Raw genomic sequence first — 72,089 nt, forward strand, 5'->3', positions numbered from 1 at the left:
AGTTATGTATGAGTTTTGCAGTAATGAAAGAAAAGAATTTGAGGATCTAGTGTGAGTGTACGTAACAAGTGTGGATCGTGAGTTAGGCTTTTGGCGATAGGTGTTTTATATAGAGAGGTATGTTGTATTGCGGTAATGTGGAAGAGTTGGAGTGTTGGTTATGCTAAGGATTTTGCGGTATTGGTTAGATGGAGTGCAAGATGATTGAGGTATGAGAACTGTTTAAGTAAGAGAGCCTTGGAAATAGGAATGGTTATACATATGAGGTTATAGGCGGTTATCTTTGACATGTGGTGGTGATGAGAATAATGAGAAGATATATCTAAGGATCAAGTCTTAGTGAGTTACGAGGACGTAACATTTATCTTAAGAGGAGTAGGATGCGGCAAAGAATGTTTGATGGTTGTACATGTTGTAGTATAATTGGAAGTAGAGTGTCAGTGTAGCATAAAGGATGAATTTGCATTGTGGTTGATATTGTTAAAAGGCCATGGCCGTGCTTGTAATAGTTCGATGTTTAGGGATGGGAGAATACTTTGATAGAGTTGACAGTTGGATGATGATGTTTATGAGTTCGATGGTGTTGACAGTTGGATGATAATGTTTATGAGCGTGAGTAAACTTCGAGGACGAAGTTCCTTTTAAGGGTGGTAGAATGTAACATTCCGTTTGATGTTTATGAATGTCTTGATATTGGAATCGCTAGTGGATAATGTGTTAGTGAGACGGAGCTATCGACATTGGTGGAAGGTATTCGATAGTGTCTGAAGCTAATGTAGAGAGGCTATGATGTAGTTGATACGATATCGTGAAACATGTTGTGGAGGTAGGCATAGTTGGTGGAGTTGGTGTTACGAGTTCCTGTTTGATAGGTGGGGTTTTGTTTTGAGACTTTAGTGGCGTTGTTGTGTCTTGATCGAGTTAGTAAGTTTTTTTTTTTTTTTTTTATGTATGGGAACTTCGGGGACGAAGTTCTTTTTTAAGGAGGGAAGACTGTAATACTACGGTTTTCTATGTCTATGGGTACTCTACCGAGTGGGGCTTACTCTGTCGAGTAAGTATGTTTTTATACGAAACAGTAGCCTATCTGATGGGTACTCGATCGAGTATGTGGGGCACTCGATCGAGTAAGGGGCACTCGATCGAGTAAGTGAGTTTTTACGGGTTATTTTGTCGGGTTTTGATAGTAACGCGAGAAGGATATAAAATCATCTTCCGTCAGTTTCTCTTCATTTTACCCTTTTCTAAGTTTCTTAAAGAGTGAAAACATGTTACGTTACTCTCCTCTTTCGCATTGCTATCAAATCCTAAGGGCTAGAGTCGTCGGATCGTTGAGTACTTTACGCCGTTGAGACCGTCGCTTTGTGGGTAAGATCTTAGTATAGTTTTTATATCGTTTTATTGATCTTAGTTGAAACCCTAATTGAGTAATTTGGGTTTTTGGGGAGTATGGTTGATGTTAGATTGTGATTGTATGATTGTATGTTTGATAAGAAGTAATTTCAGTGAAGGACAATGTTGATTAGCTGATTGTGACGATCATGGTGATTGCTGTTCCAGGTAAGGTTTCCCTACTCAGTATTAATTACATGATGTGTTTGGTGGTTTCATTGTGATTATTGTTAAAGTATATTGTTGGTGGTTGTGACGGTTGTTAGTTATATTGTTGGTTGTATTGTTGATTAATATAGTTGATTGTTGTGTATCTGTCTGTGGTATTCGGGGTGCGTCCCTGGCTGAGTGGAGTCACTTGCGGGAGTGGCTTCACGCCCTTGATTCGCCTTCTGTGGAACCAACCCCAGAAGGGGTGTGCACATTAATGAACATGGGTTATCGCTCGATGGAGATGAGCGGGGCTTAGGTGGTAACGGCCGCGGTCCCTCACTGGCGGTGTAGAGTACCTGTTGCGATGGGTACTCTGGCAGGACCACACACTTTAGTGTGTAGTCAGTTGTGTGGAGATTGATTATGGAGACTGGGGTTTGTTCTGTGTTGAGCTGTTTTGGCATTTGATTTGGTGTGACTTGTTTTTATGTAAATAGTACTGACCCCTTTTAAATGTTTTAAAACTGTGGTGATCCATTCGGGGGTGGTGAGCAGTTATTGAGCAGGTATGAGACGATGTGTATGGGATAGCTGGGATGAGTCACCACGTTGCATTTAGAAGTTTTCCGCTGTGTCTGACGCTTGATAGTATTTTGACAGTAGACAGTTTTGAGAAATTGTATTTCTTTTTAAGAGTTTTGGTTTTGGCATGTAATCACGTTAAACACTATTTACTTTTAAGTATGTTTCGTTATTGTCTTATGTTTATCATTGCCTCGGGAAACCGAGATGGTAGCACTTCCATGCCTTATGTGGTCCTGGTAAGGCACTTGGAGTATGGGGGGTGTGATACCCGCCCTTTTGAGCGACCCGTTGACCGACCTTGGGGGTGGTAATGGTCCTTAGATGTGCGTGCCAAAGTGATCCTATGTTGTGAGTTAGGGGTGATACTCGATAGAGTAGAGGCTACTCGATCGAGTAGCTTGGATACTCGATCGAGTAGGGGACACTCGATCGAGTAGGTGGGCCACTCAATCGAGTAATGTGTTTTCAGTGAGGGTTTATAATCGTGTTTTGTTAAATCCGCAAATCATTTCCGCCTCATTTCTTCAGATCCTTAGGTCGCCTCTTTCCCTTCCCTTCACCATATAACCTCCATGGAAGCCTTTGAAGGTTCTTGTGCCTTAGGAGAGCATAGCTTGAGTCGGATAGCAGTCCTTTGCCAAGTTTTCTCTTCTAGGTATGTCGTCATCATCATCTGTGCCTTGTGTTTTCAGTTAGGGTTGGTATGGTGGTAATAGATGATTGTATTGTGTATATAGGTGTTGCTTGGTTGCTGGGTTTTGCATGTATAAGCGTGGAATCGTTGCAGTCGCTTAAAGGTAGGTTCGCCTACTCAGTTTCTGTGGATGGTCTAGTGTGTCGGTTGTTGTGTCGTGGTTGTTGTGTTGTAGTTGTGTTTGTGTGGCAGCATATATGCGGTAATCGGTTGGTGTATACAGTTTGTTGGTTGTTGTTGTATTGCAGCTGTCTGTGATTGTTTGTCTCTGGTTCTCGAGGTGCGTCCTCGACTGAGTGGAGTCACTTGTGGGAGTGGCTTCACGCCCTAGTTTCGCCCTCCGTGGAACCCGCCACGGGAGGGGATGTGCACATTAATGGGACAAGGTTATCGCTCGGTATGATGAGCGGGGATTTGGTGGGTACGGTTGCGATCCCCCACTGGTAGGGCTGGTCCAGTGGACAGTCGGTGACGGAGATTGGTTGGAGTGGGTGTGATTGTGTGTGATTGGTTGTGCTTGTAATATGTTGGTGATTGTTGTTGGTTTCGTTATGTCTTATCTCAGTTACTAACCTTGTGTGGTTGTCTTGTCTGTTTATGTGTCTGCCGTGATCCCCTACGGTGAGCAGTCAGTCTTAGCAGGTGTTGATGTCGTTGATAGCTGGAGTCCTGGCAGGGATGAGTCCTCGCGAGTTCTGATAGAGATAGTATGTAGCTGATGAGTTGTATCTTTATTTTGTTAAGTTGGTTGTAACTGAAGGAAAAGTAGATATTTATATACTCAACATACTCATATATGTTATAATTTAATTTATCATAAAATTAACTAATGATCTTATGCATGCAAACATTAATACAAAATAAGGAAGAAACAATATTCTTACATTGTATTTTCGGTATATATGGGCACAAAAGAGATCTCCTTCTCTTTTGTTCTTGAGCTTTCCTTAATGGATGAACAAAGACCCAAGTGTAGGATCTCTCCCAAGGATTTATACCCAAAGCTTTCTCTTAATTAAAATCAATATTATGTATACTAGATAATATTAATTTTGTAAGAAAATTGACCCAAAAATATGGTCTCTATTGCTCCCAATTACACGGTTTGAGATCGAGGAGAGGAGAGGAAGAGTTTTTGCTTACTAAAACCACCTGTTTTTAGCTTAGTTTTTATGAATGAATGATTACTAGTATTTATAGGCAAAAGAAGAATAAAAGGCAACCCTTAATCTTCTCTTAAAACCGTGTAAGAAGATGAAAGGGCAAGGCCTTTTGGACTTCAAATTTTCGGTCACTTATGATAATATGGTTCCATATTATTTTTGTCAATTTGTCAATATGTTACATGTCATATGTCACATAAAATTGCTATGTATTTTTAACACATTTAAAAATCAACGTATTAATAAAAATACGTCATATACAAAAATCGACTTAGTAATTCATAATTACTTGTACCAAAATATTTTACCAATTATAAATCACAACAACTTGTATTTATAATTATTCATTCAATTTCAATTGTTTCCTTAAACAATAATTTCATCTGAGTAAAGATACAATTCGAATACTCAGACCGTATCTCATTTAATCAAATTCCAATGCGATACGTAAATTTAACTTCCAAAATCGTCCGTCAATTTTCTAGTAATTTAATTAACCCGTAACGTTATACGATTAATTAAATGATCAATTAAGAGTGTTGCCCTATAGGTATGACCTAGGGGATCAACTGATCACCACCGTCGCACGACAGTAATGTCAAACTCTAGTCAGTCAATCATTACCGATATGTGTGGACCAGTTGACAGTAAAAATACTTCCCAATTGTATTCTTTAAAATGAGATTTAATAATGATATTTAAATCATATGATCGCACTGTTGTTGAGGACACATTTCCCAACAGTAACGCTTGTGATATAACTGTAATTGTTCTTTTATCGACTTTTGATGATTACTTACCTCGGGCAACCGAGATGGTAATGCCCTTATGTGCCAAGGAAGGCCTAGTTAAGGCTCCTCGGAATATGGGGGTGTTACAGGGGGTGTTACAAAAAATATTAGGAGAGACGATCTCTCGGTAAGTTATTAAAAGACCACTTTCTCTGCATCCTTTATTTATATTTCGTAACTATTTTATTATTGATGGTATAGAGTTGGCAAGTGTGACCTGACCTGAGTGACCCGCCCCGAACCTGAGTGAACCCGATCCGACAGATCCCGGAAATGTTGCAAACCAAAATCAATCCGACCCAATAATGACATGTACCCCAATAAATACAAATTTAGGTCAACCCAAAATCGAACCTTACCCAACCTCATATGACGCGTAACCTAAATTGACCCGACAAATGCTTTGACCCAACCCAACCTGCCTCGACAGCTAACTCGAAAGCTAAACCAAAATTTGACCTAGTCCATAAGATAATCACACATTTACTCGAAATATGACTCCGATATAAACGGAAAGTCAAGGTGATAAACGTCAAATAAACCAACATTTTGAACGACTTTAATAAAGGATTTCAAATTAAGTAACTTTATAAATTCTTTGAATAATGACCATAAATTCAACTCAAACTCGTAAAATAATAATCGAAAAAAGCTGACAGGATAATAAATTGATGAGCCAAAAAACCCGATCCAACCTTGTCTAGACTCGACAAATTGTTATAATTACCCGGCCCAAAATGAGCCTGATAAATTGATAATGACCTGACCCACAATTTCCCAACCCAACTAAAACTCGACCCAAATATGACCCGACCCGACAAATCTATCTAAACGAGCCTACTCGACAATGACCCAAACTTGAGCTAAGTCTTAACCCGGTTAACTCACCCAAACCCGACCACACGTAGTGATGACCCTATTTTACTTGAACTCGACATGACCCGATCCTACCAAACTTGACCCGAACCGGGCCTAAAGTGTAACACCCCGTAATTTCGAACCGTTAATATATTTCGAAAGTAATTTATTAATCAAGTTGAATTTAATATTAATGTATTTGAAGTAAAAATAATTTAAAGAAATATAATTTTATTATATTTTGAAGTAAAGTATTTATTTAAATAGTTTTGAAATGTTTAAAAATAGTTTAAACCGTGTAAAAACTTGTTATTTCGAAATAAGGGCATATCGGGGGGAAAATGACAATTCTTTTGAACATTGGGTAAACGAATTTGGAAATGGGTCGTATGAGTATTCAATTTTCTTGTAATCTCGTGTTTAAGAACTTTGGTCTTGTCGGATTTTGCATTTGACCTACGGTTTTAATTATTATCGAAACGAGTCAAACCCGACTCGTAAAAATCCCGACTAAAAATCCCGCTCCTTCCTTTCCTCCTTTCCTTTCCTTTCCTGCGGCACCTCCCTCCCCTTTCATTTCTTTTTTTTTCTGATTTTTCTTTCCATCATCATCTCCATCGTCATTCTATCATAATCATCAACCAAAACACCATTTTCATCATAATTTCTTCGTTACTAGTCCGTTTTTCGCAAAATTTATATTTCCGGAATCCTCTCTTCGAGATCTACCTCCTGGTATATTTTAATTTCAGTTTTCTTGAAGTTGTTTTAAGACGAATTTTGGCCAAATTTCGGTATTTATACTTATTTATTGTGTTTTTATTGTTTAATTAGGTGAAGAATTGGAGGACGAGTTTGGGGACTCGTATATTGTCGAGGATAGCGGCTAGTGCTTGTTAGGGTTTGGGTTTAAGGTGCTAATTGCTCTTTTTCTAGCTTAAGGTAACATATTTCGAGTTACTCGACGAAAGATCGTCACATACTTTGTTGTTTTTGTATGTTTGGTGATTTTTGTTTGAGTAGTAATTTTCACATGTTAAAATTTGTTGCATGCATGCTTAATTTATGCCTTTTGTTAGTTTAAGTTAACAAAGTTGAATTGAGAACGATTAATTAGTGTTCAGACGATGTTATAATGAACAAAAATGGAAAAAAGAGAGGTGTAGGGGGGGGGGGGGCGGCAGGCCCGGCAGCAGCCCGGCAGGCCCACGGCTGGCCCATGGCTGGCCCGGGTCGGCCCGTAGCTTGTTTCGCGGTTTTCCATGCATTGTTCGTCATTTTAGGTTCATTAATGAGATAATTAGAATAAGTAATGTATGGGTAAACTTTTGAATTAAATCAAATTAGTAATAAAAATTATGTTAAAGGTAAAAATTATATTTATTTTGGTAGTTGCACATGTTAGTATAGGTTAGAAAATGAAATTGTAAAGATTAGGCTCAGAATGAATTATATAACGATAATTGTAATATTTTGTTGATTGTGCGAAAATCGAGCCTTAGTCCCTTTGGTCGATGCGATGTCGATTAATTGAGTGATTTGGTCGCCGCAATTTAACCGCACTGTCGCAGGGCTGGGGTTGCGGGTAAAAATTCGGTTGAATGAATTAGATAATCGGCCTTTTTCTTGTTTTAGGCCATTTATTATATTTTTATTTCACATGTGTAATTAGTTGATTTAAGTAGCTTTTTATATTGTAGAAACGGCCCTAGATTCCCTGAAACCTTTAACATGGTTAATATTGTTAGAATTGGAAATTAGTATTGAATACTTATTGAGGATATTGTTGAATTGTTTGCTGAATAGACATTTATATAGCCTTTCACATGATAGAATGTTAGCATTTAGGTTGGTAAGTTGGACTTCTTGTCCTCTTATGGTTAAGTGGGTGTCTTACTTGTCTCGTGTGGTGTGGGCTAAAGTATTCAAGTTGGGACTAGCTGGGACTAGGTCCTAGGTGAGTATTTCGGCCTTCATCATAGATAGGTCTTTATAGTCCTTGACGAGTATATGTTCACTGCTTGATAGCCTTTGTGTTCCTGACTAGTGGATTTATATCCAAGTTGGGGCATGACCTCGTTACTTATTTTGATAGTAAGTGGTCAGCTTAAGTACTAGCCAACCCTTTGGTGGACTCCTTAGGGTACTCACTTTGTTTTAGAAAAATTTGTTGGGAAATGTGTCCTCAACAACAGTGCGATCATATGATTTAAATATCATTATTAAATCTCATTTTAAAGAATACATTTGGGAAGTATTTTTTACTGTCAACTGGTCTACACATATCGGTAATGATTGACTGACTAGAGTTTGACATTACTGTCGTGCGACGGTGGTGATCAGTTGATCCCCTAGGTCATACCTATAGGGCAACACTCTTAATTGATTATTTAATTAATCGTATAATGTTGCGAGTTAATTAAATTACTTGAAAATTGACGGACGATTTTGGAAGTAAAATTTACGTGTCTCATTTAGATGAGATACGGTCTGAGTAATCGAATTGTATCTTTACTCAGATGCAATTATTGTTTAAGGAAACAATTGAAATTGAATGAATTATTATAAATACAAGTTGTTGTGATTTATAATTGGTAAAATATTTTGGTACAAGTAATTATGAATTACTAGGTCGATTTTTGTATATGACGTATTTTTATTAATACGTTGATTTTTAATATGTTAAAAATACATAACAATTTTATGTGACATATGACATGTAACATATTGACAAATTGACAAAGATAATATGGAACCATATTATCTAAAGTATGCTGAAAAATTTGAAGAGAATAAACCTTCTTTATCTCATGTCCCACACGGTTTGGTGAAGAGAAAAAGGGATGGCTTTTGTTCTTACTTTACCTTATATTAACATGCCATAATTAATTCAAATGATGATGTTTTATATGCATAATTCATTTTCAATGATGATGTTTTGATGCTTAAATATAAGTGTTGTTAGTAAGCAATATATACACACTTCCTCCTCCTCTCTAAACCGTGATATTGGAGAGCAATATAGACCAAATTTTTGGGTCAATTTTCTTACAAAATCAATATTATCTAGTCTTCATAATATTGGTTTTAATTAAGAGAAAGCTTTGGGTATAATTCCTTGGGAGAGATCCTACACTTGGGTCTTTGTTCATCCATTAAGGAAAGCTCAAGAACAAAAGAGAAGGAGATCTCTTTTGTGCCCATATATACCGATATTGCAATGTAAGAATAATGTTTCTTCCTTATTTTGTTTTAATATTTGCATGCATAAGATCATTAGTTAATTTTATGACAAATTAATTTATACATATATGAGTATGTTAGTAAGGATATAGAACCACCTTTCCTTCAAAATTGTGGGTCTTGGGTGCGGTGGTGTGTATCCGCATGTCTAGGTCTGCGCAGATTTTAGGCTAGGGTTGTGTTGTGTCTTGGCCATGTTTTATTAATATTAACCGCTGAGCCAAGATACCGGTTCGATTACCTTCCCTACCTCGTGGTATAGACTCGAGTTACAGAGTGACTATTGACGGTGCTAAGAACTTATGCCTGTCTTTGATATATTGCCCTTTCTTGTATGGTGACTTTATGAACTGTAATAGGTGAGATGTAAGCGGTTCTGATTGATAAAGTTTGGATTACTATTTGTTATATGATTCACATGATAGTTTAGTTTGGTCAGTTTAGGGGTCATAGGTTAGATTACATGATAATTACATTGTTTATCATATTGTTTACATGTTATACTACATGTTACATTAATTATGACGATTCGTGGCTGGGAGGACTCGAAGTTACTCCCCACTGAATTGTGGCTTTCGTGTTTGTATAAAATGCGATTGACAGGTTGTTGATGCTTTGTTGGGGTCACAGACGAGCTAGCGAGCATAAGGAACCTTGGACCTAGTTTGGTTATTCATATAGTAAACCTTTTAACTTTGGTTTTGTATATAATTTGAAGGGACATATGTCTCCCTTTTCTATTTTGGCTTGTATCACTTTATTCTCGCGTCTTTAGTTATGTATGTAAATTAGTTCGTTAGCATTGCAGGTTTTGGCACCCGCCTCATGGGAATGTTGGAAATGTTGTGATTGGTTTAAAAAAAAAGTTTTTGAAATTACAGGTTTTTATATAGTTGGACCAATTACAAACATATCCTACCAGTTTTTCCGTAGAATTTACGCCTTTATTTATCGTTAATTTTAAGGGTGTCACAGTTGGTATCAGAGCTTGTTGCTCCCGACGCACGTTTGTGCACCCCATTTAAAAGCACTTGACCTTTAAATAATAAACTTGAGAGATGGGTAGGATGGGTAGATTTAGGATTTTATGTGGTAGTCTGTTTGTGATTGCTAATTGTTAGGTACTAATTAATTTTCGTCTTTCAAATTCCTCTTCTCTCGCCTTGGTAACTACTCTTCAATTCTTTCCCCCGATTCATCCTTAGTTCGTTTCCTTCTTATAATAAAAGTCCATGTGGACACCTTCCTTTTATTCCGCACGATAGTTTCCTTGTTCAAGAGAACCCGGTTTTGAGAGAATGTATCATTGGAGGGCGTGAACGAGTGGAGAAATTGATTGTTTAAGGTTTGAGTTGTATAGGAGAATATAACTTGGGATCCTTAGGTTAGTCTTGTTAGTTGTGCTTGATATGAGAGCTTGTTTGTTATAGATGATTGAGTATGGGTACTACCTTAGCACATAAGATGGAATGAATCCGAGCTTCTTCATTTGAGAGTCTTGATGTTTCTTGTGGAAAATTAAAGGAATGATAGTTAGCCCTAATCCTTGAAGGCCTTGAAAGAAATACAATAGGACGTTGACGTTGCTTAATGGATTGGTATCGTACTTTGGAATTAGTTAGTTTGTTAAACCTTTCGAGTTGACCAAATCTAGTATAGAGTAACCCTTGATGACCTTTCGAAATTTGGGAACATGTGGTTGATTTTATTAATCATATCCGAATTTGGGAATTTTGGTGGAATGTTGTTCGATGTAGTTCGTAAGTTCAAAGATGTGATGCTAATTTATGGTATCGGAGACTAGAAGTATTAAGTGGTGAGATAAAGGGTAGACAAGCTATGGTACTTGGGGATGACATAGTAAGTGAAGTTCAATGACGAGAATTGTAAAGGAGATACTTTGTGACATGGGTGGTAACAAATGAATTGGTGTGGTAAATTGATTTTGGCTCTTAGAACCAATTGAGTTGAGGAATACCTACCTTTGTGGAGTCCTTGTTAGTCTTATAATTTGGTAGACTTTTGGGGCTTGGTTGAGCACCTTAGTGATGTAACCTTATCATAGCGATCATAAGCTTTGATGAGTGTTTGGTAAGCGGTAACCCTTTCATTGTGCCGCTTCTATTCTCCTTTCCTTCTCTTTAACGTTCGTTGAACCTTGTTTTTATGCCAAATTTTACGTATCTTCTTCTTGCCCGAGATATCTTCTTAACTTGAATACCTCTTATTTATGTCAATCGTTATCTTTACGGTCCGACTCCTTATTTCCTAACATGTCATTTGTTCCTTGCTTATCCTTCCTTAACGCCTTTTTATAATACTAATTCTTTTGAGAAATGTTGGCCTTGGTTGGACATCATGACCTTTGAAGGGATTGTTGTGTCTGATCCTTTCCTGGTTTTGAGAGGATTTGATATTGGAAAGACTTAGGTAGTGTGATGAGATATACTTGATGGTTCTTATACCTATAGATCCTTGATAAAGTGAGTACGTTGGATTGGTGGATGTTGTGTGTCAAATGTGAGTTGCATTGGTTACTAAGGGTATGGAACATGGCATTGTTGATTATGTTTGGGTACTAGTGCCTAGTACTTGACTTAAAATGGATGAAACTGAATGGTGGATTTGAGGATATAGGATTGACTAAGTAGACGAGTTTTTGATTGGCTTCTATAATAACTTTGGATATGAGGGTTTGATAATGTATATGTTACCGTGAGAGAAATGTTAAATGTGGGATTATTAGTTGATTTTAGTGAGTGATATTGATTACTACTTGAGCTATGGTATGGGAGTGAGATTAAGCTACATTATTGGGAAGTCTTAGCACTTGTTTTGGTAACTAGAAAGGGTAATGGTATGGTTGACACCAATTGTTAGGTTAAAGAACATAGTTTCAGCTTATGGTTTTAGGAACTCTGAAGTGATAAAGTGTTGTTACAATTAAGACCTTGTTCCTTGGAAATTTAATGGTAAGTATGTTTTAGGATGTCAAATTTGAAAGAATATTCCTTGAAATGTTGATGACCATAATGGATCGGTGATGTGATTTGGTATTAGTTGACACTAGTTGGATACGAATATAACTTTGTTAGAAGCCTTGACCTTAGACTTGTGAAAGTTGTTTCTGGATGTTTGAGGATTTGGGCCGATGAGATCACACTTATAGTGGAGTACCTTGTTTGGGAGCAGTTAGGATGAGGTAACATAAGCGATTGAGGAGACCCTTGGGAGTGATGTGGTTATGAGTTTTGTTGTTAGGAAGTTTTTGGAACCGTTTTGAGTGATGTTGTTGTTTGAGATAAAAGCGTCTGGCGTTTACTTGTTGATTGATTTTCCCTTTTTCTTTGATCATGAGCGTTACCGCTCATACTTCTCTTCCTTATTTTATCATACTCCTTTCATAATTTTGATGTTGGTGACCTATGAAACTCCATCCTTGACACCCTTTTAGGTTCGACTTCAATTCTTACCCCATGAAATTCATACAGCTCTTTTGATTAGTTAAGCTTGAATCCTTTTAGCATATTTGCTCCTATGATGTCTAAGTTACTTTTACCTTCGAGGAATTTCTAAATATTTCAAGCTACCAGTTTCGATTCATTCTTGAAAGCTTATGTCACTTCTGCAAACCTAACCTATTTTTGAAGACTTGAAAATGAAAATTTGATTTAGTTCCCTATTCCTTTCTTAATTATAAACTCATTTATCGTAATTTTAATTTCTAGACCCGAGTTTTTGTTAAGATTTGTCCGATTTCTGTTAATTTTGATCCATTTATGACTTCTTTGTCAAGGTTTAATGTTACATTTTTAGGGATTTGACCCCAATTGGGTTTAAAAGTGAAACTTTTACTTCTATTTTGGCTTTTTGCAAAAGAAAATTTAAATAGATTACCTTTCTCTTACTTTGATTTTAACATTAATGAGTGTTAAATCTCGTTGTTGGAGACGTCCCAATAATGGGTTTTCTCATTTATTGGTGTAGAAATATTTATATATCTTGATATGAAAGTGGATGTTCTTGTCTGATCAACGAGAATATCACCGTTTCATTGAAAAGATACCTATATTATCTTATAACTATATTATTAAAATGTTGTTTACTATAATTTCTCCTTCTAAGTTTCGAGGACGAAACTTTTTAAAAGGAGGGTGATTGTAACACCCGTAATTTCAAACCGTTAATATATTTCAAAGTAATTTATTAATTAAGTTGAATTTAATATTAATGTATTTGAAGTAAAAATAATTTAAAGAAATATAATTTTATTATATTTTGAAGTAAAGTATTTATTTAAATAGTTTTGAAATGTTTAAAAATAGTTTAAACCGTGTAAAAACTTGTTATTTCGAAATAAGGGCATATCGGGGGGAAAATGACAATTCTTTTGAACATTGGGTAAACGAATTTGGAAATGGGTCGTATGAGTATTCAATTTTCTTGTAATCTCGTGTTTAAGAACTTTGGTCTTGTCGGATTTTGCATTTGACCTACGGTTTTAATTATTATCGAAACGAGTCAAACCCGACTCGTAAAAATCCCGACTAAAAATCCCGCTCCTTCCTTTCCTCCTTTCCTTTCCTTTCCTGCGGCACCTCCCTCCCCTTTCATTTCTTTTTTTTTCTGATTTTTCTTTCCATCATCATCTCCATCGTCATTCTATCATAATCATCAACCAAAACACCATTTTCATCACAATTTCTTCGTTACTAGTCCGTTTTTCGCAAAATTTATATTTCCGGAATCCTCTCTTCGAGATCTACCTCCTGGTATATTTTAATTTCAGTTTTCTTGAAGTTGTTTTAAGACGAATTTTGGCCAAATTTCGGTATTTATACTTATTTATTGTGTTTTTATTGTTTAATTAGGTGAAGAATTGGAGGACGAGTTTGGGGACTCGTATATTGTCGAGGATAGCGGCTAGTGCTTGTTAGGGTTTGGGTTTAAGGTGCTAATTGCTCTTTTTCTAGCTTAAGGTAACATATTTCGAGTTACTCGACGAAAGATCGTCACATACTTTGTTGTTTTTGTATGTTTGGTGATTTTTGTTTGAGTAGTAATTTTCACATGTTAAAATTTGTTGCATGCATGCTTAATTTATGCCTTTTGTTAGTTTAAGTTAACAAAATTGAATTGGGAACGATTAATTAGTGTTCAGACGATGTTATAATGAACAAAAATGGAAAAAAGAGAGGTGTAGGGGGGCGGCAGCAGGCCCGGCAGGCCCACGGCTGGCCCATGGCTGGCCCGGGTCGGCCCGTAGCTTGTTTCGCGGTTTTCCATGCATTGTTCGTCATTTTAGGTTAATTAATGAGATAATTAGAATAAGTAATGTATGGGTAAACTTTTGAATTAAATCAAATTAGTAATAAAAATTATGTTAAAGGTAAAAATTATATTTATTTTGGTAGTTGCACATGTTAGTATAGGTTAGAAAATGAAATTGTAAAGATTAGGCTCAGAATGAATTATATAACGATAATTGTAATGTTTTGTTGATTGTGCCGAAAACTGAGCCTTAGTCCCTTTGACTGATGCGATGTCAGTTAATTGAGTGATTGGTCAGCCGCAATTTAACCCGTACCTGTCGCAGGGCTGGGGTTGCGGGTAAAAATTCGGTTGAATGAATTAGATAATCGGCCTTTTTCTTGTTTTAGGCCATTTATTATATTTTTATTTCACATGTGTAATTAGTTGATTTAAGTAGCTTTTTATATTGTAGAAACGGCCCTAGATTCCCTGAAACCTTTAACATGGTTAATATTGTTAGAATTGGAAATTAGTATTGAATACTTATTGAGGATATTGTTGGATTGTTTGCTGAATAGACATTTATATAGCCTTTCACATGATAGAATGTTAGCATTTAGGTTGGTAAGTTGGACTTCTTGTCCTCTTATGGTTAAGTGGGTGTCTTACTTGTCTCGTGTGGTGTGGGCTAAAGTATTTAAGTGGGACTAGTGGGACTAGGTCCTAGGTGAGTATTTCGGCCTTCATCATAGATAGGTCTTTATAGTCCTTGACGAGTATATGTTCACTGCTTGATAGCCTTTGTGTTCCTGACTAGTGGATTTATATCCAAGTTGGGGCATGACCTCGTTACTTATTTTGATAGTAAGTGGTCAGCTTAAGTACTAGCCAACCCTTTGGTGGACTCCTTAGGGTACTCACTTTGTTTTAGAAAAATTGTGGGTCTTGGGTGCGGTGGTGTGTATCCGCATGTCTAGGTCTGCGCAGATTTTAGGCTAGGGTTGTGTTGTGTCTTGGCCATGTTTTATTAATATTAACCGCTGAGCCAAGATACCGGTTCGATTACCTTCCCTACCTCGTGGTATAGACTCGAGTTACAGAGTGACTATTGACGGTGCTAAGAACTTATGCCTGTCTTTGATATATTGCCCTTTCTTGTATGGTGACTTTATGAACTGTAATAGGTGAGATGTTTGGTTCTGATTGATAAAGTTTGGATTACTATTTGTTATATGATTTACATGATAGTTTAGTTTGGTCAGTTTAGGGGTCATAGGTTAGATTACATGATAATTACATTGTTTATCATATTGTTTACATGTTATACTACATGTTACATTAATTATGACGATTCGTGGCTGGGAGGACTCGAAGTTACTCCCCACTGAATTGTGGCTTTCGTGTTTGTAAAAAAATGCGATTGACAGGTTGTTGATGCTTTGTTGGGGTCACAGACGAGCTAGCGGGCATAAGGAACCTTGGACCTAGTTTGGTTATTCATATAGTAAACCTTTTAACTTTGGTTTTGTATATAATTTGAAGGGACATATGTCTCCCTTTTCTATTTTGGCTTGTATCACTTTATTCTCGCGTCTTTAGTTATGTATGTAAATTAGTTCGTTAGCATTGCAGGTTTTGGCACCCGCCTCATGGGAATGTTGGAAATGTTGTGATTGGTTTAAAAAAAAGTTTTTGAAATTACAGGTTTTTATATAGTTGGACCAATTACAAACATATCCTACCAGTTTTTCCGTAGAATTTACGCCTTGATTTATCGTTAATTTTAAGGGTGTCACATAAAGGACCTGATTGCCACCTCTAAATCTTTACTAGTTAATGTAAGAGTTTATGACTCTTTCATTTAATACTTGCTTTCATAACAAACGTTCCCATTTTATTACAGATTGTAACAATTTTTTTAAACCACTTTATCTATTTTAACACTTTTGATATTATGTTTTTATTTCAAATCTATTCTTCATTCGGGACATGTTAAATCCCGCGCATAATTTTACTAAATCCCTCACATTTTTGCCAATGCCGAGCACCACTCACCGCCCCCACACTCGCGCTAACCACCCAAAATTTTAGGTTATCACCCACTCCCCACACACAGAGCTGGTTCCCGAACGCCTACCACCCGCAGCGCCCTTCGACCATGCACCCATACTGCATCCTCCGATCACCCATAATGCTCCCTCCGACTACCTTACTCTGACTTGTTCAACGACCTCACAACCACCCCTCCAACAACCCTAATTGTAATCAAAATCAATTCAAACCCTACTTGTAAATACAATCCCCTTTTTAATACAAAAAAACATGAATTAAATCGATTAGAAAACAATATTAATATAATTGTTCATAAAACGCATAAATTATACGGCGAATTACGATCCATAATCGTCGAATTGTTTAGGTTTTAAGAGAGAGAAGGGAAGGAAGTCCTTTTAATTCTTTTTCAAGGCAAATGGTAATAATGGAATATTATGGGTAAAATGCGCGGAATTTAGTAAAACTGTGCGCGTAATTTAGCAAATACTTTCATTTTTACATAATACTTGTGTAACAATAATTCTCATTGAAAATTGACCCTTAAGTCACAAGCTGAAAACAAGCCAAATATCGTCACTTTAAGTCTTTAACGACAAAATGTGACTATTTTAATGACAAACTATTATAGCTTACAAAATTGTTCTGGTCATTTTTTATCTGAAGATGGTTATATTTTTGTCTTAAATACTCCCTCCATTCAACTCCACTTTACATATTTGCTTTATTACGTTTGCCAACGCAATTTTTACGCGGTAAATATCTTTAGCTACGTATTTGCAAAAATTATAAAAGTTAGATATTTTTAATGTACTCTTAAAGACGAATCAAATAAGATCTCACATGAATATATTTTAACTTATATATCGAGAGAAAATTGAAGTTTAATATCCGTTTATAAATAGTGTATAAAAGAGAAACATGCAAAATGGAGTTGAATGGAGAGAGTATGTCATATTTTATCCCAGTTTTCTTTTTTTTTTTTTGAAATCACCCGGAAGGGTAAAACTATATTAGAACTTGATCAAACAATACACGCTCAGAAACGTTTTGCGGGACACCTTCTTCCCATCGCCTACACCCAACAAACCAAGGACTAACATGCGCTAGCTCGTGAGCTACATTATTAAAATTCCTACTAACATGAGAAAAAGAAAAAGCATTAAAAAAATTGCAACCATCAAAAATCTCGTCATAAATCAGATGAATATCGCTTCTCCCTTGCTTTCGAGTCTTCAAGTCATTCATCACACCAACACAGTCGCCCTCCACAGCTATATTCTTTATCCCCCGCCGCTTTGCTTCCCCCACACTTACTAACACCGCAATCGCCTCCGCATCCTTAACCTCCCTCACGACATCTTCCTGCATGGTCAAGGCCCATTGCACCGCTCCATATTCATCCCTACACACCACCCCAATCCCAGTCCCATTCCCCTCCTTCACCCCCGCATCAACATTTATCTTCATCGTTCCTCTTGGCGGTTTTGTCCACCCCTCTTCACGGTGCTGCACTATCCTGTCCGCCACCATACCACCCCTGCCTTCAGCCTCCTCTCTCATTTCCCGCCTGATATCGACCACTCTCCTCACCACTTCCTCGACTCTCACCCGTTTGCCCTCAAAGACCCATTTGTTTCTTGCCTTCCAGATCGCCCAGCACACCGTCATGAAGAGTGCACATTCGCTCTCACTCCACTCCCTCCATTCATCCTCCACCCACTCCCTCACCCTCTCGAACCCATCACCCTTATTTATCTCCAGCCCAACCCCTTCCCAGACCCACCCCACCCATCCACAGTCCCTTATAAGATGAAGACACGACTCCGTTGTACAGCTGCACATAGGGCACAACTCCTCTGCATCTCGTCTAAGCCTAGCTGCAATGTTGCCTCTGGTCGCTATCGCCTCTAGACAAAGCTGCCAAAAGAAGATTTTGATTCGGGGGAGCACAGGCATTTTCCAAATTCTATTCCACAATCTCCTCGCGGCTGCATCATCCGAAGTACCAGGCACCTCCTCTTCAGCCTCTCGGAGAAGACGGTATGCTGACTTCACCGTATATAGCCCGTTCTTCTCATGATCCCAACACCAAATATCCTCCTGTCCATTACCACTCAGACGGATACGCAAAATTCGCTCTTGTTCAAACGGAATAAACATCTCCCTGACTCTGTCCACGTTCCAACTCCCACCCCCATCTACCATCAAATCACTCACGGTCATCTCAGCTTGCCAAGCTCCACGCGGTGAAATAATTTTGCGAGATTGGGTGCTCGGTATCCATGGATCCTGCCATACTCTAGTGCTCATACCATTCCCAACTCGCCTTCTTATCCCCAAATTCAAAACCTCTCTAGAGTCATATTTTATCCCAGTTTTCAACTTATGACAAATGTTACCCGTTTTCAGAAAACTTATTGCTTGTGTAAAGTGACCATTAATTCCCTCCCGTGGAGAGAAAAAGACGAGCTATATCTACCCTACGTCCCTACATAAGGCAAAGAGCCAAGGACTATTGAATACATGTACGGAGAAATTAAATACAGAAAAGATTTCCAGAAAGACAGTCCATGCAATTCACATGTTTATAATATTGTCAAGTAATTCTGGAAGAACCCACTTGTTGTGACATCCATTTTTGTATGTGTGACTTTGGGACATACTCGTATTATTTCATTCGAAGCGTCTTGCTTATGATGGGCTAATCCCGTCACAAGCTGAAGACCTCTCACAAAAAGGGAGAGAGGATAAGGTGGGGCACCCTCCATGTGTTTCCCCACTCACCTCTCATGGGTATTTTGTGAGAGGAAATGGTATCCGTCACAAGCTTGTGACGAATATCGCCGTTTTCAATGAAATTTTGTGTATTTCATTTAAGAAAATGAGATAGTAACACCGGGTGTTACCGAGTTTCAGTAACACCCGGGATAGTTTTGTAAATCCATCTCATTTTTTAAATCCCTCCATGATTATTTGAAATTTAAAGTCTTTAGATATATAAGGGTGTTTTAGGTATTAAATTAAAAAAAATCATTTTGGTAAATTCCAGAATTTGGATTGAAATTGCTTAATACATTATACAATCAAAATCATAATCACGATTCAATTAAAACCCAGAATTTGTGGCAATTGTCCACTGCAAATAGTTAATTGATGACAATAAACTAAATTAACTTGAAAAATTGACATTGAATAAGCTAAACAATTGAGTTAATTTAGGTTCCTCCTTTAATATTGTTCCGGGTGTAGATTCCGGAGCAGTATTGTTTACCACGCAAGCTTGGTGAATGAATGTCCTTCCTTGCCTTGACTCTTCCTCTCGGTCTCTCCTGAAACGATGAACAAACTGAGGGCTTGGCTTTGCACCGAGCGTACTCACTCCGACGCTCAAGTCAGTGAACTTAAAGGGATTAAGTTGTATGTTACTTGACAAAGTATATTGTAGAGAGATAAAGGAGTTTATACCAGATGAATAGTGAGTTTTTAGGTTAGATTCTGGATCCTTTCCTCAATGAAGGTTGAGGAGTATTTATAGACTTTCACCTTTTGTCACGTAGTGGCCAAGTGGCGTAGCAGGTGGAAAGTCTGTTCTACCCTCGGCCGAGGGACCCATGGCAGGCCGGCGGACCCTGTTGCCTCCATGCCGAGGGGTCTTGGATATGAGTACGCGGATCTGTCTCCCGGCTGGCGGTTGCCCAGCCGAGACCCAAGTGACCGGCCGACAGGCTGCGTCGGTTAGGCGGTCTAACATGTTGACTTGCTGTCTCTTGATCCTTGACCTTGCTCAATATGTTGACTCGGTCAGGGGGTGCAGAATATGCCCCATCAAATATGATACCCCTAGACCTAGTCCTGTAATTCTGAGATTGCATCCTAGTCTGGTAATTGGTAAATCTGTGAACAACATTGAGGAAGAAGACAAACAAGCATATAATCATTATTACGACTAAAATTTATGACACTTGATTAGAGATAAACATGAACTATTTTTCATGTTGATCAATCAGTATTCCAGTATTGGATTTTTCCTCAATCATTATCAACTTTTCTTCGTTGATTCACGGTACTCTATTTTTCATGTTATCCATCGGTATTAGTTGTGCAATCTTTGGAAATCATAGACAGATTTAGTTGGAATAGTTCCTAAATGTATCAAGTTTAGTAAATTACATGTATAACCTTTACAATTTGGCGCGAAACTGGAAATTATTATCTTCTTTTCATTTTTTTTCATTTTTTAATTAGGGTGTTAACCGAAACTCGGTAACACCCGGTGTCGTCCTAGCACTTCCCATTCATTTATTGGTGTTGTCATTTTCATATAATCGATCAATACACTGAGGCCATTGATTAGTAGATGTCGACACAAGGATTAAGCAAATTGGGTATTTGGGTTTGTTCTTTTGCGTCTAGATTCGGTTTAAATGACTGGTAAACCGGTTGATGGATAAATGATGGGTATTTTGATAGTGAGTCACTAAGTAGCTTTATGTACTGTTTTTTTTGGAGCTAATTTCAGCTAATTTCAATTTAGTTCTATTCCACTTTTCAGTTGAGAAGAAGGGCCTTAGACTTTAGTTCTGCCGAATCCTTGTTCATACTGTCTTTTCATATTTATTTCCAAAAATATCATTTGGCCAGCGAGTCTTAGGGGTCATTTGGTTCAAACATTAGGTATGAAATGGAATGGATTCTAACTCTAAGGAGGTATGGAGTTAGAACCTCATACATGTTTAAAGTTGTTTGGTTCAATCCGGAAATTCCTTTACTCTATAAAAGTTAAAGCATTAAGAATACTCCTACTGGTCCCTGATTTTTAGACCATCCCTAAGTAGAAGGTCACACTAACTGGGTCACCAAAAATTTTCCTCTTAATCACACCTTATTAATCTTGACCCACTTTCACCCTCCCAAGCAGAAGGTCACGACCTAGGTCACAAACCCAATCATTTTTCCACTTTCCAACATTTACAATCATTTACCACATACATTACCTCACCAAAACCTCTCTCTTACTTTTAGAATGATTTTTCCACTTACTTTTACAATTATTATTTACTATAATTAAGTTATTTTTGTCATTTTAATAAAATAAAAACTACTCAAATATGTTAAGTAAATTAATTTTGAAAAGTGTACATTTAAAAAAAAAATCGAATTAAAATTGACGGTTTTATTTGAAATATTAAATCTAAAATGTCCTTTCATTTGTTGTAAGCCAATAGAAATGCGACACGTGGAAGGTCACCAACCTTCAACCTCTTCTCAACTCAAGGGCACCAATTGGCCTTGACTAACTCAAGGTCACTAATAACTAGGGATGACAATGGGTGAGATATGGATGGGGTGGAGCCATATCCATATCCACCCCCCTTAAACTAAAAGAATAAGAAAACTGAAAATTTTTCCGCCTAAATACTTTTAACTAGAAATTGGGCCTAACTTTATCTAGATATGTATTGGACCTAATATATAGTCTTTATGTGTCAAAGTATCTTATCAAACACCGTAGCTTTTATAGTTGAGCCAAATTTATTTTATTCATTATTATCTCATTAGTCAAATATATGCATTTTAAATGTCGTAAATTTTCTATTTAAAACATATGTAAATTTTACTCATATTATTAAAATCAGTGTGTGCTTTTCACTTTTTTATTCTTTAAATTTTTACTCCGTTTAAATTGTTAGTCTGTATATTGTAACAAAAATAGTTATATGCTTCAAATGCGTAAAAATAAGCATAAGTTTTTGCAATTAAACTAACAATCTTCTTTTTTTAATCATAATCTTATTCCGAGTAAAAATGTAAAATTCGTTCTATTTTAATTCTTAGTATTTTTACACATTAACAATTGTAGATGATTACAAATAAAATTCAAAGTTCATTTATATATTATTATTATTAGCTCTAATTGTTAAGTTCTCTACACATGACATTCTAAAATACCGTGCATTCGCACGAGCTCTATACTAGTATCCATTTAATTTATGGTCATCCATATCCACCCTCATCCATTTAATATTTTTTCATCCATCCATATCCATATCCACCGGGTGAAGCGGGTGGAGCGGGTACCCGTTGAATATTTTCACAACATATAAAATTTAAAGATAATATATTGTAAAAAAATTGTGGCGATAAAATTAAGAGGCATACATAATTCAAGTAACAATATGCGTTAGCAAATAGCAACCTAGTATATATCCAAAAACAAAGTCTGTTTGCAAAGCAAGTGACCATACAAATACGCCACGCCAACTACAAAGAAACCACCAACGCATTATACTATTGATTAAACTAACAAAAGTAAGTTATTTTGATTAGTGAAAATAACAATATCCATATAAACACAAGTTTTACTTTTCCTAAATAACTGTATGATATTAAAATTAAGTAAAATTTCTGATAAAGAAAATTTTTTTTGAAAGGAAATCATTAATGACCTAAATAATTATTAACTTAATAAAAAATTAATTATAAATATTAATTTCGGATATCCACAGGATGGTTAAGCGGGTGAGAGACGATAATCCATATCTCACCCTAAATTCACCCATATCCATATCCTACCCTAAATTCGAAAAAAATTCGTTATCCATATCCCACCCATTTAATTTCGGGTGAATGGATATCCACATGGTAAGGGTGGAATTGCCATCCCTACTTGGGAGAGTTGACTGATAATCTCACTCTAACTAAAAATGTAACTAAAACCTGAAAAGATAGCTGAAAATTGAAAAACTGCAGGTATCTGCCACGTGTCTAACTGCTGACGGAATAACCGTCAGTAACATGAAAACACTGACGGAATAACCGTCAGTATAATAAAAAGCAGACGGAATAACCGTCACTGTTTTCCTAGATATAATGACGGTTTACCGTCGCCGTGATCCGTCGATGATTGGAATATCGTGAAATTAAATTCCGAGACACGTTTTTAGTGACGAAATAAGCTGACTCTGTTTCCTGACGGAATTTCCGTAAGGAAATTAAAATATCGACGGAAAAGCCGTCAGTATGGCTTTAATTTTTCCGTCGGTTTCCCTCATTTTCGTTGTAATGAATCTACCCTAGTCTTGACAGAGTCTTAACAAAGTTTTAAGTTGAGCCTTAAAAATCTAAGACTCAATTTAAGACTTTGGGTGAGTTTTGACTCCACCTTAAAGAAAAATTATTCAATGGGTGGGCAACATGTGTACTTTCTTTTTGTTAAAAAAAAGAGAAGTAGAGTATGAGTTGAGTCTGACGTATAATGTATAAAATCTGAGGTGAGTCTGAGATGAGTCTGAACAATAAAGAAATAATAAAAGTTACTGGAAAGCTGATGTGGCAGACTCTTAAGACTTGGGAGAGTTGACTGATAATCTACCCTAACTAAAAATGTAACTGAAACCTGAAAAGGTAGCTGAAAATTGAAAAACTAACTGAAAATCTTAATAGGTAAATGATAAGGTAGTTGAAAATTAGGAGCTAAAAGATTGCTGATTATATAAAAAAATATTTGGACCTCAAATGCTACGCATTTCATTCCGGAAACAAACAATCAACCTCGCAATTAGTATCATCTCTTTCATCAAAACCTCCATTGACGGATCTTCTACAATAATAATAATAATAATAATAATAATAATAATAATAATGTCGTGGTTGCGTACGGCGGTAAACAAGGCTGTAGAAGTCGGTAACAAGAACAATATCACTCGTACCGTCAAAAATTACGCCGATTCTGTCGTTCTTCAAGCTGGTCAAGCCGTTGCCGAAGGCGCTAAACTTCTCCAAGATCGCATTGTTAGTCTTTCTCTTTGATTATTCATTTTAAAATTTGATTCGATTTTCATAAAATTTGTAGCTGTTTGAGTATACTTCATCAATTTAATCGTAATATTCTTGTTGTTATTGTTAATTTTTACGACTTAGCTGTTTGCGATGAGTATTTAAGGTGCTAATGGTTCTAATTGTGGAGCATTTTTGTTTAGTGTTTTTCAATGAGTTTCTTGGTTTTTACCTTTTTCGGAGGGATGCTGATTTATGCCTATTTGCGGTATATTATTGGTGATTTGTAGTGTTAAATGCGAAAGCGGGGCGTTTTTCTTCCTGTATGAGTAATACGGAGTACTCTTTTTTTGCTTTAGATTGATTAGGAATAATGGTGGGGTAACTCTTTAACTCACCATTTTTTGGTCTTGAGTATTTGTGGAGGAATAGTGTCGGCTTTTGGGTTGATATATTTGCAAATGCATGTAGTTTGTGCATAAGTTAGCTATGCTCCATAACGATGTTTAGGGTAGTTTGGCTAAGTAGCTTTTGTCTAAGGAAGGATTTTATTGTTCAGAAGATGAAAACATGTAATAGTGGCTCTATTTCTGTGAATAAGAGAGCGCTAAGATGTATCTAGAGCGCTTCGTGTTCGCTTTTCCTGTCATCTTGTCTATGGCTACGTGGATAAGATTGGATTAGGCTTGCTAAACTCCCATATACACTCCTATTCTAGCTCATTTAACAGGGGGAATGGAATGGGCCACTCCCACCCAGGCTTATCGGATTCTCTCCGGTACCTTGCGAATTGCGACTCATTTAGAGCGAATTCTATCCTGCTGAAATACATAAAAACACATCCTTTAAGAGCGAATCACGAATTTGTAAAGGCGTATTCATAGCGAATCCGGTAACCTTGCTCCCGCCCACTGCGAATGTATGCTGTGATTTGCATTACAGATTTTAGATAAAAAAACATACAAGCGTATAACATTGTACCCGACTTGTCAGAGATTGGATCAGATGTTTTCTACTTGCAATAGAGAATAATGCTTGCTGGATTATCTGTTGCTGATATTTTCCATTAGTAGCCCCAACAAAAGGTTTTCTCTTTGCATTGATGAAATATATGCTCTCTCATCTTCCAACCAAGGTTAGAAATCATTTTTTGAAGTGCTGCGCTGGAATATAAGGAATTTAATGCCTCATTTCCTGTCCACTGCTTTTTTTTTTTTTTTTTTTTTTATTGTGAAGCCATAGGCTGCAAGGTCTACTGGAAACAATTTCTGATTTTTTTTGTTTCTTCCAAAATCAGTAAACCATCTGTATTCTTCTAAATTGTGGGACTTTATGAGGCGCAGAGTTGATGTCTAGGATTAGCTTTGGATTTGAGTTGATGACTGAAAGGTTCATGGTTGATATATAGGCTTACCGAATTTGCTCCAACACCTACGAACCGCGAATCAGTTCGGCCCAATTTGCTATGAATTCACTAAAAACGAGCGAATCGAAATACTTTGTTAAAACTATGGAATGCGAAGAAAAGAGTGAAGTATATGCAAGATACTTGCAATTATTTTAAAACCAAAGGACAATATTTTGACGTTTTCGTCCAAGAAATACTCATTTTGATAAGAAGTAAGGAGTAAAGTATACTCTAAGGACCCAAAGTATACAATAATGTAGCTTTAAGGACCCGAAGTACAAAAGTTAATCGTTAAGGATTCAAAGTATCAAAATCTAATTGTTACGGACACGAGAACAAACTTACATCAATTCAGTACCCTTGTTTCAAACCATTAAAAAATAAAAATAAAAAATAAATAAAGTCAAATACTCCAACGTGTTTCTTCATTACTAGTTTCATCAATGGTTAAAAGAATCATTAGTATCTTTAGATCAAAACTCTTTTTGCATCAACAAGTTTCTTCCTCTTGTTTGTCCCATATTTTCTTTATCCTCTCTGGTTTTACTTCAAAGTTCTGATGTGCCCCAAAACTGTCAAAAGATTAACCTGTAACATTTGTTAACAAGAGTTAAGAGTTTTTTTTTACCTTGATAAAAATGAATGCAATGTATATAGCTTAATGTAACACAAAACCACATAAATTTGGGTATAAACTGACATACACGTACCATGTTAATGCTGGTTTCTCCGGTTGCGAACAAAATCCTAATGAACAAATGAACAAATATACAAAACATATAAATTAGTGAGTGTAAAATTTACACATTTAACATGAAATGAGACTAGAAATTAACTTACTTGCAATCTTTGGCTAGTGATACACATTCTACCATCTAACTCCCGCAAAAGAAGCTGTCAAATTGTTTGATTGAATTGAGCTTTCGGAAAGCATATCAGGTACGGTACCTTGGTAATTGGTCATGGATTGCAAAGTTTGTTGGCCTTCATGATCGGTGTAGTACGCCACTCTCCTCGGCCGCATCATCTATTTCATTATATATTAGTAACAATAAAAGAGAATGATGAAGAATTGTTAAATAAAATATACTTACATTGGCGGATGAAATCTTAGTTTGAGGAGGCGCAAGGCGCACCGAGGCGATGAGGCGCAAGGCGAAGGCGCACGCCTTTTGAACGCGAGGCGCTTCTTTTTTGTATGTGCCTCTAAACTAGTTCTACACACTAAGTATCACTAAAACACATTAATTCACATCAAAAATATATTAAAAGAAAGAAAATATCAAGTTCCACATCACATATCATTCATTAAATTAGCCGTTAAACACTTGGACTTAAGATATTCAAATATAAAAAGAACATAATGCAAAAATAGAAAGGCAAACAATTCTAGAAGTCGTCATCAGCATCATCATTGTCATCATCTATAATGCCTATCTCAAAATCATCTCCTTCTTCTGATGTTGCCCCAATATCTTCTTCTTCCTCCTCATCGTCATTAATGTTACGACCATGCTTTGAACCACTAGCAACTCTTTTCCCTTTATCATTTCTTGATGAACCAGATGCATCATTTTGCCTTAATCTTGACGATCTAGTAAAATAGCTAGACTCTTCAACCCCTGAAGCTCTAGCTACCGTACTCCAAGTCAAATTATCATCATCAAAGACCAACTCATCAGAGTCTTCTTCTTCTTCCATTCTCCCAACCAACCACTCATTACTATCATCAATTTGAGTCAGCAAAATGGGATCGATGGAGATTTGATGATTGTTGTATTGTTTCTGTTGTATTGTTTTATGTGAACAATAACTGACCCCGGTTTAAATGTTTTGAAAACTGTGGTGATCCATTCGGGGATGGTGAGAAGTTATTGAGCGACGTTTAGCAAATGTTTTAAGACGTTTAGCAAGCCAACGATCGGGCTTGAAATCTAGTTCTTTTAGTAGATAGAGAACTGTTGTATTTTTAGAAGTATTTTTTGAACTCCACCTCTTTTAAGAGGTTAAGGAAAGGTCAATTAACTTTTTTTTTTTTTTCATAAATAACGTAAAGGTAAATCTTCTGTACGTCAAATCCATGCAAATTGTAATCATTCGTATTCTCAATATATTTAAAAACATAGACTCCGTACATACCTATAGTGTAAACTACAAAAAGATTAGGCCCATTATAAGTTGTAGGCGGAAAATTTGGAGATTTTCCTATTCTTTCAGTAGACAGAGAATGTCAAAATAATACTAACAAAATATTATTATTAATTAAAAGAAATATTTATAAATTTACAATTTTAAAGATTTTTGTTGGATAAGTTTGGTCTATGGTCCATTCGGCTTGATTCAGGGCCATACTAAAGACGAAACTAACATAGATAGGTGGACCGTGGAATTGGACCAAAGAGACTTGTTAAAACTAACCCAAACGAATGACCCGACCTGGAAAACCTTGCCCGAACCCGATTCGACCCTCCAATTGAAGACCCGAGCTTGACCTGAAATAACCCAACCCGACCCGAAATTGAGCCGACCCAAACTGATCCGGTAGACGCGTTTGCCAGGTCTTGGACCAAATAACTCGGTCTGGTCGTGTCTTTGGACGAAGCACCGAAAGAAGAGCCCTAAACTAGATGTGATGTAAAAGTGTCGTTGTATTCTGATAACTTGAGTGAAGGGGTCTTATTTTTACTTGGTATTTGCTAGTATACTAAGGGTCCTTGGTAGGTATGAAATGAAAGAGAGAGAAAGGCAAAGGGAAAGGGAAGGTCGCAAAAGCATAGAAATTAGAAAGCCGTCACGAAGGCTGAGTGAGAAGACCACTTAGCAACTACACAGTAGTATCTAATGTTGAAATCAACTGCAGTATTCCTCGTATAACATATTTAGGCTTGTTTGTTTATTATTTTTTATTTAATTTGGTATTTTGTAAATTTAGTCACAAGAAGTTGTTTTTGTTGTTTGTCAGAAGACTCAGACTTGGCGAATTCAAATCGGTGTGATTGGATGTCAACCCCACAGATATTGGTTCACTACTACTGCTACTACTACCCCGTACCCGCTTACACCAACACCAACTCAGGTATTTGTTATGATTTCTTTATGTCATGTTCGAAATGGAGGTAATTGTTACCGAAGTAATGGACAACATAGTATAGATATGCTAATCCAATTTCATTCTTCATTCTTCCTGTGTAGTCCAACAATATAAAGGATCGAAAGTGGGTGCAACCTAGTAACGCCGCAATAATAAGAAATGAAATACCCAAACCTGTTGGTCACAATCTTTCCAGAAAAGAGAAGACTACCCTTCTCATCAAAACTGTATGTTTTATATTCTTTCATCAAAGTCAGTATGTTTTCGCAGTATGACATTATTAATGTGACACATCTATGCTATATTGAAATTGACGTTAATGACAGCTTTTAGAGCCGGGAGATAGCAAAGATGCTATCTATGGTGCGCTAGACACTTATGTCGCATGGGAACAGAATTTTCCAATTGCCGCCCTTAAGCATGTTTTGCTTACTCTACAGAGGGAGCAACAATGGCATAGAGTTGTGCAGGTATTGTTTCGTTTCTCACTCTTGTATTCCTGATTCTATACTCACATTTGTTAGGAAAGAAAGCATGTGTTAAGGGTAAGGGTTACTACTAAGTTGTGGAGGTAGTTAGTTTGAGATTGTTTCTTACTTCCTTGATTCTACTTTTTTTGTATGTATAATATATTTTTCCTTATCTGACAATCATATCTGGTAGCAGAGCCTTACATGAGCCTTCCACTTTAATTTTTGAACTATAACATGCATTATCTTTGCATCCGGTGCTCTTAAGGCTGTTCCTTTTCCCTTCATTTTGTTATTTCTGGCTAAATGAAGGATGAGGTATCTCTTCTTTCATCTGGCGTTTTTGTTTCACATCATTAATATGGAGGATCTTTGTGCTAAGGAGCCAACTTTCAAAGTATTACTTCCATTGTACTCCAAAGTCAAAAAATTGTGAATCTTTGGCTTAAATGCTTAATATTTAAACCAGAGCTTTTGACTGTGGTTCATCCGAAAAGTCGAAAACCTTTCTGGGTAAAGTCGTTGACACATTGCCTTAGGTGTAATCATTGAGGCACAACATAATGTTGCTTGTGTATGTTGTTGTTGTTGATGCATGCCATTGGTTTGACACACATCTCACGAGGCCGGTTTCTGGTTTTGAAGGTTATAAAATGGATGTTAAGCAAAGGTCAAGGCAACACCATGGGAACATACCAACAGCTTATACTGGCTTTAGACAAGGATCACAGAGCCGATGAAGCTCATAATTTTTGGATGAAAAAGATGGGTAATGATCTGCATTCAGTACCATGGCAAGCTTGCCATCTCATGATTTCTGTTTATTTGCGAAACGCTATGTTGGACCATATTGTCAAGGTAATTTCCCTCCTTCCACACCATTTCATTAAGCTGCCGGTTTAGTTAATTTTCCCTGCTGATCTGTTTTCATTCATTTTCGTTATTTAGTATTGGCCATGTCTAGTTTCCATTTCCATGGGAGCCAAATAATCACTATTCTTTGGTTCAAATTACTATAGAATGAAGCAAAAAGGTTCACTACATTGGTTGCGTTTCTATTTGTTGTGATGTAAGAGGCATTCGATGCTAGTCTAAATACAATTTTCTCATGGGTCATTTAGTAACAATTTCTCTTTGTTGTTAAACACAAGAGTAAGGCTGCATATGTTCGACCTCCCTTGATCTTGTCATTTCTCTTTGTTATGTAATATAAATGTTGGAATCTACTAAGTTCAGGTGGTTGTTGTTGTAGTGTGTTTATTGTCTTCATAGACTATCAATTTCATTTTTGGGCTGATTGCAGCATGTTTATGTTGATTCTCCATGTCTGTATTCTTCATTGTTTTCCTTATATAGTAGATCTTCTCACTAGTCACTAGTACGCTCTCTCCTTTCCCTAATTCATTAACTTTTGTGTCACCTCATACAAGTTGAAAAGATAGCTAATTCTATCGATGGGTTTGAGTCTTTGAAATTATAAATGGGCAAAGAAGTTAACTATGATCATCACCTACGGATAAGAAATGTCTTCTTTCCATCTTTAGAAGAGTTCATTTGGCCCATCTAATACTTCACAAAGGGGAGATAAGGGAGTTAGTGAAAATAGGAACCTTTATTCACTTTCTGAATTCTGCCTGATAACCCGCTTGAAGGGCGCCAGGACTCTGCAATGTTATGAACAAGTTCCAATGCATGAGTTACTAGGGACTCATTCTGACTGTAGGGGGTGGGGGTGGGGGGCTGGCAGAAACCACACTTCTCTGGAAACTCCATCTGTTGCTGTTGCAAACATCCAAAAGTTTTGTTAAAATCTCTCTTTTTTTTTTTTTTCACGAGTAAAATTATCTTTGAATGAAAGTATGAAACTGAAGATTGTTTGTAATTCCATCACATTTATTCTTATGGTCACCAGCATGTGTTATGTCCATAATATAATGTTTTCTGTTGTTGTGAGATTATCACGTTTCATATAACTATATTTACTAATTTCCATCGTCCCAAGACCAATGATCATTATTACAATTTGTTTGTCCATATTGATTGATGACTTGTTATAGTAGGTTACTGCAATTATAATCTAGCTATATCACCATTTATCAATAACATCAATTGGGAAGGGGCAGACGAGAGTACAATTTCACCTGGGGTGAAGATGGGTATCAAGGGTTGGCTAGTTCCACTCATTTAATGAAAACTTGACCTCAATGAAACTGTCAATCGTTTTGGGATGAAGAGACTGATGCTTAGCTTTGAGTTTTGAAGAGTTTGACTATCTTTGACTTGAAGTTTAGTTTTAGAGTTACGTCCATCTTTGGAGCCAATGATTAAGAACTTTAGTGCCTGGAATATTGTGGACTGAATCAAAATGTCTCTACGAACCCTTTGTCCATCCTTTAATGAAGTAGCCATGGTCGTCCAGTCGTCCCATTTTCAATTAACAGGGTCACTTGGAAATAATCTCTTCGCTGTTACAAGTGAAAAACCCTGTACATCCAACCCCTCTTACCCCACTATTTGTGGGAGCTTCTCCAGGCATTGGGGTAATGATGTCAAAGTTTACTTATTATGGTTTGTCCTTTTTTGTATGTATTTCTTTTATTCTTCTTTTCTTTCCCTTCCATTTCCAATGCTGGTTTTCCGTGGAAAGATTATGCAAGTTTGAGTTTCGACTTTTGAAAACATGGGCTTGAGTAGATCCTATATTTCCCATTAGGTTTATCATTCTTATATGATGCTTGTTTAACATTCCTAATCTCTACTTTGCAGCTTTTTAAACGCCTTGAGGCTTTTGGTCGTAAGCCCCCTGATAAGTCAATAGTGCAAAAGGTTGTAGATGCATATGATTTGCTGGACTTGAAAGAAGACAAAGAAAGGTTGTTGGAAAAGTATGATGCTCTATTGAAACGAAAAACAAAAGAAAGTGACAACTCTGACAAGAAACCCAAGAAAGTGACATCCAGAATGCATACACTATCAGGTAATGGCTCTTGTCCTTGGAGAATAACTGTTTAGTGATACTTTGTTTGTCGGAAAAGTTGATATTGCCATGCACAAGGACTCGTATATATCTGTCCCATGATAATATTAGTGTGCCTTTATTGCCAAGGGTAATGGTATAATGGTATGTGGTCTGCAGTCTGCACCACATAAGTATTAGTATAGCCACAATAATGTGCCCTACTCTCTAGGACTGTCCATAATTCGGCCGAGGCTAGGACAGGACGGTTCAAACCGACCCGGATCTACCTCATCTCGGTCCGGTCTTTCGATTTGGAATTTGTTGAGGTTTGCTCTCCGGTCTGTAGTGGTCCAAAAACTCAAAATAGTTTCTCTCCAGTTGTGGTTTTGTCGCAATGTTGCCAAATATTTTCCTTTCTCTTTTCCTTGTTTAAGCCCATGTTGACGCACCACAAGAGTAAAAGTGCATTTACCGGTGGCAATTTTTCTTTGCCCAAATCTTGTCATGAGATTGTTGACCATATGACTATATGAGAATATAAATGAGGTAGTTATAAGTTAAATGAGATAGTCTCACATTATATTAACATGAGACCGTCTTACGACAGAGTAAGTGTAAAAGATTTGTTAATTTATGGTTCATGAGTTAGAATTAGATTTAAATGAAGAATGGTGTCATTCTTTCATCTTTTTCTTGTCAAAATTATTGAGTATTTGTTCATTGGTTTTTGGAGTTGTATTTCAAAAGAAAATAAATAAAAGGAGGTAAAACTAATGCTCCATACAAAACATAATTCTTGAGCAGGGAGGAAGAGAAGTGTTATAAAAGCCCTGGAACGGAAGCATGGGACAAGCACTCAGCAAAATGCATGATATTGATGCTTGAGGTGTCAGATACCGCCTTATGCAAGTTTTCGTGCACTCTGAAGTTTTGTATCATCCATGTGCAGAACTATTGGACAATAAAACATGAATGCTGGGCTCGTGTGAGGAATTGGCACGAAGATCAAATATTTTTCATATCTCCTTCCCTAGTCACTTGAACCATTCTCAGCCCTGGGATTTGTCGTGCATGAAGTCTGATCATTCTCAACCTTAGAGCGATTAGTAGGGACATAGGGTCTATCATATTGGCTCAATATGGGAACGCCAAAGTTTGGTCAACTATGGGTCAGATTGTGTCAGTTTGAGTTATTTGTCATGTGGGGCTGTGCTCTTGTTTAAGTGAGGTCATGGTTTGAATTTGGGTCATTTGGGTCCTCATTTTTGTTCTGATTCTTCTTGACGTCGACAAATTACTAAATAACTTCGATAATATTAAATAGATTTCCTAATTTGCCCCTCTTTAACCCAAACATTTCAAGTAAACAATCGACAAACAACTTAATAGACAAATCGAAACTAACAACTAATATCGAATAAGAAAAATTGAAGACCTTCAATTTGATCTTTGGGATCGGAAAATGTTAAATGACCGAAAATGAATTGTTTTTTCTAAAATCAAAACAACGAATCACCAAGTGAAACAACATTAAAATTTAAACAAACATAAAATGAATCTTACTTCTATTAAAGCAAGAGCAAATAAACAACAATGGTTAAGCCACGTCACAAATACAAGCAACAATTGCGTTAGGAGAAAAAGTGTCACATGATGTCATAGTGACATCATCCCATCACCCACCCACGTTCTTTTTTTTTCTTTTGTTTTCATGGTTTCCAATTTCCAAATCATTTAGTGTATCATTTATACCAAATAAAATTATACCAAATAATAATAATAATAATAATAATAAAGTAGAGTAGTAAATAAGTTTTAACATTTCTCAAAAAAAAAAAAATTGGCAACATAATTATATTTTTTTATAAATTTTGCTAATTTACAATAAGTTTTATAAAAAAAAATACTCAATCCTATTCAGGCTATAGTTCCCCTTTCTCCAATATATGTGAGAAGTATTATAATAAAAGGGGAAGTATAGGCTGAATAGGAGGGAGTATAAGTTTTAACATTTCTCAAAATTTGACATCTTGTATTTTACGTCTCGTTTGATAATTAAAAATGTAATTTATAATTCAAATTTACATAGAAAATATAATTATATTGTTTTTATAAATCTTGCTAATTTACAATATTGAATTACATGCCCGTGTAATTTTACACGGGTTAAAAACTAGTTGATTTTAAAAAAAATCAAATTTCGAGTTACTAATTATGCCAATGTCACTAATCAACTTAATCGAAATCAACAACAAATCGATATTAAATAACAGTTAACTTTAAACAGTCATAATTTAAGTTATAGACGTGATATTGAAGTAATTCCAAGTGGAGGTTATAGCTTATTCTCTTACGGCGCCCTAAACAGACAAAAACGAGGGAGAAATAACCGTTTACGAAAATACGACGGTGTAAGAAAACGTTGGACGTGAACCATTCACGTTTAACCCTAGGCCTGGACGTGGACAACTTTGGACGCGGAACATACACGCCTAGACCTAGGTTTGGAAGTAAATGGTCCACGTTCAAGACTAGAGTCAGACGTGAATGGTCCACGTTTAGGCCAAAGTTTGGAATTCTAACGTTTTGCTATTTAAAGGTAGTCCTTCCCCACTAACACAATTATATGAACAATGTTGTAGGAGTAATCTTGTTGGTTTGATATTCTTGTTCGACATGAACATGGGATAAAATTGAACACTTGATATAATAATGTTAATATATACATTGCTCAAAACAATAGAATTTAAGTTATATGCAGGCAATGCCATCCAAAATGCCGCAGCGATAGTGTTTAAAACTTGAAACCCTCAACCGCATCTTTGGATAACTCCGCCACAATGCAAAGTATATGATGATAAAAGTCGAATAAGAAGAATTATAATCGTTGGAGGAAGTAGCATTTAGAGGACAATGTAACCAGTCGAAACTCCCCGATTGACACGATTATACGGGATTCTTATAAACAGATTACTCTATTATTAAGATTACGATCGACAGATTGACATAAGCAACCGAAAGAATCCCCTTTCTCAATCGCAAATTCCCATTCTTGTCTGGAAATCCTAAACCCGTTTTTCCCTTCATTTCTAGAAGCTTTTACTTCAATGTATTCTTTGCTCTCTTCTTCCCCCACCAAAATGTCATACGACAATCCCGTCTCCTTTTCTTGATTAACCCACTTCACAGCAGCTCCACGTTTGTTTCGGTGTAGTATCGAAAGCGACCTCCTCCCCCGTCTACCGGTCAATGCGTTCGAGAGCTACATGTACTTTGTAGGACCAGAGCTTTTCCACTGATTTCTGATGCATCATCTTCCATACAAAAAGACTCCAAAGCAATGTCGGAGGGAGCATCAATGGCACCGCCCATGCTTGAACTGGTCCGGCCATTTACCCGACCCATTTGATTTCCGAGAATATTGGGAAGTGTGGGACCCGATTCTGGAACATCATTTGCACCTGGCAAAGTATCGGATTTTTCTAGCAGTATACCATCAGAAACATCATTGTTGCCCAACCGCCATCTTTGTTAGTGATGACGGTTTGCGTCTTTGCACTTGTCTTAGGTTTCCAAATGACAGAAAGGCGAGCTAGAGAATGTTGGTTTTCCCTTGGTGCTTAGGTTCGCACCTTTGCTTTTTGAGAGGTGGACCCCTTTGCTTTCGATGGCTCCTCTTCAAACCGAAGGGATTCCAAAGCAATGTCGGAGGGATCAACTAAAGCTACGATGCCCGATCGGGTCAGGTCATCTACCTTAACTGTTTTATTTTCAAGAAGACGGAAGAGTACCGGACCAGGATCTAGAACATCATTTGTACTTGGTAAAGCATCAAGTTGTTTAGTAATGACTGTGTGTGACTTCATGGTCGACTTAGGTTTCCGGATAACGAGAGAGGGGGCGAGAGGAAGTCGACTTTTCCTTGGACTTGCTCGATATCTGGTAATTAATGTTAGGACTATCTGGGACCACAACATCATTCTTAAGCAAGGTAAGTGGAGAGATGAGAGACGAGATAAATTCCTCATTCGGTAGTTTATCATCTTCTGTTTCAGGATAAACAGTTCAATTTGCTCTTCAGTTGAACCTGATTTCGCCATGAGAGTTATCATGTGAAGAAAATTGGCCAAATGTAAATTTGGAGTACTATCAAATAGTAACCGAGAGAGTTCCATGAAAATAGAGTGAAGGTCTGAATCCTTAGTTGTGTACAGAATGTTATCCTACAAAATTGAGTCCAATCAGGCAAACATAATACGAATCAACCATATGAAAGAGTGGCAAGAAGCAACGGGGCCACCAAGGTACCTGAAGAACGGAGCTACATTCGAACCGTTTCTTGGATATGCAATAAATTTTCTTCGTGATTATGACATTTTGATAAAATAACTTTTCCATTGCAACAATCCGCAAGTGACATATTTTGCTGAATCCAGACAGCTTGTGTTGATTGTAACTTTCACTATGCAAATTATAGAGATAGCGTAAGGCAAATGGCAGAACCCGCTTTATAACCGAAGTTGTAATGTCATAATCAACAGGGCTGCAACATATCGCTTTACGAGATACAATCTTTATATAACAATACACAATTTCAAGAAAAGGCAACTTCAAAACTGATAGATGGTTTACCAAAACAACAAGGAAGAATTAGTCCACCTAGCCGAAACCATACCTATAAGAGGATAGAACAAATCCTCCATTTCAACCAGTTATGCCCATTATTCAAAATTCTTTTGCAAATAAGAGAAGCAAATGGGGATAATAGAGTGAACTGAAGTAAGGGGTTGAAAATTATAGACACCAAGAGGGAACTCGAAAAGACGATAAGAAAAAAAGGGTTTTGATATATACAACCCAAAAGGAACTAAATATGGAAACAAGTTCTTAAGATATGCATTAATTGCATTGGGTTGTGTATAATTTAGTCTTGAATTCCTAACTTAATACCAAATACGGAAGATATTAAATGCTTAAATACCTATCAAAACCCTAAGAAAAAATAAGGCAACTAAGAGGAATAAAAGAAAAGAAATTGAGACAAGTGAATAAGTTATTTGTGCTTGGGTGTAAGTGACACCCCAAGGGATTGAAGTTAGGGTTGCAGCTGACGCATTTCAAATTTAAATAATGACTCATGAGTATCAGCCTTTTAACGGCTTTACGCCTTTACCAACTAAATTCTGCAAACAAACAGAGAAGGCGGTGACAACACAATATTTTACTCGTTTTTGGCCCCCTTTTACATCTTATGTAGTCTAATTTACACCCCGACTTAGTATTATTAGCTCGTATTTGTAATACTCCGTATTTATGGTCTTGGGGGTACTCTATCGAGTAGCCCTTACTCTGTCGAGTAAGGGTATGTTGCAAAATAAAATAGTTTCTGACCTGTTGGGCACTCGATCGAGTAGTGGGGCACTCGATCGAGTAGAGAAAGTACTCGATCGAGTACCTTGGGTACTCGATCGAGTGTCCGGTTTACGGGGAGTTTTTCGCGGGTTTTGTTAATTATGCGATTAGGGTATTTAAACTTAATTGTCGTTGTTTTAATTCACTTTTACCAAAACCTAAAACCTGTTTAAGAGAGAAAGCAGTCAGTCATCTTCCTAATCGCATCCTTAACAATTCCCGGAGTTCAGACGGTCAGTTCGTGTCGTTGGATTCCTTGCGTCAAGGGTAAGCTTTTAATATAATTTATATAATGTTTTGCTAGGTTTGGTCAAACCCTAATTTAGGATTTGGGGGTTTTATGAATAGTAAGTAATTGGTAGCCTTTATGTGTTATTTGTTAGGAGGAGAATTTGTAGAAGAGGCGTTTTGAGACAGCTGTAGATACCGTCTGCGTGTTGTGCTTTCCAGGTAGGATTTCCTACTCAGTATTAGTCCCATAATGGGATATTGGTGATGTGCTGTAGTTAGTTATTTGATATGATGATTGTGATTGTGATTGTGGTTGTGATTGGTTCCTATGGCTCTCGAGATGCGTTCTCGGCTGAGTGGGGTCACTTGCGGGAGTGATCTCACGCCCTAGTTTCGCCCTTCGTGGAACCCGCCACGAAAGGGGATGTGCACATTAATGGACAGGGTTATCGCTCGTACGATGAGCGGGGCTTAGGTGGGAACGGCTGCGGTCCCCATCGGGAGGCGGGTCCGGTGGACGGTCGTATTGAGATGATGGGAGTTGGTGGTGTATGGGTGTGTGTGTGATTCGTTTGTCTGTTTGTCTTATTGTTGTTATCTATATTGATTGTGTGATTAGTACTGACCCGGTGTTGTTTTGTAAAACCTGCGGTGATCCATTCGGGGATGGTGAGCGGATATTGAACAGTATAGAGATGATTTGGGATATTTGGGATGGCCACGACATGACGATAGAGTCTTCCGTTGTAGTTTAGCATTTATTTACATTTCGATTGAGAAAGATAGTTTGGAATAATGTATTGTACTTTCGGTTTGGTTTCGAGGATTGTATTTATTCATTAAACTACTTATAATAAATGTTGTTTCTGTTTTGTCTATTTGATTATCATGCCTCGGGCAACCGAGATGGTGATGTCTTCATACCGAGTGGTCCTGGTAAGGCACTCGGAGTATGGGGGTGTTACAAATGGTATCGAGCGACGATCCCGAAACCCGTAACCAATGAACTTAATGAACATAGGGAGTCAATTAAAATGAACCCGGGTAAAAGTTGTAGGAGCTAGTGCAAAGGCTTGGGAGACGTCCTAAAGTCGCGGGGTTCGCCCTACAACTTTGAACCGGTCACATGGGGGAAATGTGTGTTGAGTCATGTGTGTGCTTAGTAACTTGCGTGACAATGTGATGGAATGTGTGATTTGATTGTTGGATGTTGAAGGAGAAGTTGAGAATGTGAAAGAAAAGTAATATATATATGTAGACGTGATGATGGAATAACATGTTGGATGTTTACAATGTGGCTTTAATGGCATGATGAATTGATCTTGTTGATAGTAGAGTAAATGCGTAGCATATTTATTATGATATCATATGATTTTATAAAGTTAGCATGTTAGTATGTGACGTAATATGCGGGTAACTCTTACGTATTGGTGGTACTTGATCGAGTGAGGCTGACTCGATCGGGTAGGTTTTTAACGATTTTGAGTCCAGAATCGAGTTTTGGGGCACTCGATCGAGTAACTATGGGTACTCGATCGAGTGAAAGGGTCACTCGATCGAGTAGCCTAGATACTCGATCGAGTGGGTTAGTGATCAGAAGGTCTGTTTGGTTCTGGAGTTTGGGTACTCGATCGAGTACATGGGGGCACTCGATCGAGTAGCCCGTTACTCGATCGAGTGGGTTTGGATACTCGATCGAGTAGGTTCAGGCGCGCGTTTCGTGTTTTGAGGTTTAGTACGCGTGTTTATGTTTATCCCTTTCTTATATAGCTTCAAGATGCCGCCCAAGAGAAATGCTTTGTACGCGAGAGCGGAGCTTATGACTACGGATGACATCGTTAAGATGTTGGAACACGGGGACGCTCTTACCGAGACCCGAAGAGAGTGAATGAGGACAAGGATAAGAGTAAGGAGAAGGAGGTTGACCATGCTAAAGTCAGCCTCTATATTGCGAGGTTTAACCCGAAGGAGTACAAGGGAGTTGAGGAGCCTAACCATCTTGATAGTTGGCTGAGGGAGATGGAGAACATACTAGATTTAGTTCGCTGTCCTGATGAGATGAGAGTGGATCAGGCTGCATTCTATCTGAGGGAGGCAGCTGGCAAGTGGTGGGATTCCGTGAAAGTGAGTGCCAAGGAGATATATACCAACCAGGGGTTACCTGCTATACCTTGGGAGGAGTTTCGTAGGGCTGTGAGGAAGGAGTTCGTACCAGAGCATGTGAGGAGTAAGTTGAGAGAGGAGTTCGACAAGTTTAAGATGACTGCTGAGATGTCTGTGGCTGAGTACTACAGACAGTTCAATGAGAAATCCAGATATGCTGAGGATATGGGTTTGAGTGAGGAGAATCTGGCTTTGAGGTTTGAGAGAGGGCTAACCACGAAAATTATGGATAAGTTACCCGTGGGAGTCCTTACTGATGTGAAGGAAGCATATGAGAGAGGTGGGAGAGCCGAGAGACTAGTGGAGATGGCTCGGGAGAGGTCGGGTGGAGAGAAGAGGAAGTCCGAGAGCGAGGGTGGTGGCCAATCTAATTTCAAGAAAGGCAACCACAATCAATCTAAGGGATTTTCTTCGGGTCCGGGTTTAGTCTTTGGAACTTCCTTTGGGCGAGGTCGTGGGAGTGTGAGCAACAGTTGGGGAGTGACCTGCTTTGGTTGTGGTGGCGTAGGCCACAAGAGACATGAGTGCACGAGCGCAGGATCTTTTCGAGAGACCGCACGAGCTTTGCGAGCAACGGACCAGTGGATCATGGCCAAACCGGGAGGTCGAGCTACCGAGTGGAGGCAACCGCAACGGCGGTAATTCTTATCGAAGACACCGATGAACAACAACAACAATCAAGGGTCGGGTGCTAAGCCGACCGCATCGCCTAGTCTTGTCCGGGAGGTGGGCGAAGACCGATGTGGCAAGTTGTTCATGATGGACAAGAAGGCGGTGAGGAGGATGCACACGTTATCACCGGTACATTCCTTGTTAATGGTATTCCTACGTTTGTTTTGTTTGATTCGGGGGCTTCTCAATCGTTTGTGTCTCCGAGTCATGTAAAAAACGATTGGGTTTGAGAGTATATGAGTCGGTTAGGGAGCAAGTCTTCATACCTTCGGGTGAGTCCGTATCGTGTGGGAGGTTGTTTAGAGATGTATCTTTGATAGTTGGGCAAGTCGATTTCCCTGTAGACTTGCTAGAGTTTCCTTTTAATGGTTTTGAGATGATAGTTGGGATGGATTGGTTAGGAAAGTATAAGGCTAAGATGGTTGTCATCAAAGAGAGTGTCCCTTAGAGGTCCTAAGGGTGTAAGTGTGTCTTATCGTGGGTTTCTAGTCAAACCCAAAGTTAAGTTGATTGCAGCTGTCACTTTGAAGTCGTATCTGAGGAAGGGATGTCCTCGGATTTTGTGCCATGTGAGAGATGACCGGATAGAGAGCCCGGCGGTTGATGAGATACCGGTGGTGGGGAGTTTGCAGATGTCTTTCCAGAGGAGATTAGGGGTTGCCAACGAAGAGGGAGATAGATTTCACCGTTGAGTTGAAGCCAGGGACGGGGCCAATCTCTAAGGCACCGTACCGTATGGGTCCTAAGGAGATGGAGGAGCTTAGGAAGCAGTTGGATGATTTGATAGAGAAGGGATACATTAGACCAAGTGTATCGCCTTGGGGAGCACCAGTTCTTTTCGTGAAGAAGAAGGATGGAACTTTGAGGTTATGCATAGATTACAGGGAGCTGAACCGTGTGACGATAAAGAACAAGTATCCTTTGCCAAGGATAGATGACCTGTTTGATCAGTTGAGTGGTGCAACGGTCTTTTCTAAGATCGATTTGAGGTCGGGGTACCATCAGGTGAAGATTAGAGATGTGGACATACCGAAGACGGCTTTCACGTCGAGGTATGGCCATTATGAGTATGTGGTGATGCCATTTGGGTTGTCTAATGCGCCGGCAGTGTTTATGGATTTGATGAATAGGATCTTCAGACAGTTCTTGGATCAGTTTGTAGTGGTGTTTATCGATGACATCTTAGTCTACTCTAAGACTAAGGAGGAGCATGAGGAGCATCTGAGGATCGTGTTGCAGACTTTGAGGGATCATGAGTTGTATGCTAAGTTTTCCAAGTGTGAGTTCTGGTTGGAGAAGGTTGCTTTTCCGGGGCATGTAATCTCTAAAGATGGGGTAGCTGTGGATCCGGCGAAGATTGAAGCAGTGACAAAGTGGGAAGCACCGAAGAATGTTGCTGAGGTTAGGAGTTTCTTGGGTTTAGCTGGATACTACAGACGGTTCGTGAAAGATTTCTCCAAGATAGCTAGACCGATGACGGCGTTGATGAGGAAAGAGAACAGGTTTCGTTGGGATGAGAGTTGTGAGACGGCGTTCCAAACCTTAAAGGAGCGTTTGACCACGGCTCTGTCTTGGCATTACTGAAGGGAGCGAGAATTTCGAGGTCTATACGGATGCCTCGAAGAATGGGTTGGGATGTGTGTTGATGCAGAATGGTAAAGTAATTGCCTATGCTTCTAGGCAGTTGAAGCCTTATGAGGAGAACTACCCTACTCATGACCTGGAGTTGGGTGCAGTGGTGTTTGCTCTCAAGATTTGGAGGCACTACCTTTATGGAGCAATCTTTAAGGTATTTTTTGATCACAAGAGTCTCAAGTACATCTTCACGCAGAAGGAGTTGAACATGAGACAGAGGAGGTGGATGGAGGCGATTGGTGATTACGACATGGAAATCATCTACCATGAAGAAAAGGCCAATGTTGTTGCTGATGCTTTGAGTAGAAAGAGTGTACATTCCTTGTGTACGGCTCTATCTTTGATGAGGTTGAGGGATGAGGTAGCGAGCTTTGGGATTCATATGATGCGGAAAGGAGATGCTATGGGTGATATGACAAAGACACATGGAGTTTTATGATGATATTCGAGGTAAAAACAGGCTTTGGATCCTAAGATAGTGGAGTGGAGAGTGGAGTAGAGAAAGGGACAGTGTCCGGTTTTCCATTCATACAGATGGTAGCTTGAGGTTTGATGGTAGGTGGTGTGTTCCTAATGACGAGGAGTTGAAAAAGACAATCATGACGGAAGCGCATTGCACACCATATTCGGTTCATCCGGTGGAGACAAGCTTTACAAAGATTTGAAGAAAACGTTTTGGTGGCCTAGGATGAAGAAAGAGATAGCTGAGTTTGTGTCCCGTTGTTTGACATGCCAGAGAGTTAAAGGGGAACAGAGAAGACCACAAGGTAAGGTTCGGTCTTTGGAGGTGCCGGAGTGGAAGTGGGAATCCATTTCCATGGATTTCATTGTGGGTTTACCTAAGAGTCAACAAGGTAACAATATGATTTGGGTGATAGTGGATCGGTTGACCAAGTCCGCTCACTTTGTTCCAATGAAAGATACATGGACTAAGGCACAATTGGCTATGGCCTATCGAAAGAACGTGCTTAAGTTACATGGAGTCCCTAAGGACATAGTGTCCGACAGAGATGCGAGGTTTATATCGAGGTTTTGGAAGGAGTTGCAGGAATCGTTGGGAACGACTTTGAAGATGAGTACAAAGACATTTCACCCTACGACAGAGATGGGCGGATCGAGAGAACAATCAAGACTCTTGAGGATATGTTGCGAGCTTCTGTGATGGATTTTGGTGGTAGCTGGGAGCAGAGGTTGGACTTAATAGAGTTTTCTTACAACAACAGCTATCACACCAGTATTGGCATGGCACCGTTTGAGGCTTTGTATGGGAGGAGATGTAGGAGTCCGATCTGTTGGGACGATAGTGCTGAGGCAGTGGTTTTAGGACCAGAGATGGTACATGAGATGGTGGAGCAGTTAAGATGATCGGGGAACGGATGAGAGCGGCTCGGGATCGACGAAGAGTTATGCAGATCTACATCGTCGGGACATAGAGTTTCAGGTTGGGGACAAGGTTCTTCTGAAAGTGTCTCCTATGCGAGGAGTTATGAGATTTGGGAAGAAAGGCAAGCTAAGCCAGAAGTTTATAGGGCCTTATGAGATCTTAGAGCGAGTTGGGGAAGTGGCTTATCGTTTGGCTTTACCGGGCACGCTTTGGAGAGAGTGCATAATGTGTTTCATGTATCGCAGTTGCGGAAGTATGTGAGTGACCCGTCACATGTGTTGGAGGCAGAGAGCTTAGAGCTGGATGAGTCTTTATCGTACCTTGAGGTGCCTAAGCAGATCCTAGACCGAAAAGTTAGAAAGACCAGGAGTGGTGAGACAGTTTTGCTTAAGATCCTTTGGTCTAACCATGAGACCGAGGAAGCTACATGGGAGGCGGAGGACATCATGAAAGAGCGTTACCCTTTCCTTTTTGATCAGGTATGTATGGTTACGGGGACGTAACCTTGTTTCTTTTAGGGGGGTAGGAGATGATCGCGAGAGTTTTTAAGAGTTTTTACACCCCTTTTATATGTTGTGTCGGTATGTTTGTCGGGATAAGTTGGGTTAGTAGCATGTTTTACGTTGTGTTTATTTTGACCTTCGAGTCGGGAAGCTTATGGGAGTACCTTTGTTTAGTAGTGGTTTGAACTTCGGGGACGAAGTTCCTTTTAAGGAGGGAAGACTGTAATACTCCGTATTTATGGTCTTGGGGGGGTACTCTATCGAGTAGCCCTTACTCTGTCGAGTAAGGGTATGTTGCGAATAAAATAGTTTCGACTGTTGGGCACTCGATCGAGTAGTGGGGCACTCGATCGAGTAGGGTACTCGATCGAGTACCTTGGGTACTCGATCGAGTGTCCGGTTTACGGGGAGTTTTTCGCGGGTTTTGTTAATTATGCGATTAGGGTATTTAAACTTAATCGTCGTTGTTTTAATTCACTTTTACCAAAACCTAAAACCTGTTTAAGAGAGAAAGCGATCGATCATCTTCCTAATCGCATCCTTAACAATTCCGGAGTTCGACGGTCAGTTCTTGTCGTAGTTCGTGTCGTTGGATTCCTTGCGTCAAGGGTAAGCTTTTAATATAATTTATATAATGTTTTGCTAGGTTTGGTCAAACCCTAATTTAGGATTTGGGGGTTTTATGAATAGTAAGTAATTGGTAGCCTTTATGTGTTATTTGTTAGGAGGAGAATTTGTAGAAGAGGCGTTTTGAGGCATTTGTAGATACCGTCTGCGTGTTGTGCTTTCGGGTAGGATTTCTACTCAGTATTAGTCCCATAATGGGATATTGGTGATGTGCTGTAGTTAGTTATTTGATATGATGATTGTGATTGTGATTGTGGTTGTGATTGGTTCCTATGGCTCTCGAGATGCGTTCTCGGCTGAGTGGGGTCACTTGCGGGAGTGATCTCACGCCCTAGTTTCGCCCTTCGTGGAACCCGCCACGAAAGGGGATGTGCACATTAATGGACAGGGTTATCGCTCGTACGATGAGCGGGGCTTAGGTGGGAACGGCTGCGGTCCCCCACTGGCAGGGCTGGTCCAGTGGACAGTCAGTATTGAGATGATGGGAGTTGGTGGTGTATGGGTGTGTGTGACAGTTCAGCTGTCTGTTTGTCTTATTGTTGTTATCTATATTGATTGTGTGATTAGTCGACCCGGTGTTGTTTTGTAAAACTGCGGTGATCCATTCGGGGATGGTGAGCAGATATTGAACAGGTATAGAGATGATCTTTGGGATATTTGGGATGGCCACGACATGACGATAGAGTCTTAATTTGTAGTTTAACATTTATTTACATTTGATTGAGAAATGATAGTTTGGAATAATGTATTGTACTTTCAGTTTGGTTTCGAGGATTGTACTTATTCATTAAACTACTTATAATAAATGTTGTTTCTGTTTTGTCTATTTGATTATCATACCTCGGGCAACCGAGATGGTGATGTCTTCATACCTGAGTGGTCCTGGTAAGGCACTCGGAGTATGGGGGTGTTACAGTATTAGTAGAATAAAAGCTTATTAACCATCTTATTTTAAACGGAAATTTCCCATGGTACCCTCGAACTTTGGCAGATTACACATGGTACCCCTCATTTTAAGTTTATACACATGGTACTCCTGTATTTACCTTTTTCTTTCCCAAAATACCCTTAACAGACTTTCCGTCATAACACCGTTAGTTTACATCTTTAAACACGTCATTACCCCTTGCTTTTACCCATAACACATATTTTAATCCCTAATCTTCATCTTCTTCCTTTACATATTCAAACCTAATCTCACTTATCCCCTCTTCCACCACCACCACTATTACCACACCACCACGGGCGACCCACAGCCACCACAACCAACGACACCATCCAATCCCACCACCACCACCACTGATGACGCCCTCTCACCGGCGACGTATCTCTCTCTTCTTCCTCATCGGCGACACGTTTTAGACCCACGACACCACCTTTAGACGACCAGATCTGGTGTCTTGAAGGGAGGGGAAAGAGTTTTCATGTTTCAAGGACGGATTTTGTGGTGTTTTGTGTGGTGATTATGGAGGTAAGTAGTAATTTTAAAGGGTGGAAGAAAAGGAATTTTATGTGGTTTGTTTGTAAAAACGTCCAATTGAGGTTTTCTGAATAGGCTCTCCTTCCCATTTAATTCCCTCGGATGAATGATTAACCTTTCTTGGCTTGCTGGCTTGGCTATTTTTCTCAGTCTTGTCAACAGAGGCATTTTCTTTTTCTATTTCTTATTGCTCCTCTTCAAGATCTTCTTCCACGTCTTCCTCTTTCTGAGCTTCTTCCTCTTTCACTTCAAACATGGCTATGTCCTTCAATTCCTCAGGAGAATAATTTGAATAAAACTCTCCCCATATTCTGTTAATTAATATAGTGGTTTTAATGGTGGTTGATTTATCTGTTTAACGGATTGGTGGGAGGGAAAGAGGAAAGAGGCGGCAGTGATAGGCTGTGGACTGGTTTGGCAACGTCGGCATGGTGGCGTCGGCGTGGTGGTCAAGGAGGGCGGGGGTGGGGTAGGTGGCGCGATTAAGAAGAAGATGATGATAATGGGTGGTTTGGGAATTTAGATATTAAAGTTAGTTTAGTGTATAATATGAAGGATTAGTGTATTAAATAACAAAAAAAAAAGGTTATTAGTCAGATAAGTAACGGAGTGAGGAGGGAAGTTTGGCAAAGGGTGTTTTGGGAAGGAAAAATGTAAACATAAGGGTATCATATGTAGAAACTTAAAATGAGGGGTACCATGTGTAATATGTCAAAGTTCGGGGGTACCATGGGAAAAAACCGTATTTTAAATAAAGATAAATTACATGCTTTGTCGGGAATTGGTACTGTTTTAGATGTTTTATTTTTGTAAATACCAATTGGAGCGAAGATCAAGCAGAAAAGCGGGTCAAGGATGAGCAAATTGGACGTGTGACTTATGAGGCCAAGAAAATTGCATTTGGGCTGTTCACGTGAAGCTCCATTATGATTTCAGCACTTGGGCTCACTATTATACCAATTGTTATGAGTGCTTTTGTTGGACCATCATTTTGGCCCCACCGAGAAGAACAAAACCAGGGAAATTAAAGTAGTGAGGGCTTCATTTTTTTGGGATTTTTGGAGTTAGCTGGGCAGAGGACGAGAGAACTGGAGATTAGGAGTAGTAGGTAGATTTAGGTTATTTCTTCTGTTCATAAAAATCACAAAATTTCAATCTCTCCTTCATTGTTCTTAGATTAGATTACTTTTATCTCTTCAAGTTTCAAATGTGTGGAGATCTACAATCTTAATCATTTTTAATGCAAGTTTGGTATTGATTTATTCTCTCCCTTTTACTTATTGATATTTAATTTAATGTTATGTTTTTAATTAGCTTAGCCTTCTTAAATTAATTAAAGTTTTAGTCTTTAATCCCCTTATCATGTTAGTGTTAGTTTAATCATATTTAGCCATTAGATTTGTTTAAAGTTGGAATCTTTATTGTTAATTGTGTTTAATTTCATGTTTAGTATAGTATTTAATTTGTCTTGTGTTAGATTAAATATGATTAGTGAGTAGCATTTTCACTAGGATTCGATTTAACCCCGACATGTGTAAGTTACTTGATTAATTCCATTTTAATTAGTTGTTGGGGGTGTAGTAAATGTTGACTAGGGGACTTGATTTGTCTTATGGGCTTATTTGTGGTAAGTATTGACTCTTGACCCTTGTCCATTGGCGAGAGCCGATTAGGTTGGGAATCGGGTTACCATATTTAAGTTTAATTGCCGACCTAGGTTGAGACCAAGAGGGAGAACCAAGGGAGGGCACCCTTAATCTTGTGTTTGAAATCAACCTTCGAGAGAAGGAGAGGGATGACCCGAAAACCGACGTGGGCTTAATGACCTTAGTCAATACTAGGTTACCTGTAGAATTACATGTGTTTTCGGGTAGTTGGGTATTAAACTTGGGATATCGACTTTCGAACCCGAGAGGGGGGTTAGTTAGGATAGCTAGTGTCCTATTATGAGCCCGAGAGGGAGTTAGTAGGCGAATTAGAGGCGTTTTCCACTTTACACATCACCCCAATGACCAATTAACTGGATTATGGTAGTAAATGAACATGTCGGAGGTGAGATCGGACCCTAGGCTTTCCTTTATTGTTAGACCTTTATTATTTATATTACTTGCTTTCTTAGTTTAATTTAGTAGTCTTAGTTAATTTAGTTTAGTTATTTAGTTTAATATTAATCAATTTCATGATTCACGTAGCTAACTTATAATCTAAGACAAAACTAATACTCAAACTTGATCTCCCTGTGGTTCGACCTCGACTACCCTACTACATTCGTTGAGTTATTTGTTTGATTTGGGGAGTGCGACAAACCCACTATCAAAATGGTGCCGTTGACGGGGATGGCGTTAGGTTATGCTTAGTTAGTTAGAGTCTTAGACTTAGTCTTTACTTGTTGTTTGCTTGTTTGAGTAGTTACTTGTTTCTTGTAGAGTGAGTGTATTATTGCTTATCCCTAGTGCCTCAAAGCACTAGGAGACTAACGGTTTGTTGAAGTATATGCCTAGAGGAAACGGTAATCTTTTGCTTAGTGACCCGAAATCGGAAAGGCTCGTTAGAGCTTTAAGAAGAAGGACCTTAGCAAGGATTGAGAATTCCGACTTGGCAACTTTAAACCAAGCAAGCACATCCACCCAATCGCACCAAGAAACCTTTACCAAAGAACAACCAAGCAACACAATTTATCCCTTACAAAATCCTTTCCACATTTTTTTAACTACCTACAAATACCCACCACAAAGCCAAACATGAATCAAGAAAGCTTCAACCAAGGTTACCAAGGTTACCAAGACTTGCACCATGGAAATCAAGGGAACCAAGCCAATTAAGGTTTCAATCAAGGGTACCAAGATCAAAATTGCAATGAAAACTATCAAAGTTTTGACCAAGGGTACAACCAAAGGTACCAAGAGCAAGGGTACAACCAAGGTTATCAAGACCAAAATTTCAATCAAAACTATCAAGGATTCAACCAAGGCTTTGACCAAGGCCAAGGTTCAAATTTTCAAAACCGGTACAACCATGACTCTCATTTCTCACTTGCCAACCAATCTTCCAATCAAGAGCCTCCACCTCGAGCAAGCAATTTCTTGGGAGATGCTTAATATGACAAATTGTTTAAGATGATAGAAGACTTGGCAAGTTCAACCCTACAAAGCATGAATAGCTTCTCCGCCCATCAAAAATTTCTTGAGACCCAAATCTTTGAAAACATAAAGGAACTCTATGCCTCCCAAAGTACCCTTATCCGTCTAATGGGTTCCAAAGCTCTTGTTGACCCTCAAACACCACCGGATGAATTTTTAGGGCAAGGGCAAAATGCTAAAGATCCTATAGTGGTAAATGAGGTCAACACAATCATTGTGGGAGGAGAAGTGGCAATGGAAGAAGCATGCATGTCCCCTAATCTTGGTGATGAGCCAATGCCAATATCATTTGAAGTGGGTGAAGAGAATGATGATTCGATTGTATCAACTACCTCCGAAATTGTTGATCAAAGAAGGTGTGAAATTGAGGATGAGTTTGTTCTTGAAGAAATTATGGGGATAGAAGTTGAGAGAAAAGAAGTTGAAGCCGATGAAGAAGAAGAAGAAATGGTTATGTGGGAGGAAAACTCACCGGAAAATCAAGAAGTTAGTGAGTTGGTTATTGAGGAACCCAAGGGTACACCAAAACCCCCTTATGTGCCACCTTTGCCTTTTCCTCAAAGGGTGGAAGTGACCAATGAAGACTCATGTGTCGATAAGTTCTTTAACTTGATGAAAACGATGGAAGTCACTCTTCCAACCACGGAAGAGACACCTCATTACACCAACTTTCTTGAGGAAGTTATCTCAAAGCAAAAGAATATCTTGATGATGAGGAAGACCTCCCATCACCAATTCCTTCTAAAATTCATGATGATGAAGTGTGTGTCAATTGCAAGTGTGGGGAAGAGGTTAGAATTTGGAAATGGAGGTTGATGAATTTGAACTTGCCATACTTAGGGAGTTAAGGAGCCATGAGAAAAACTATGATATTTGTAGTTTTGACACTAGCTTGGAAGATATTGTAACTCTCCTCTTTGAAAATGGTTCGGTTCATTTGGAGGGTCAAGAAAATGAGGATAAAAATGACAACATCATGAACCTTAATGTTGAGAAGTTGACTCCTTCACCTCCCACCTCCTACCAATTTACTTGCCTTGAAGAGTTTAGCTCGGTCACTTCAAGCAAACAAACCCCAAAGAAGATTGATGAGAAAGGGGTAGGTGAAGTGTTGATGATAGAAGATGAAAAAGGGAAAGAAGAGTTAAAGCTTAATGTTGGAGATGATCACCCCAATGTCATCCCTCCCAAATTTGATTCTAGCACTAATGCCCCTCCAAAAATGAAGCCAAGGGTTGAGAAGAAGAAACCAAAAAGATGGAGAAAGAAGGTGAAAAGAAAAGGGAAATATGAGCCAAGCCTTGAAAATGAAGAAGTTCTTGTCCATGACAAGAAGAAGCTTGAAGAAGAAATTGCCCAGAAATGGTTGGAAGTACACCATGCAATGAATGGTGTACACGAAGTTTTGTCGAAGCTTGGGAGCTCTTGCTCCATTAGAAAATTTGAAGTTGTTAAAGGGATAGCGGAATTCCAAGAGGGGGATCCCGGTTGATTGAAGTCTCCTTGATGAAGAGGTTTGGTGGAGTTACTTAAGAACCACCGCATTGTATATAAATTCTCCCCCTTTTTAATTAAGTTTTTACCGCATTTTGCATTTAGTGACATGGTCCGAATAGGAGTTAATCAAAATTAGCTCTCTTTGCATTCATATAGTATAGTTGCATCATATTTCAATTCCGCATATAGAATAGATCATGCATTGCATAACTATTTGAAAATCACAAAAAATTGAAAAACATGAAAAATTTCAAAAATATGTATTTACTTTTCGAATATCCTCCGCACATTTATTTCCATCAAGAAATATGTAAATAAATAAGTGTGGGGAGGATATTCTCAAATTTTAAAAATACAAAAACATGTTATTTATTTTCAAAAATTTAAAATCAAAAAAATATGTTCTTTTAATTTCTTATTCTCTCCCTATACTTTGTTCTATTGAGGACAATGTAAATTCAAGTGTGGGGAGGGAAATATCCACTTTGTAAATATTTGTTTATATTTGTATATACTTGTTTGTTAATTTGAGAAAATTACAAAAATCCCTAAAAATTGAAAATTTTCAAAAATTCCAAAAATATTGCATTGTTTATATTATATATATTGCATTTATCCTAACCATTTTGATAGGTAACACATGAATCATCGGAGAAGACGCTTGGTAAAATTCTTCCAATTCTTTCTCCTTTATCCTTCCTTTTCTTTTTGTATATATTAGCATGGAGGAGGACGGGATTTTTGAAGTGGCATGGCAAGCGTATTTTGCAAAGGGAATTTCATGTTGCTGAGAAAGTTCTCTTATTTAACTCTCGTTTGCGTTTGTTTCCAGGTAAGCTGTAGAGTATATGGTCTGGACCGTTCACTGTAGCTGATGTGAAAAATTCGGATCAGTTACACTGCAAACTGACAAAGGACAAACCTTCAAAGTGAATGGGCAACGATTGAAAATCTACTATGAAGGAGCGCATGTTGGGGTAATAGAGGCTCTTGACCTCTTTGCCATTGATTCTTCTTGCTGATGAAGAATTACGGTCATGCGGGACTGCAAAAACCAGCGCGACCAAGAGGCAACTCGGATATTGTAATTTATTAATTTGTAAATTAGGATTTACATTTATAGTATTGCATTTATTTTCATTGGACTTTGAGAGATGAGAGGAGGGAACTTGATATGCTTTCAAGTATTTTGTGCAGATTTGACGGATTTTGAAGTTAGGAATAACAAAGAACGAAAAAGGACGCCTGCAGCAGGTTCCTCGATCGAGTCATCCTAGGCTCGATCGAGGAACTAGTGTGCTCGATCGAGTCAAGTCAGGGCTCGATCGAGGCACCTAAAGGGGAATTAAAATCACATTAAAACGAGAGTTGGCTAGTCTGGATTTTGGTTCCTCGACCGAGTCACCTCAAGCTCGATCGAAGCACCTAACTGAACCGGGTTCCGCGTCCTTTTTCAGAGTCGGTTTTTCCTATTATTTGTTCTCAATTCTTCCAATTTCCTTTCTTTCCTCCGTCATATTTCGTGCATCCCAACTGTTATACCGTCTTTCTCTCTTAATCATTCATTATTCATCATCAAATCTCTCTTAAAACTTGTGTTTATTTGCTTATTAAGTGCTTACATCAATCTCTTGTGCTTATTTTTGCAATTTCATTGCTCTATTTGCTAAGGTAAGTCCCGATTTGCTCTCTTTTGTCCCGGAAAAATCTGAAATTTCTTGCTTAAAACTTGAGTTTATTGCTTTGAATCTTCCATTGCTCATATACAATTGCTATTTCCTTGCTTTTTAGCCCTTTATTTGTTGAATTTCATGCCTAATTTGTTAATTTGGGAATTAGGGTTCTTCAAAATTCGGGTTGAATTTATGCATTAAATTGGTTAGAAATTGTGTTCTTATGCTTGGAATCTTCATTATTTGATATATAATCATGATCCCCTAGCTTTTTGGATGGTTTAATTGTGATTTTGAGTCTTAAAAATTGATTTTTCGACCCATATTTGCCAAAACACGGGACTGTTTTTGCCTTTTGATTGAGGTATGATTGTATACTTGTCTATTTTGCAGAACATGTCGTCTACTAGGCAAGGAAACAAGAGAGCTCGTGAGAGAATTGCTCCCATTCGTCAACCGGAGGTAGTGCCGGAGGTAGTGGAGTCTTCCGAGGAGGAGGACTTATCTCCTTTTGATGATTATCCTTTTGTTGAGTTCCGTGACAAGGAACAAAGGGACAGGTTCGAATTTTTGATGACTAAATCCATGAGTGCTACTAGATGTGTGGATCGGAAAATTTTAAGAACCTTGAAGATTGACGATATTATGTTAGGCATGTTCGTTGAAATTGGTTTACAGGGTCTTTTTGTGCTTCACGAGTTATCTTATCCTGCTTTGACCCTTGAGGTTTTGAGCTTATATGCCTACTTCCCCGGTGACCACCTTATTAGGTTTAGGTTACTTAATGTGGAACGGTCCTTGACCTTTGACCGTCTTTCCGAAATTTTGGGGATTGACAAGCACACTGATGGGGATTTATATAATGGTAGTGGGATGTCTGCTGATATATCTAAAGTCGTATCACCAAATCAAAGTAAAACTATCTCAAGACTAACAAGAATAGCTAGCAGTAAGACAGGTATTGAATCCACAGGGAGGCGGTAAAAGCTAAGTTTGTAAATATTTAAATTGTCTAAGGTAACCGTTTTCTGGGGGTTTGTTTTGTTTTTTTATCTAACCAACTAAATGCGAGCAATAAAAAGAGATTTAAACAATGATATTAAAGGTCTAGGATTTCCGGTTCACTAGGTCAATTATATGGGGTCTATTAATCAATTGCTAGATCTACCAAGCTGTCTAAGGTCATAAGATCGGTCGACTCTATTATGCCCTTTAGATCGATTCTAACATGCGGTCGCTATAATTAGATACAATCTATTTGATTATCGCAGCCTATATTAATTCTAACCCGATCGGTGAAAGGATTAATTCGCTACACTAATTAACAACTCAGGCCTAAGTTGATTAACTAGAAGAAGAACAATAATCAAACGACAACTTATGCGAATTCACTAGCAATTAATCAATTTCCCCTTTTAATTAACCTAGATCCCCTTCATCCTAGGTGAGGGAATTAGCTACTCATAACTAAAGCAATAACAACAATAATCATGATTGAAGACATAATTGAAAGCATAAAATAAGAACAATAATCGATTAGCATAAAACAATGAATGATTAATTATTGAAGAACGATTAGTACCGTAGCAAGGAAAGATTAGGGCTAAAGAGAGAATTCAACTGTATGAGAGTAAATAAAAGCGTAACCTAATGATAAAGTACGAGTTTCTAATTTATAACAAAAGATAACTGTTTTAGGAAAATCCGGAAAATAGTCTGCCAGAGAGGTTCCTCGATCGAGCCCGAGGTGACTCGATCGAGGACGGCTGCTCGATCGAGCCCTCCCTGACTCGATCGAGGAACCAGCTTCACAGACGGTTTCCTCCTTTCTTTCACTTCTAGCCTTCATGCTTCCTCGTTCCTCATGCCATGCTTCGTGTATTCTACTATGCCATCTCCGCTACGCTCATCTTAGCTCGATTATCCTCATAACGAGTCATTTCTGCATTAAAACACAAAATAGCGGTAGTATCGACAATTCATTGAAATAAGGCATGTAAATGATATAAAGGCACGAAAACGGTATATAAAATGGTATGAAGGGAGCTATAAAAGTATATATAAAAGTGATACATCAAACTCCCCCAAACCAACCCTTTGCTTGTCCTCAAGCAAAGCAATTAGACCCAAACAAAGAACAACAAACATATGGTGAATGAATAACTCAGAGCAAATGTCTAGGCACATACAAATCCCAGTTACCCACATCTATAACAAAGTAATGACCAAGAATTGTGCCAATAAAACAAATTTAAAACCACGGGTAATAGACTAACGCAGCTCTTACTCAAGATGTGACATGATACCGAGACTCAGCCAAATGCTTTTCAACCTTGCAAGACAATTTTGTTGGATTCTCGCGGTTTCACTCATGCACTCATAAGGGGTGACATATATGTGAGATAGAAAGAATAAAGACACTCACTCAACTTATGAAATATGCATGCAATCTAATGTGATAGAAGATTCTCCAACTAGTGCGCATTCACAAAACAGACCAAGTACATGTATCAAGGACAAAATGGTGGTAAAGTGGCATGGGTATAGAAGTGGCTTGTGCAAAAGCACGTATGGGTATGTGAGGCTAAGACGGTAGTCGCAGCGCTAAACCAATAGCCAAAACTAATAAAAAATACAACAATCATCCAGCTGGAGAAATTATCTCAGCTTTGACAACATATGAGAGAATGAAAATGCTCTCCAAATGTGCATTAGACTCCAGTAATTACCACTCACGACCTCCTAATAAAACTTAATGAAGCAAGCATTTTTTTTTTTTCTTTTTTTTTTTTTTTTTTTTTCTTGTGCTTTTTCGAATTTTTTTTTTGTTTTTTTGTTTTCTTTTCTTTTGCTTCGTAATATTTCTCTTTTTCAACATAGGAGGTCACACAATTGCTACAAAAAGATAGCTACTACCCACATGACAATAAAAGTCCCAACCCAACCAAAGCAGCTATAACAATAAAGACTCAAGCAACTGCGACTGTCCCGAAAAAAAGGTAGGCAAATTCTGGAATGTAGCTAAGAAATAGGGCATATAACGGCTACATGGTTCAAACGGGCTAACAAAAACTGGGTAATGTGTGGCATATTTGAACAAAAAGAACCGCCTTTCCTCATGTACTCAATCATATGAACGCGCAAAAGTTAAGAAACTAATGTCACACTTATGCAGTTTGATATTACATATTCCACAAGGAGACCACACTCTTCAGCCTAAATAACTATGAGACCGGTTTATTGATGTTCCCTGCCTAGGAAGCTCTAAAGACCTCAGAAATTTAAGTGGTTTACCAACAAAATAAAGTCAAATTTACTCGGCATAAGGCATATTGTGACGGTCAAGACTTGAGTAAAGAGCTTTGTTCATCATAACTAACGGGTCAAAACAATGTACATGGACAACTAAATGAGACTCAAATGCAAAGACAAAGCAAATTATCATCATTGTTACACAATTCACCAAGACTCGACTCAAAATAAATAAAACATGTTTTTGTATTTTATAAATTTTTCAATTTTTTTTTTGGATTTTTTTTTCACACAAAACAATAAAATAAACACACAACAGAAATAATACTCTCCCCCAAACCTAAATGTCACAGTGTCCTCATTGTGACGCCTACAGAATAACAAACACATAGAAATCCAGCAACCTATGGGACACCACTAACAAAGGGAAGAGGGGAAAATAAGAAATGCAATAAAAAAAAAGGAAAGATAATACCAGCTGGAAAGAGAGGGATGTAGTGACTAGCTGTCACTACTGGGCTCCATCATCATCATCAAAATCATCAATCTCAGCATACAAGGACAACAGCTCAGGATCAGGAACAGGGGTACCACGGCCTCTAGAACGACCGACTCGTCTACCACGGCCTCTAGAACGGCCACCTCCTAGAATAGCAGCAGCAGAAGTAGAAGCTCCAAACTGACCAAACTATCCCTGTTTTGACAGGGATTTTGCTAAATAAAAACTTCCTGCCAGGGGTTTATATGTGGGGTGATCTAACTCAAATAACTTGCCTGACTAGTCTTTGTTAAATAAGAAAACAAATAATAAATATGGACACAAAGATTTTATACGTGGAAAAACCACGGGAATAAGGGAAAAACCACGGGCACCAAGCCAGGAGTGATTGTTACTATGATTTTATATAGCTTTGTGAGTATTGGTATATCGGGCGTGACATGCTAAATTATATTATTTGAGAATAGAAGAATGTAAGTGAGAGTAAGAGTGTGTGTAATGATCCTTCTGATTTTTTCTTCTCTTGTATTTATACTCGCTTTTCAAGTCTCATTTTCTACCGTTTAGGGTTTCCTGGTAAATAGGGCTTAAGCCCTATTTACTCGGAGGTAGTTGCCATTTATTCATCCGTTGCCTTTGACTATTTTTCACATCTTTTCCTCTTGAATTGGTCTTCCTTGTTTGTAGGGAGCATATATAAACTGCCTGGTTCTTGCCTGTTATGCCTGTTCAGCATTTTCTTGTGCCTGACTCGTTCTCCTTCCAGGTTACTTGGTTGATTATTGCCTGCCTTACATCAACTCTTGTTTGGTGCCTATCCGTATTTTATAAAACGCCCGGTTTCAGGTGTCCTTTGCTTGGAACTTGGTTTTGGTTATTGCCAGGCCTATGTCGGGTCGGGCGGGATAATTTTGGGCCCAACAATTGCCCCTTATCCGCTTATTCCATTATGGGTCCGGTCGGGAATAAGGAGATAAAAATTTGGGCGTGCAAAGAATTGTGCATGGATCTTTTATCGGATCAGAATTGGTGTTTGATTCAACTTCTTGTAACAGCTATTTGCCATAAATAGGGTAGGTTCACAAAACCCTAGGAGAGTCATGATTAATCTCAACCACTTGCTTTCCTTGCCGTTTTAGATTTGCAGCTATAAATACCTTGCCTTGCCGTGTTTTGTTTTCATATTCCAACTTCTAAATTTCTTCTTTCTCTTTCTAAAAAATTCCCTCTTTGCAAAAAATCATTTTCCAGGAAAAAATAAGATATGGCTGGTGGTAGAAGAAAGACGGCAGCTTCCAAAGCTCCTGCTGAGGGCGAAAAAGTTCATGTTGAGGTTGAGATAATTTCTGCTGAGGTTGAAAAGGTTCCAGATGTCATCCCTGAGGATGATATGGTGGAGGTTGTTGCTGCCCCGGAGATTCTGTCCATGTCATATAAGGGGGTTGAATACACTCCTGTTAAGGCTTTGGCGGCCTCTTTTCATGAAGCCAATCAGCTAAAACCAACTTTTGAACATTATATAAAGGGTAGGGGCCTTATTCCCGGTAAATCAAGTTTGGATTTCGAGAGCGGTCAAGTCGGGGCTAGTTGGGGTAGTCCAGCTGGTTTCAGTATCTTTGAATGGGCATTTAGGGGTGGATGTCAGCTTCCCCTTTCTCCTTTCATGACTGAGGTGATCAGGGCTATCAGGGTTCCCCCGTTTCAACTCATGCCAATGGTCTGGAAGATTGTCCATTCAGTTGAGCACTTGTGTTCTAAGCACAAGTTGGTTATTACCCTGGATGACTTCAAGAATGTCTATCACCTGAAGAGTCATTCTACTGGAAGGTTTAACTTCGAGTCAGGTCGAAGATGGCTCACCTGATCACCAACTTTGATTCAGGGGATGACAAAGGATGGGCTCAAACCTATATGTTTATCAAGGCTGATTCAATTGCCCCTGATCTGGATTACCTCAATTATCCAAATTGTTGAAGGAGGTAACTTTCTTTCTGTATTATTTTGGTTTGGCAAAGTAACATTTTTGGAGAATTTACTTACTTTGCTTATGTTTCTTTGTAGTAAATGATTGGGTGAATGATCGATCGAGGTGAGGGTGGTGACCGGATAGCGACATTCATGGCGTTACTGAAGAGGAGAGGGCATGGCTCGCTTTGTGGGGGCAAGCTTCCATGCCTCGTTTTAAGAAGGCTAAGTTGAGTACATATAAAGTCGGTAAAGAGTGCTAAGGTTTGGGAGCTTCTTCATCATGGAGTAAGTTTTTGCTTCCTTTTGTCATTTTGTTCCTGTATTGGACATGTGTTTATATTCTTTGATTTAGAACCTCGTCGTGCGGCTACCAGGGCTTCTGCCAGGATTGCTAGCTTTGGTTTGTCCTTGGTGAAGGCGGGGTTTCTCAGATTATAAGGGAAAAGTCTAAGAGTAGTGAGGCCACAGGGAGTGATAGTCGTTGTTCAGATTCAGGAACCTGTGCAGGAGGTTGATTGGCATCGCCGAGAAGGTTGTGGGTGAGAGTGATCGTCCGAGAAAAAAAAAAAAAAAGAGTAGATGAATCTTCGGGAGGGGTTCACGAGGTCAGGGGGTTAGGGCTCGGCTGGATGAGGTCCAATTTGCTAAGGAACAAATCCAGGCCCAGGCTTTTATGGTTGATGATCCTTATTTCAAATATCAAGCAGAGGATACTTCTGCCCGTGCTTTGGCTGCTATGTACCGTACTGGGGACTATCGCCAACCCGATTACGATGCTTCGGGAGGTATATTTTTGCCTAATTTTTTTGTGGGTATTTGTGTGTGTTTATTTGTTTTCTTTTTTGTGGCTTAGATGGGCATTTTTTCTTTGTTAGAATGTCAATGATATGCGAGGGCGCCTGTCAATCTGGATTGAGTCCACACTGAAAAATACCCCTGGATTGGGAGGCTGATTTTGAAAAAGATTTGAAAAGTTTAATTTGAGTTAGAGGTGTCTAAGGCCGAGAATCATTCTTTAAAGGAGGATAATGAGGCGGGGAAGGCTCGGTTGGTGGTGGAGTCTTCTAAGTGAAATATGCTCGGGATGCTCAAAGCTCTTGTGCCAAGTTTGATCTTGTCCGGGGAAGAGTTAAAGGGCTGAAAAACAGGCCATGCGGGGAGGAGTTGAAGGTAAATAAAGAATTGGTGTGGAGAGGATCGGTTCGGGCCGGTACAAGGATCTTTGCACTTTATTTCTTCGGCTACAGGGTCGTGTGGATGCCATGAAGGAGCTGTTGAAGTTAGGCCTTTTTGGAATCCCGACCAGAGTCTGGCTAATCTCAACACTACCTACCCCGACCTCGCAAACCGCATCGATGAGGAAGTGGACTCTCCACCATCCAAGGAAAAAAGTGGTGATGCTGAAGGGGAAGGAGGTGAAGATGAAGAAGAGGAGGCTGCTGATGAGGGAATTGTTTCTGCTACCGCTTCCAAGGCAGGCTAATTTTTGTTATTTTTTTGTGGGGTTTTATTTTGTGTATTTTTCTCCTATCCAGGGGGGGATGTTCCCTGGACAAACAGTTGGTTTTTGAATTTGTTTTTTATTGGTTTTTGAGTGTTCCTAGATAAACAGTTGTTTCTCTTGCCCTGGGAAGGATATATTCCTGGGTAGGCATTTTGTTATGGCATAAATATATCGTTTTCTCCTCTTGATTCTCTTGCTTTGCTTGAGTGGCTTGATTTGTACCTGTAAATAATTCACTTGACGTTTTTCTGTTAGAATAATGCCTGTCAGGAGGGCTTATGGCCCTCATTCCTTTATTTTAGGAAATGGTGGCTCTGTTTGCCTGTCAGGAGGGCTTGTTTCTAAAATGAGGGTGGTTGCCAGTCAGGAGGGCTTATGGTCCTCAGCCTGTCAGGAGGGCTTATTTTGACAAGTAGTTTGGTCTATTCCACCGTTGTACTTGTCTTTTATGTACTGAGCTCAGTTTAGTTTTTAGGTCAGGCAGGTAGGTGCCAAATTGTAGAGCATTTCAGGAATGCTTTTCAGGTTAGGTGGAGTGGCCATCAATCCTGAACATTTGTTTAAGCCTTAAGTGCAGCATATAATAAATAAAAAGAAGGCGTGAAACAAGTTTTCAGGATTTGGTAAGAAATTATTTGGATAAACATTATGAGCAGAGCTAAAAGTAACAGACATGTTTCAGGAAATTTAGCACATAGCAGGAAGGCAGATTCCTTATATATTTGCCTATAAGATTCTATTGACACGTATATTGAGTGGATAGTTTTGCCTGCTTCTTGATTAAACATGAAATAACTTTAAGTGGGAAATGTTCCAGGATCTGGGGATCATCTCTCCTTCCAAAGTTTGTAGCCTGTAAGCTCCTTGTCCTACTATTGAATCAATTAGATATGGTCCTTCCCATGTGGGAGCTAGTTTGCCTGCGTTTTTCTCTCTGGTGTTAGGGAAGACTTTTCTTAGGACCAGCTCTCCTTCCTTGAATATTCTGATGTTGACATTCTTGTTGTAGCTTCTGCCTACTGCCTGTTGGTAGGAGGCTATCCTGACTTTGGCTGCATCCCTTAGTTCTTCAGTTAGGAGCAAGTTATCTTGCAATAGGGGCCCGTTCTCCTCTATGGTATTCAGGCTGATTCTGGTGGTTGGCACATGAATTTCTGCTGGAATTACTGCTTCACAGCCATAGACCAGGGAATATGGTGTCTGGCCTGTGGCTGTTTTGGGTGTAGTCCTGTCAGCCCACAAGACTAAGGGGAGTTCTTCTGCCCATCTTCCTTTTCTCCTTTTTAGCTTTTTCTTCAGGCAACTGATTACTACTTTGTTTCTTGATTCTACCTGACCGTTGGCTTTTGGATAGCCTGGTGTGGATGTGACTAGGTTGATATTCCATTGTGCACAGAAGTTTGCTGTTCTCTTTCCCACAAATTGTGTACCGTTGTCACAGACTATTTCTGAAGGTATTCCATATCTGCATATGATATTTCATTTGATGAATGATATGACATCCTTCTCTTTGACTTGCCTGTAAGAATCTGCTTCTATCCACTTGGAAAAGTAATCAGTCATTGCTAGCATGAAAACCTTTTGTCCAGGCGCTTGAGGTAATTTGCCTACTATGTCCATGCCTCATTTCATGAATGGCCAGGGGGCTGAGATGGAATGTAGTAGCTCTGATGGTTGGTGGATATAAGGGGAGTGGATTTGGCATGCTTCACATTTAGAGCTGTATGCTATGCAGTCAGTGTAATACCATTAAAAGTTTTAACTTTATTTTATTTTCTAAACTCGAACTTCGGGACGAAGTTCTTTTTAAGGGGGTGAGATTGTAATACTCCAAATATTTCTTATTTTTATAAATTTATAATATTAATAATTTAATTTAATTAGCTATCAAATTTTATTCACTTTTGGAAATAGGTTATTGAATCGTTTTAGGTTAACTCTTCTTATATATTTATGTCTTTCTATTTAATGTGTTCCTATGCTTTAGCCGCCCAACTTAACTCTTTTTCTCTTAATAATCCATGATTTGTAATCATGCCATTCTATGTCATCTTTCCAGTATTCGTATGGTCAACATATCACCATTCTTGAAATTATCACACTAATAATATTCCAATCTTTCATAATCTATCATTAATACCGTATCGTTGTGCTATGCTTTTTGATCCGTACTTCGTTAGTTGCCATTCTATTTCTCCAGTCTGATTTGTAGGTCTTTTTCCTACATCGATTTTATGTCAATTTGAGGTAACACGATTCTACCGATCCTATTATAATTACTATTGTTTGAGGTTGGGTGTTATTGTTATTAGTTTCTTACAATTCTTATGTGTTTATTTGAGATGAATACTTGTAATTGTTATTTTATATTGATAGTAAATATTTTCTATTGATAAGATAATTTTATTATTTGTGAGAGGGGTTGAGTTTATTTAATAGAGCTTACGGCTGACCTGGAGACCGAAATTTAGAGATGGTGAAAATTGGTTTTAGTAGCTAGGAAATTATACGCTCAATATATTTTATTATACCTATGATGATATTTGGGTGTTGTCAACTAGTTACGAGAATGGCATCTGGTTATTTGGTCGAAAGATTGGAGCCATGGTATCTTTGAATATTAATTTAGGTTGGCAGTGTAATTGATCCAAAGTATTATACGTGGAATTGGAAATTGGTAAACAGGTTCTCGTATTGAGTTATTATAAGTTTCGTATTGTGTTCGAGTTATCATTTCCTTTGACCTTGACTCGCGGGTGAGTAGCTTAGAGATATACTCTAAGTGTTGAGCAGTTCCTTTAATGGAATATTTGACGATATTGATATTGAAATTGAGATGGATATTGGTTACTGGTATTGAGTTATGAGTTATGGGGCCTTTGAGCCGAGTTATGTTTACGGTCCGATGTGACCAGGTTACTGAGTTATTTGAGTTTGAGATCGATATTGAGATGGAAATATTGTTTTGCGGTCTTATCCGCCAGTTCACTCACCCCTTGTCTTGGTCTTAGGTTCGACGATGAGAATACGATATCTAGTTACTTTGGAGTATTATATTATGAGACGGAGTAATGAATGAGATGGAGTGATGAGTTGTGGTTGAGTTAATTATTGGGATAAGAGTGTCTATTATATCGTGGAATAGCTTTGAGCTTGAGATTAGTTTATGGGGAGTGTTTTTATTATTCTATCTGTTTATTTTTATTTTTACATGTCTGTGTTTCCACGCCAGGACCAAAATTACGCTGCTTATATTGAGGTATTATCTGTTACTCAGCTTTCCGGCTGACGTGTTTTCTCCCTTCGGGGCTACTCGTCATGGGGGTAGTTCCTTTCTGTCTTCTGGTTTTGCTTTCAGGTCTTCCGCTGCTGTTCAAAAGGATTTGATTTAAGATTTTATTTAGAGTTTAAAGTTTTCGATTCCGATTTGTATTATTTAATTTTAAAAAGAATTTTGTAATAGAGACTTTGTATATTAATTATAATATCTCTGTATTTCGGCCATTTTTGTATGTAAAAGTAAGTTTTAATTTAGCCGGAAATCAGGGGTGTTACAGTCAGCTCTCAGGGTTGGCGAAAAATAGCCTGTCCTGAGGACTTTGCTTGCCAGGCTTCTGCCTCCTTTTTGATTTCCACAATATCCATCATGTATGTCTTCTATGACTTGTTTGGCTTCATTTGGTTCTAGGCAACGTAGGTAAGGTCCAGCCTGAGACTTTTTAAACAACGTGTTATTGATAATGGTATAAGTGGAGGCTTTGATTTTCAGGGCCCTTGCTTCTTTTTTATCTTTAGGGAGTATCCCCTGTAAGAACCAATCATAGTAGGGTTTGGTCCAATAGGTTGTGTCCTCCTGAATGGGACAAATTTGATCAGGCCTTTCTATGGTTGGTTCCAACAGGTGGATGATGGGTATTTTATCAAACACAAGCAGGTGAAGTTTGATCCCAGGCTGGCTAGGGCATCAGCCTGGGTATTTAAGTCCCTTGGTATTTGGTCAATGTCAAAGGTTTTGAATTTTTTGCAAAGGTTTTTGACATATTCTAAATAAAGCATCATTTTTGAATCCTTTGCTGCGTATATTCCTTTGACTTGGTTGGAAATTAAGAGAGAGTCAGTTTTTACCTTGAGGTTTGCTACACCGAGTTCTATACATACCTTTAGTCCAAAGAATCGGGCTTCATACCCAGACTTTATTATTTGTGGCTTTGAATTCACAACTAATAGCTTTGTGCAATTAGGTCTCCTGTGGTGATTTGGGACTAGTCCTAGGCCAGTGCCTTTCATATTTGTGGCTTCATCTACGTTTAGGGTCCATTCCTGATCTGTCTTATGGGTGTCAAGGTGATTGACCTCTTTTATGAGGTCTGGTTCTAGGGTAGGACTGAATTCAGCCACGAAGTCTGCTAATGCCTGAGACTTAATTGCTGTCCTGGGTTCAAAGGTTATGTCATAGGTGCTAATTTGTACTGACCATTTTGCCATTCTTCCTGATAACTCAGGCTTTCTCAGGACAGATTTGATAGGCAGGTTGGTTTTTACAATAATTGGGTGGCTTTCAAAATAAGGTCGAAGTTTGGTGCAGGACATGACTAAAGCAAGTGCATATTTTTCAAGTAAGCCATACCTGGTTTCTGCATCTATGAGACTCTTACTTACATAGTAGACTGGATGCTGTTGGCCGTCAATTTCTTTAGTCAGGACTCCACTTACTGCTGTCTCCGTGACAGATAGGTAGTCCGTCAGGGGTTCTCCTTTGTCTGGTTTGGCAAGTAGTGGGGGTGTGGTTAGGTATGTTTTGAGATCTTGGAAGGTTGTCTCATGTTCAGGCAACCATTTGAATGTCTTGTTTTTCCTGATTAGGTCATAGAATGCCTTGCACCTTACTGTTGATCTGGATATGAATCTATTCAGGGTTGCAACTCGTCCTGTCAGCTTTTGAATGTCTTTGACTGACTTGGGGGATTCCAGTTCTAGTATGGCTTTTATTTATTCTGGGCTGGCTTCTATTCCTCTTTTGGTCACCATGTAACCTAGAAATTTGCCCGAAGAGACTCCAAAGTGGCATTTGGAAGGGTTAAGCTTCATGTTGAATTCTTCCAGAATCTTGAAAGCTGTTTCCAAGTCCCTGACATGGTCTTCAGCCTTCTTTGATTTGACCACCATGTCATCAATATAGACTTCCATTGTATACCCTATTTGGTCCTTGAACATTGTATTGACCAGGCGTTGGTATGTTGCCCCTGCATTTTTCAGGCCGAAGGGCATTGCTGTGTAGCAGTATATGCCTCTTTCCGTGATGAATGCAGTATGTTCCTGGTGAGATGGGTGCATCTTGATTTGGTTGAATCCACTTGAGGCATCCATGAATGTTAGGAGTTCATGCCCTGCTGTAGCATCTACCATTGCGTCTATGTGTGGGAGTGGAAATGGATCTTTTGGGCAGGCTTTATTGAGGTCTGTGTAATCTACACAAACTCTCCACTTGCCATTCTTCTTTTGTACTACCACTACATTGGCTAGCCAGTCAGGGTACATGACTTCTCTTATCATCCCCATATCTAATATTTTATCCACTTCTTCATTAATAATAGCATTTCGTTCAGCTGCAAATTTTCTTCTTTTCTGTTGTAAAGGCTTATAAGACTTGTCTATATTTAGTTTATGTGTAATAATGTTGGCATCTATACCAGTCATATCAAAATGTGACCAGGCAAAACATGAAGATTTACTTTTGAGAAAACTTACTAATTCTGGCCTGATGTTGTCAGGGACATCAGATCCTACCAGTACATACCTGTCAGGATACTCAGGGTCTAAAATTACTTGATCTGTTTCCATTTTGGTTTCTGCCACATGAGTTGTCCTGACAGGGTACTGTAATTGCTAGGCGAGAGACTTACCTGCCTTGGAAGGTTTCAGTGACTCAGTATAGCATTCCTGGGCAGATTTTTGTTCACCTTTTATGGTTGATACTCCCCATTCTGTTGGTATCTTGATGCACTGGTGATAGGTGGAGGGTATGGCCCTTACATTGTGGATCCATGGTCTTCCTAGTATGGCGTTGTAGGATGACAGGCAGTCCAGGACTCCAAATATTTCGTATGAGGATACTCCTTCCACATATGTGGGCAGGTGTATCTCTCCCAGTGTGTTCCTTGTTCCCCACAGAATCCTACCAGGACATTAGATTTCTTTATGATTTGGCTTTCATCAATCTTTATTGCTTTAAGAACATCAAGCATGATCAGGTTCACTAAACTGCCTCCATCTACCAGGATTCTCATGACACGTGCAGTTCCTATTTGCATGGTGATGACCAGGCTGTCATGGTGGATGTCTGGAATGCCCTGCATATCAGTGTCGTTAAAAGTAATTTGAGGTAAATTGCTAGGTTTAAAAGGAGATTTCATTTTTGACTCCCTGGCATTTTTCTTTGCAGCTGAACTGGTCAGGCCACAAATCTCTGATCCTCCATTGATGAATTTGACCTCATAGATGGGGGGTGCAGGGGGTAAGTCACGTTGTTGCCTTTCTGTGTTCTTTCTTATTCCATCATCTTCCCTGCTCTTTGTTGGCATCATGTCTTTCAGATATCCTTTCTTTAGTAGGTAAGCCACTTGTCTACGCAATCCTAGGCATTCTTCTGTTGTGTGCCCTATATCCATGTGAAATTCACACCACCTGGTGGTATCCTTCCTTGGGTTGGGGTTGTCTGACTTCTTTGGCCACTTGACAATGTCTCCCATATGGTCAAGTCTCTTGATCAGTCCTGCAATGTCAACAGAGAAGTTATACTCTTGGATAGGAGGATAGGTATAGGAGTTACCTCGTTGTTCATGTGTATAGTTGACTCGATCGATCGTCGGGCCTTGTGTAAGGAGATGGCCCGGAACTACTTCCTCTCGTGGTTAGAACTTTTTCGTTGACTTTGTCATATCTGAATTCTTTGTCAAGCATTATCCGCCTTGTACCCTCTGTCTTCTTCCAGCCTGATATAGCCTATGGCTAATGCCTGGATATCTTCAAAGGTATGACAGGGCTTCATGGTCATTGCGTCATAGAAGTCACTGTCCAGGGGTAACCCTTGCCTGAAAGCTTACACGGCTGTTCCAACATCACATCTGGGGATTGAAACTTTTTCTTTATTGAATCTTGTCATGTAGGATCTGATTGATTCTCCAGGCTTTTGTTTAATCCTGTATAGGTCACTGGATCTCTTTTCTAGTTCCCTGCTGTTGGCAAACTGATGATTGAAAGAATTGACCAGGTTAGCAAAGGACTTGATGCTTCCATTTGGCAGGTTTATGTACCATTGCAGGACAGGACCGTTCAGGGTTGTTCCAAATCCTTTACACATGCAGACTTGGCGTAGTTCACTGGGAATTGATGCTGCCAGCATCCTTTGCTTGTAGTAGGCAACATGATTTTGTGGATCTATGGTCCCATCATAGAGTCCTGAACTTTCAACTTTGATCCAGAAGCTTTTTCTCCCAGCTTTAGTTTCAGGCTGGATTCTGATTCTTTCAACTTTGCAACTTCTGCTTCAGCCTGGGCCATTTTTTGTTTCAACTGTTCCATTTCCAACAATTGTTTTTGGGCGGCAGCCAGTTGTTGCTCAATGCTATCTCCTGCCATTTCTCAAGTTTTTTGTGGTTTTTGGTTATGGGTTTTGATTATTTTTGAGCTAGATGCCCCACGGTGGGCGCCAATTGTTTTGACAGGGATTTTGCTAAATAAAAACTTCCTACCAGGGGTTTATATGTGGGGTGATCTAACTCAAATAACTTGCTTGACTAGTACTGTAAATAAGAAAACAAATAATAAATATGGACACAAAGATTTTATACGTGGAAAAACCCTGGGAATAAGGGAAAAAACCACGGGCACCAAGCTAGAAGTGATTGTTTCTACGATTTTATATAGCCTGACAGAGTATTGGTATATCGGGTGTGACATGCTAAATTATATTATTTGAGAATACAAGAATGTAAGTGAGAGTAAGAGTGTGTGTAATGATCCTTCTGATGTTTGCTTCTCTTGTATTTATACTCGCTTTTCAAGTCTCCTTTGCTACCGTTTAGGGTTTCCTCGTAAATAGGGCTTGTGCCCTATTTACCCGGAGGTAGTTGCCATTTATTCATCCGTTGCCTTTGACTATTTTTCACATCTTTTCCTCTTGAATTGGTCTTCCTTGTTTGTAGGGAGCATATATAAACTGCCTGGTTCTTGCCTGTTGTGCCTGTTCAGCATTTTTTTGTGCCTGACTCGTTCTCCTTCCAGGTTACTTGGTTGATTATTGCCTGCCTTACATCAACTTCTGTTTGGTGCCTATCCGTATTTTATAAAACGCCCGGTTTCAGGTGTCCTTTGCTTGGAACTTGGTTTTGGTTATTGCCTGGCCTATGTCAGGTCAGGCAGGATAATTTTGGGCCCAACAGTCCCCGCTGTGATAAAGGGACACCGACATCCTCAGGAAAAACAGAAGAAGGCTGATGGGGACGAACTGGAGTGTAGAAAGGACGACCCAAGGCACCATAATCAGTACTAACCTGTCCAAACTAAGCAGGAGTCACTCCATAGAGGTGGAAAACTCGGCTATCATCACCGGGAGTGGTGTAGTAGCTAGGAGTCACACCCGTATACTGTCCCTCCGAAGCAAGAGTCATATCCTCCATCTGTTCCCACATACGCCGCTCAGTCAATGCGATGTTGATGCCCTCATGTAACCTCACCTCTCGTGCAATAACTGGGTCGAAATGATAGCCCCGAGTAGGATAAGCTGTAGGAGGTGGAGGAGGAGGAGTAGGCTGGAAAGAGCCAGACAAGTGGGTGGCAGGCTGCCGACGTCTCCGGCGCCCACCAGTAGTAGCAGTAGTACTGGAAAGGGGAAAAGTGACCAAGAGGTCCTGTGGAATCAGATAAGTAACAGGCGGGGGTCTCTCCCTACCTATTCTCTCCTCAAGAGGGTCTACACCATGTGAAACGGTCACAAGGCGAAGCATGTAAAACTCACCTGGACCTTCCAAGAATGGTCCTTCCCATTCCTAATGTCTATGTAAGAGATGTCATAACGGAAATGGTCATCATCAGCAAGGGGCTCGTGGTCATCCATAGGCTCGTAGGGGTTATCACCCCGAAAATCACAAACAACCCGAGCAATCTTGCTGACGAGGGCACCACAATCAAGATCCCCATATCTCCCGATCATACGGTCAAAGGCTGAGCACACAAGAGTAGGGGGAGAAAACTGGAATGGCTCCTCCCGATAAGGGTTCAAGTAACTAGCAAGAATCAAGACCTCAATGGTAGAGGTCTTTCTCTTGTCGTGCCGCCCATAAAGTAAATAGCTCAAATACCGCAGAAATAATCGAAGACAGACATGTTGGACATCCAACAAAGACATACTACTGACATCTGCATCCGCATAGCCAGTAAACAAGGGAAAATATCGGATGACAGACATCCCACTAGCATTGTATAAATCCCCCTCAGTGTGTTTGTCAATCCCCAATATTTCTGAAAGACGGTCAAAGGTCAAGGACCGTTCCACGTTAAGCAACCTAAACTTGATAAGGTGGTCATTGGGGAAATAGGTATATGAGCTTAAAAACTCAAGGGTCAAAGTAGGGTAAGACAACTCATGAAGCGAGAAAAAACCCTCTAAACCAATCTCGACAAACATGCCATACATAGTCTCATCAATCTTCAAGGTTCGTAAAATTTTCCTATCCACACATCTAGTAGCACTCATGGATTTAGTCATCAAATATTCAAACCTGTCCCTTTGTTCCTTGTCACGGAACTCAACAAAAGGGTAATCATCAAAAGGAGATAAGTCCTCCTCCTCGGAAGACTCCACTACCTCGGGTATCACCGCGGGTTGACGAATGGGAGCTCTCCTATCCCGGGACCTCTTGTTTCCTTGCCTAGTAGATGACATTTTCTGCAAAATAGACAAGTATACAATCATATCCCAACCATAAGACAAAAATAGTCCCGATTTTTTTTGGTAAATATGGGTCAAAAAATCAATTTTTAAGACTCAAAATCACAATTAAACCATCCAAAAAGTTAGGGGATCATGATTATATATCAAATAATGAAGATTCCAAGCATAAAAACACAATTTCTAACCAATTTAATGCATAATTTCAACCCGTATTTTGAAGAACCCTAATTCCCAAATTAGCAAATTAGGCATGAAATTCAACAAATAAAGGGCTAAAAAGCAAGGAAATAACAATTGTATATGAGCAATGGAAGATTCAATGCAATAAACTCAAGTTTTAAGCAAGAAATTTCAGATTTTTCCGGGACAAAAGAGAGCAAATCGGGACTTACCTTAGCAAATATAGCAATGAAATTGCAAAAATAAGCACAAGAGATTGATGCAAACACTTAATAAGCAAATAAACCCAAGTTATATGAGAGATTTGATGATGAATGATGAAGAATTAAGAGAGAAAGAGAAGTAGGGTAGTCGAAATTGACAAGAGCAATGACGGAATGAAGAAGAGGATTGGAAAAAATTAGAACAAATAGTACACAAAACCGGTCTTTGGAAAAACACGGAACCGGGTTCAGCAAGGTGCCTCGATCGAGCCCGGCCTGGCTCGATCGAGGAACCAAAATCCTGAGTAGCCAACTCTCGTTTTAAGGAATTTTAATTCCCTCCTTGGTGCCTAGATCGAGCCACACTTGCACTCGATCGAGCACACTGTTTCCTCGATCGAGCCCAGCCTAACTCGATCGAGGAACTACCTGCTGGCGTCCTTTTTCGTTCTTTGCTAGTCCTAACTTCAAATTCCGTCAATTCCTGCACAAAATACTTAGAAAACATATGAAATTACCTTCTCTCATCTCTCAAAATTCAAGGAAAGCGTAAAAGCAAATACAATACTTAAATTGAAATCCTAATTACAAATTAATAAGTTACAATATCCGAGCTGCCTCTCGATAGCGCTGGTTTTTGCGGTCCCGCACGACCGTAATTCTTCATCATCAAGAAGAATCAATGGCAAAGAGGTCCAAAGTCTCTATTATCCCAACATACGCTCCTTCGTAGTAGATTTTCAATCGTTGCCCATTCACTTTGAAGGTTTGTCCTTTGTTAGTTTGCAGTGTAACTGACCCAAATTTGTTCACATGAGCTACAGTGAACGGTCCAGACCATCTACTCTTCAGCTTACCTGGAAACAAACGCAAACGAGAGTTAAATAAGAGAACTTTCTCACCAACATGAAATTCCCTTGGCAAAATATGCTTGTCATGCCAGTTCTTCGTTCGCTTCTTGTACACTCGAGCACTATCATAGGCATGCAGTCGAAACTCATCAAGCTCATTCAACTGCATCAGTCGTTTCTCACCCGCCAGTGAAGGATCCATATTTAGCTCCTTTATGGCCCACATAGCCTTGTACTCAAGCTCCACAGGTAAATGGCACGATTTGCCATAGATTAGGCACGACGATGCTCCAATCGGCGTCTTGAATGCGATGACGGTAAGCCCACAAAGTGTCATCTAGCTTCCGACTCCAATACTTTCTGTTCTTGCTTACTACCTTTTCCAAGATCTGTTTCAGCTCTCTGTTGGAAATCTCTACTTGTCCACTGGTTTGAGGATGATAAGCCAATCCTCTGCGGTGTGTAACGCCATATTTCTTCAAAAGAGAATTGAGATGACGCTCATTGAAATGCTTGCCTCCATCACTGATAACCGCGCGAGGCACTCCAAACCGTGGAAAGATAATCTTCTGAAACATCTTAACAACAGATTTAGCATCACAAGTGGGGGTGGCAATTGACTCCACCCATTTAGAAACATAATCTACAGCTACTAATATATACTGATTCCCATGAGAAGTAGGGAATGGCCCTTGGTAATCAATGACCCAAACGTCAAAAATCTCCACCTCGAAGATTCCAGTTTGAGGCATCTCATGCCTTTACGAGATATTGCCCGTCCTTTGACATGCATCACAAGAACGGACAAAAGTAGTAGCATCCTTTAAGATAGTAGGCCAATAAAAACCCGATTGCATTACCTTAGCAAATGTCCTAGAAGGACCATGATGACCACCATAAGAAGAGGAGTGACAATGAGAAAGGATGGCACGTACCTCACCCTCTGGAATACATCATCTGTAGATACCGTCTGCGCATTCCCGGAATAGATATGGATCGTCCCAGAAATACCGCTTCACGTCATGCAAAAATCTCTTCTTCTGCTGATAGGATAAGTCAGGAGGAAGCATACCTCCTACCAAATAATTGGCATAGTCTGCAAACCATGGAGTATTTGCTGCTACAGCTAAAAGTTGGTCATCTGGAAAAGAGTCATCAATGGGCAAGATCTCTCTTCCTACAAATCTCAACCCTAGACAAATGATCTCGCAACAACATTTTTCAAAGACTGGACTTATCACGGATTTTTAAATCAAATTCTTGTAATAACAAAATCCATCTAATAAGTCTAGGTTTAGCCTCCTGTTTGGTTAAAAGATATTTCAAAGCTGCATGGTCAGTATGAACAATAACTTTAGAACCAACAAGATAA

At 38.9% G+C, this 72,089-nt stretch overlaps 1 protein-coding gene across 2 annotated transcripts; it reads left to right on the forward strand.

Moving 5' to 3' along the window:
- Positions 1 to 23,709: 23,709 nt before the first annotated feature.
- Positions 23,710 to 33,141, forward strand: LOC141633548 (pentatricopeptide repeat-containing protein At4g18975, chloroplastic-like). Of its 2 annotated transcripts, none has more exons than XM_074446002.1 (7): positions 23,710 to 23,978; positions 28,337 to 28,447; positions 28,564 to 28,689; positions 28,789 to 28,932; positions 29,578 to 29,790; positions 31,699 to 31,909; positions 32,696 to 33,141. In XM_074446002.1, exons 1-7 carry the CDS (start codon positions 23,829 to 23,831, stop codon positions 32,761 to 32,763), a joined length of 1,023 nt encoding a protein of 340 aa, XP_074302103.1. In that variant the 5' UTR covers positions 23,710 to 23,828; the 3' UTR covers positions 32,764 to 33,141. The 2 variants fall into 2 exon arrangements, with proteins under 2 accessions (XP_074302103.1, XP_074302102.1); XM_074446001.1 differs by having other exon boundaries at positions 23,711 to 23,978; positions 28,334 to 28,447.
- Positions 33,142 to 72,089: the final 38,948 nt, after the last annotated feature.

This window comes from Silene latifolia, chromosome Y (assembly GCF_048544455.1).
Source record: "Silene latifolia isolate original U9 population chromosome Y, ASM4854445v1, whole genome shotgun sequence".
NCBI lineage: Eukaryota > Viridiplantae > Streptophyta > Magnoliopsida > Caryophyllales > Caryophyllaceae > Silene > Silene latifolia.

Bases quoted from the DNA above. Each gene is read 5' to 3' on its own strand.
- LOC141633548 (XM_074446001.1), top strand. From the start codon at position 23,829: ATGTCGTGGTTGCGTACGGCGGTAAACAAGGCTGTAGAAGTCGGTAAC. The intron at 28,690-28,788 runs GTATGTTTTATA...CGTTAATGACAG, and splicing joins CTACCCTTCTCATCAAAACT to CTTTTAGAGCCGGGAGATAG. The intron at 31,910-32,695 runs GTAATGGCTCTT...ATTCTTGAGCAG, and splicing joins CAGAATGCATACACTATCAG to GGAGGAAGAGAAGTGTTATA.